This window comes from Castanea sativa, chromosome 7 (assembly GCF_040712315.1).
Source record: "Castanea sativa cultivar Marrone di Chiusa Pesio chromosome 7, ASM4071231v1".
Classification (NCBI taxonomy): domain Eukaryota; kingdom Viridiplantae; phylum Streptophyta; class Magnoliopsida; order Fagales; family Fagaceae; genus Castanea; species Castanea sativa.
In genome coordinates, this window is record NC_134019.1 from 19,302,639 (window position 1) to 19,374,727 (window position 72,089).

General features: G+C 34.0%; 2 protein-coding genes and 1 pseudogene across 3 annotated transcripts; all 3 read left to right on the forward strand.

Annotated features, from left to right (window-relative positions):
* Nucleotides 1–20,742: 20,742 nt before the first annotated feature.
* Nucleotides 20,743–24,683, forward strand: LOC142642608 (2-oxoglutarate-dependent dioxygenase 19-like). The gene is made up of 5 exons (XM_075817002.1): nucleotides 20,743–20,959; nucleotides 21,710–21,994; nucleotides 22,083–22,318; nucleotides 22,847–23,174; nucleotides 24,361–24,683. The coding sequence occupies exons 2-5, from the start codon at nucleotides 21,728–21,730 to the stop codon at nucleotides 24,613–24,615; spliced, it is 1,086 nt and encodes a 361-aa protein (XP_075673117.1). The 5' UTR covers nucleotides 20,743–20,959; nucleotides 21,710–21,727; the 3' UTR covers nucleotides 24,616–24,683.
* Nucleotides 24,684–41,845: 17,162 nt separating this feature from the next.
* Nucleotides 41,846–45,987, forward strand: LOC142642165 (pentatricopeptide repeat-containing protein At5g09450, mitochondrial-like). Of its 2 annotated transcripts, XM_075816520.1 has the most exons (3): nucleotides 41,846–42,033; nucleotides 42,109–42,412; nucleotides 44,532–45,987. In XM_075816520.1, exons 1-3 carry the CDS (start codon nucleotides 41,993–41,995, stop codon nucleotides 45,429–45,431), a joined length of 1,245 nt encoding a protein of 414 aa, XP_075672635.1. In that variant the 5' UTR covers nucleotides 41,846–41,992; the 3' UTR covers nucleotides 45,432–45,987. The 2 variants fall into 2 exon arrangements, with proteins under 2 accessions (XP_075672635.1, XP_075672636.1); XM_075816521.1 differs by lacking the exon at nucleotides 41,846–42,033 and having other exon boundaries at nucleotides 42,279–42,412; nucleotides 44,525–45,987.
* A 2,717-nt stretch (nucleotides 45,988–48,704) lies between these two features.
* LOC142643519 (serine/threonine-protein kinase PEPKR2-like) lies at nucleotides 48,705–54,135 on the forward strand (annotated as a pseudogene).
* The last annotated feature ends 17,954 nt before the right edge of the window (nucleotides 54,136–72,089 follow it).

Below are 72,089 nucleotides of genomic sequence, written 5' to 3' on the forward strand. Positions count from 1 at the left end.
CAAGTAATGTCAATCCTTTGGTCCAAATCAAACCATGATGGCAATTCACAAAAAAGTGAGCAACACCTTGGTTATGATTCCTATAAGGGTATTTTGAGATTAAGATCCGAGCATACTTCTTGACTCTCATCATATTTTCATTATAGCTTGCTCCCTAGATGCCACAAAGACATGTCAGATAGAGACCTGAAAATTGCAAATTGGGAATTGCATGAGTTAAGAGTCTCATACACCCGAAATTTTGAAATCATCAAATTAAAGAACTAGAACAATGTCATTCAATCTATGAGATGCTTAACCTTCACATCACACAAGCTGTAAGCCTCGTACACACACACTCACACAAATCGCTCTATTATCAGATTATATGAGGAATCAATTAAAAGAATATTTATTAAAACAAGAACAACAATTTGGTATTATTTGGAAGAATATAAATACAAACATAAACATACATACATGCATACAAGATACAACTAAACCTCCATAGGATAAAAAAAATTAATTCATTGACGTGAATTTGATTAATCAAACAGTCACTAATACTTTGTAACTGTTTGGATTTTTTCTGATAGATGATGAAATAACACTTATATGTAAGCCTCATGAACACACACAGATTTTTTTTAGGACATCCTCTTCATGGTTGTGCTTATTAGCTCATCAAAATTACTCTGTTATCAGATTAAATCAAGAATCAATCAAAGAATATTTGTCCAAAGCAAGAACAATGTGTTGGTATTGCTTTGCAAGAATATACATACATGCATACATACATACAACTAAACCTCCATAAGATTAAAAATTAATTCATTATACCTTGAATTGCATTAGATGGGTGGATATGGGGATAAACCTTGATTAGGATCATTAGTGAGGAACTGACTCTCGTTAAGATTCTTGAAGAAGAAGTCCTCATTGGGGCCAACATCCAGGTATACATATATGTTAAAGCCCCTCTTCATTTGCTCATACTCCCGCAAGAATTTTCCTGGGTCTAAAAAAGACATCTGAGAGATTAGGTTCCAAGGCCTACAATTTACAAAATATGGATTAATCGCCATTGGCAGCAAATCATGGAGCAAGATTGTTATAATGTATGTACCTGTTAAGAGCTAAAAATGTTGAAATTGGAGTTTAGAGCTAGAAAAATGGCATAGGTTGATATGATAAGACTGCAGGTTTAGAACATTTTTTTTTTCTTTGTTTCTTTCTTGCTTGGATGGAGTTTCTTGGGGGAGTTTGGAGTTCAATCTCTTGGGAACTGAGGAAGGTAGTTAGGTTTGTTTGTGGGAGCGAGAAATGTTGGTTTTATAGAGACTTTGTATGATCAGTTTGATTGGTCTTATACTGCAATCTCGACCGTCAACATCACATCATTTAGCCATGTCTCATCGTATCTAGCCGACTCTAGAGTCAAGAACCTTTTTTTTTCTTTTTTTTTTTTTGTTTATAGACCATTTTTAATTCTCGAAATTGAAGGAATTTTGAGGGAAAAGGAGGAGGTTTCACCTATATTTAAAAAATTAATATATATATATATATATAATACATTAATTTCAAATAACAATTAGGATTTAAATTAGTTTCTAATAATTGTTTAATTTTGTACATATATGATTTCTATTTTAAGAGTAATTATTCAAGAGCAATGCTTTATCCCTTAATAATAGTGGGCCTTACTAATTATTCAAGGATGGCTTCCACAGTGACTCTTTTCACTGGTCATCATCATATTTAAATCAACTTTAAGGAATTGGTCCTCTTCACTTTAAGGAACGGATTTCAAATCTAGGTTTCTAGGGTTTGCTGTGAATCTAGAGGGATTTTGGGTATTTCAAAGGCTGTTATGATGGTGAGGGAAAAAAACTAGTCTTTGTTAGAGAATTTGTTGGTTTCATTTTGTTTTAAATTTGGTTTTGCTAGCTAAGTAATGCTTGTAGATAGGATGTTTGGTTAATGTAATTCTAAGAAGTTGTTGATTTCTTTCCTTTAAATTTAGTTTCTTTTTCCTTTAGACAGTGATTAACAATGTAATTTTGGATGATTTTAGACAACGTTTACTCATTTTTGTAATGTATATGTGATTTTGTTTTTGTTATAATGTGTTTTGTTCTAAGTTTTTTTATACTAGGATTTTAGCCATTAGATTTTCCTAAGACAAATAGTGATGACAGAGGGGTATTTTTGTCTTTTAACTTCAAGTGTAGAGTCCAGCTCACGTGTGGTGCATGTGCTTGCATTTTCCATCAAACTTAATAGCAAAACAAGCGATAGGAGATTAAGGATTATAAATTTTTCAATTTGAGGGGTTGATCATGTGTTTTAATAGTTCAAGGAGCAAAAGTGTAAAATGAGTATAATTTAGAATGCAAAAGTGTAATTTCTCCTTATTTTTATTCTGACAATCATTGAATGTATGACTTCTCACTCTTCCTCTCATAATTTTATCTGAAGTACTAAAAAGTTTTGTGTTGTTCAATTAAAACAATATGTGCATATGCTATTTTCAGTATGTATTTTTTTTTTTTTTTTTTTTTTGTTATTACCTTTAGTGTCTAGTCTAAAATACTATTGCAAATTCATTACAATAAGTTTAAATAAATAAAATAATAAATTTCAAACTCCTAGGTCACATTTAAATGCTTTCATTTTCACCACTTTTTATACTAGAATAACTTTTTATAATTATATGTATTTTTTCTAAAAATAAAAATAAAAATATGCACATGTTTTAGACATTTACATAGATGATAAATATGAAGAAATACATAATAAATTTTTGGCAAAAATATTATTTCAACAAAAGTATTTTTTTTATCCTTAAATTTTAAAATTTTGTTTTTCGTCTCTAAAATATTGAATTTTTTTTTTTTTTGTATTTAAACTATTGAAAATGTTTCACTTTTTATTCTTAAAATTTAAAAAAGATTTTTTATTCTTATTTTTATCTCTAAACTATTGAAAAACACTTTTTAATTTATGAATAAAATAAATTTTAAAATCAAAATAACATTTTACCTTAAATTTTCAAATGAGAAATAAACCGGTAAAAATCCTAGTATCCGATCCATAACCCACCCAACCGGGTATTTGCCATCAATCACTCACTCACTCAGATGCAATAATGCAGGTGTAAACCAAACAACTCAGCCAGCGCATGTCACTCTCGCTCCATTTTCCTGCCTCTCATTCAATAAAGCATACACTACTACACACTAGTGTGGCGTTTGGTATGGGAGAATGTTTTAGGATTCTCAGGAATGTTTAAAGATTCCTATGTTTGGTTGTAAATTACGTTTGGGAATCAAATGCCAAGGGAATCTGGATTCCCCCCTTAAACCCCTCTCAGTGGGAATGTGGATTCCCCTTAAAACAAGTGGGAATCCAGATTCCCAAGCTTAAAAGAAATTGTATTTTTTATAAATTGACAATTTTAACCCTTTTTCCTTATCATTTAAGCAATTAAGATAAATTATAAAAACAAATTATCAATATCTTCTCTCTTGTCTTTATCTTTTCCCGCCAAAACAACATAAGGATAAACAACCCTGTTAATATATTTTTTAACAAAGTTCTATTTAGATTTTATGTGTGAAAAAAAAAAAGTTTGAAGGAGACTCTCCATTATTGCCAGGTATTCAGTTTTACTTTTTTTTTTTTTTTTTTTTTTTGAGAAATCACATTTACTGTTGTGTGTATTGTTCAACAAAACTTTAATGAATTTATTTTCATGAGAATTTGTTAATGTATCTATCCGTATCTCAGATCTTAGTTTTGTTTAGTTTCTAGAAATATAGATCTAATTAGTAGCTTCATGTAGTCTTTTTTTTTTTTTTTTGGATTTATAGCTTTGTTTCTAGATTCATATGTTACAGTACATGTCAATAATTTGTATCCTTTCTAGTGCTTTTGATTTTTATTTTACAATAATACAGAATGCATAAATTTTTAACAACCTATGGTATTTGTATGCAATGATGGTGCCAAAGTTAAAAAATTTTAGACTCTTGTTGCAGTAATGGTTGTGTACAGCGTAGCTCAAAGCTGGTGGTATTTTATTACCTTTTTTCTTTTTTTTTAATCCCACTCAACATAATATTTCTTTCTTTCTTTTTCTATTTCTTTTTTACACAACCTCCAGACGTTTCTTTTTCTCTCCTTCTCAAAGCTCTCACAATCTCACCTCTCTCTCATCCTCAGACTCTCACCGTCATCCATCATCCTCACCCATCATCCTCCTCATCCATCATCCTCACCGATTCATCATCCTCCTCATCGCTGCCACCGAAGCTCACACACCATCGCCGCTGCTCACACACCATTACACCCAAGCTCACATATCATCGCCGACCCACGCACCATTGGCGACCTGATTCATCATCCTCCTCACCCATTTTCGAAGCTAAGCTCCATTCATCCATCATCCTTCGCCGATTTGTTGATTTTGCATTTGGGTTTGTGTGTGTTTGCATATGGGTCTTACTTTGCTTTCTTTACTAATGTGGGTGTGTTTGCATTTGGATCTGTATTGAAAAGATCCTAAATTTCTTGAAGTTTCGTTTGTGATTGGAGAATGATACAATTGGTAAAATCATGCATTTTGGCAGTGTAGTGTGAGTACCAGTGTGTGAGTGGTCTTTGCATTGGGTAAGATTTTTTCATGTATTTCTTATTAAATGATCATTTAAATCAAAATTGTAATTAATTGTTCAGATGTTTTATGATGCTTTGGTTTAAGTGTTGTGAAATGTCTGATTGGTGTGTATGGAGATTTTAAATCCTACTAGAACATAGTGATGACTTATATATTTTGTGGGGGTTTCACGGTAGCTACATATCTGCCTGCATAATGATTTGTCTACATAATGATCTTCCTGCATAATGGTTTTCCTGCATAAGGACTATTTGGAATACACAGGGTGTGTAACCAACCAATCCTAAACACAGTATATGCTATTTTTTTTCCAGCCTTGATTCATTGGTTTGATATTATTGTGAGAATATATAATGGAGGAAACTCGTTTTACTCTTTTTGCACTGGTCATTTACGGGCAATAGCTAGTCTAAAATTAAAAACAACAGATTTTTTTAGCTAATAAGAATTTATTAGTAAGTATCCCAAGTAGTTTTCTTCCATTATATTAGTTACATAGCTATATGTCACACTAGTAGCTAGTCTAGTAGCAGTTGTTTTCATAATTTGTAATTTTCTTAAATGTCAAGTTTTTATTTCTTGTGTATGATTGCAGTGATGGCTCGACCACCAAGGAATCATAAAAAGAAAATTTTAATTGTGTTGCTACATCAATTAGATTTACTACGTCAAATGTGGATTATGTTAGTGCACATGTGTGCAATAGTGATTCTTTCTAGGAATAGGAGAGTTGGAAGAATTGGAGGTTGGGGTGACCAAATTTTAGAGAGAGCAAATGTGAGAGTTGTGAATATGAATCAAATGGTTTGGATGGATGATATAGCATCCATAAACAATGTACGAATGGACAGGAGAGCATTTAGAAAACTTTGTGACATGCTCCACATACATGGGGGTTTGAGGCCATCTAAGAATATGGAAATGGATGAGATGGTAGCGTGTTTTCTACATGTACTTGCACATCATGCAAAAAATAGAGTTGTAGCACGACAATTAGCTCGGTTGGGTGAGAGTATAAGTAGAAACTTCAATGCTGTATTGCATGTTGTCCTTCATCTTCATAGCATCCTTTTTAAGAAACCGGAGCCTATACTTGAGAACTGTACTGATGAAAGATGGAAATGGTTTAAAGTACATTACTATTTAGATTAGAGTGTTTCTATGTATTTCTTATTATTGATTTAAATTTAATGAATAAGTCCTATAATAGAATTGTCTAGGTGCACTAGATAGAACCTATATTCCAGTCAATGTGTCAATTGAAGACAGGCCTAGATATCGAACCAAGAAAAATGAAATAGCCATCAATGCGCTGGGAGTGTGTTCACATGATATGCAATTATCTATCTATTGCCTAGTTGGGAGGGTTCAGCTGCAAATTCTAGAGTTTTGAGGGATGCAATTTCTAAGAGAAATGGATTGAAAGTCCCTCAAGGTAAATAAATACTTATTAATCAATTTTTTTTGGACACGTCTATTTAAATTCTTATAATTTAAAAATGGTGTTAGGTTACTACTACTTGTGTGATGCTAGTTACACCAATGGTGAGGGATTTCTTGCACCTTATAGAGCACAAAGATATCACCTGAATGATTGAAGGTAGGGCCACCAACCTACTTCTCCTAAAGAGTTTTTTAGTATGAAACACTCTTCTGCTAGGAATATCATTGAGAGAGCCTTTGGCCTACTAAAAGGAAGATGGGCAATACTTAGGAGTAGATCATTTTATCCAATCAAGACCCAATGTTGGATCATTTCAGCTTGTGCACTACTCCACAACTATATAAGAAGAGAGATGTCACTTGACCCTGAAGAGAACTCTCCCTTGTTTGACAACTTAAGTGCTCAAGAGTTGGATGGTGAGCATATAAGGTAAGTGGAGACATCTGATGCATGGAGTGATTGGAGAGATAAGTTGGCTGAAGAAATGTATGAACAATGGAGGGCCTCTAGGCCTTGAATTGGAGATGATGTTTACTTGGTATTTTTCATTCTATTATATAGTTAGGTGCTCCTCAATTTGACATTACAGTTACGTAGTTTGTAATTTTCTCATTTACAATTTATGTTCAATTTGGAATATGGTTTTTGTTATTTATTTAAAAATTCCAAGAATTTTTTTTATAATATAATTTCAGTTGGTGGTATTTTTTTTGTCATGTTTTTTGTTCCTTTACACAGTTTGTTGACCTTAATTACCATCATGAATGCAGTACTTACATTTGTATTTGGATAATTATGTATAATGTTCAACTTTTGCATAGACATGGAAAATACATATAGTGAACCTGTCAATGAAGGAAAGAGAGGAACTAAATGCCAATGGACAGCTGAAGAAGATGATAAGTTGGTTGAGTATTTATTGGAACTGGCTGGTGATGTTAAATGGAAAGCAAAAAATGGTTTTAAGGCTAGTTTTACAGCTAAATTAGAGGAATTGCTGGAGAAAAAACTGCCAGGATGTGGTATAAAGGCAAGTCCACATATAGAATCTAGATACAAAACTTTAAGAAAACAATATCGGGCAATAGCTGACATGCTTGGTCCAAATGCCAGTGGTTTTGGTTGAAATGATAATGAGAAAATGGTTGTGGTTGAGAAACAAATTTTTGAAGATTGGGTCAAGGTAATTTTTTTTTTTTTTTTGTCATTCATGTTTTAAAGACCAATTTTTATTTTATTATTGAATTTTTATATTTTGTTTCCTATCAGGGTCATCCGAATGCTAAGGGATTGCGAAATAAGCGCTTCCCTCATTTTGATGACTTAGCACTTGTGTTTGGTAAAGATGGGGCCAGTGGGGATAGAGCTCAACATGCTATAGATGCAACAGAGGAGCTAGCTAGAGGTCAAGAAAACCAATCTCCTACAAATGAAGCTGAGATAGAAAAAAAATGTTGGTATAGGAGAGATCAATGGAAATGATTCTGGTTCCCAAACACAAATACCCAATCAAGGTTCTAGCTCAAAGAATCTAAATAAGAGGAGGCCAAGATCCAATGATGAACTAATTGAGACCTTAATGGAGACAATGAAAGACTTTGGGAAGAAGTATGAAGAAACTAATGGGCATATGGCCACCATTGCATCTTGCTTCAAGATTGAGTCAGAGGAAGCTGAGAGAAGAATGAAAGTATTCAATGAGCTATTGAAAATCGAAGGACTTTCTATATCAGAAAAAATCAAAGCTAGAGAATTGCTTACAACTGATACACGTAAATGTGATTTTTTTTACTCATTGCTTGGGGATGTTAGGTATGACTATGTTATTCAAGTGCTCACAGATGCAGGGGTGAATACATTATATATGTAATAGGCATTTTTTTTCATTGTTGATGAACTACTTTTACTTTATTGCTACTTCTATGGTCTTATAGACCTAAACATTGTTAGGTTGTTTTGTTATGGATTAAGCTTTTAAATATTATTATTAAGAATAAAGCATTTGAGGATTTAAATAGTTATTTTTGTATTGTTCTTATCATTTTAAAGGAAGATTTTTTTTAAAGGACTTGGTATTTGAGTTAGCTTTGGAAAATTTGTATTTGAGGTCTAAATATTCACAAGTGTCATACATAGCACAGCTGGAAAATAATGTCAAGATTAATTTATAGCTATATATAAATTAAAGTATAATATGATGAAGTTTCTAAGGTTTGATATGAACATCTTTATCAATTTCTTTGTCCTTCAATGGAGGCTGGAAAAAAAAAGACAAAATTGAAAATGAAGCTATTGTATGGCTTATATCAATGCTTTGCGACTTGTCTTAGGAAGTGAAGATAGTGACTTTGAAAAAAAAATGTCCCAAAATCGATTGCCAAGGAAATCATCCAAGAATGAAGGGAAGTCATGCTTTCAATTCATTTTTCCCCTCTATTTCTTTTTCTGTGAATAAATAGTAGGGGAAAAAAACCTAATTAAAACTTATAATATAAAACCCACAACATATACCAAACTTTGATGCTTCAACACATATGTATATATCATAAGATGCGATCTTAAAAAGTTTGAAGTTAATTAATTTTTCATTTTGTGCCATACAATTGTTTAGACATTAAAAAAAAAAAGTAAGCTACGATCTGATTATAATAAGCTATCAATTAAGCAAAGACAACAATTTTTTATTTTGAAAATTTCAATAGTTAAGAATAAAAGATTTAAACCTTGTACTTTTTTGTAGAAAACATCATAATGTACTAATTAATCTACAAGGATTAACCTTTTTTTTTTTTTTACAAACTTATGTAAGTTGGAAGAGCATCTATGTTAGGACTATGACTGATGTGTACTGTGTACATATCATCATTTTCCATACGCATATATATATATATATATATATATATATATATATATATATATATATATATATATATATATATATATATATAATTAAATCTGAAACAAAGAGGTACTATTAATTAATTCAAATTAGGTGACACCCTTGTTTACCTGTCGATCGAGCAAATTTTAATATCATTGATTAAAAACATTAATTTCACATTAATTCTAAAATATATTTTTTTATCTATCTATTTAGAGGAAGATATTTTTTTTAAAGGACTAATTAATAGTTTATATATATTTTTCATTATTTATTTAAAGGAAGTTTTTTTTAAAGGACTTGGTAGTTCACATTCAAATCTAAGGAAAAAATGGGAAAAATAAATAATTTATTTAAGATTCCTGAGAATACACAAAACATTATCATTTCACATTCCTGGGAATCTTCCAATGAAACCAAACATAGGAATAAATATATTCTTAGGAATCACATTTCTAGGAATCTGGATGCCAGAAGTAATGTGGATTCTCCCGTACCAAACGCCACATAGTAGTAGTAGTAGTAGTATCTTCTACTGTTATTTCTCTTTTTGGTATAAATACTGTAGTTCTCATAAACCTTAGAATATCGCAGAAAAGTCCAATCTAAAAAGGAGAATTCTCTTATAAATAGTATAGATAAACTTAAATATATGTCCATAAATGAGCAATATTACTCATTAACTTACTCTTGCCATTTTTATCACTCTTTAACTGATTACTATGTTTTATGTTTATACAAATATCATATATCTTTAAATACATTAATTTCTTTCCATTTTAAAACAACTATATAATATTTTAATTGCTTGAAGAAGAGTAGACCTGATAAGGAATAGCTCAAATATAGATATTATTTTAATTTATTTTTATATCAAATTGCTCTCTTTTTGATTTTCCGTTTAGGAATTTATGCTACTATAAACCAATTAATGGCTTTTCAAATTTCACTTATTTCTATATCAAATTACTCTCTTTCTAGTTGCTCATTTATGAATTTTAAGAGTTTTATAGTCTTAATTAATATTATTTTCTGACATTTACATACCATGATTCTACCTCTTCATCTCCTACTCATTCTTGGGATCTATTTGCTTTACTCAATCAAACTTTCAGGTTTATCTCCACAAAAAATAATAAATCATAAATAATAAAAATCAAAAAATCAAACTTTCATGAGAAAGCAAAGTAAAACAAATGAATTGAAGAAGGAAGAAGGAGAAGAACAAGGACCCTTTGTTCCACTTTGTGCTTTTTTTCCTTAACAACTCTCTATCTCTCTCCCTCCCCTAATTAACTCTAACTCACCTACGCCAGTTAGCTCAACTGGTAAAGTCTCTAATGGTTATATAAGAGATTTGGAGTTCAATCCCCACCTACACCAAAAACTGATTGATGTCTTGGTCAGATGATAAAGAGCTATTATCAGGAGCGGACATCATAGGTTGAAACTCTCTAAAAAAAATATAAAAAAAAAACTCTAACCCACAAACATATTACTCAATATTCAAGCTTTTAGATTTGCTTAAAAGATCCTTGCTACTTTTTTTTTAATAACGAGTAGGTCGGGTTGGACTTGAAACCCAAAAAAACCCGAATGGTTGACCCAAACCCAACTCGTATTTCAATCCAACCTACCTAAAACCCTTTAGTCGAGTTGAGTTTGTGCTTAGCCCTAACAATGGGTAGCAATCAGAGTGTAGCTCGAAAGTTTTGTTTATGGGGCTGAAGTAAAATTATCATATTGATTTGTAATTCAAGAAAAACTCAAACCATGATATACCTATATACATACATATTACATGTCTTTGTGCATTAGTTTTAAAATAAAAAATCTTAAATCCATAGTAAGTCATAACTAATATATAATATGCAAGATTGTTGTTATTTTTTTAATGTAATTTTTAACCACACTTAAAAATACTAACAAACTAAACACCCTATTGAGCATCTTAAAATCATTTGTTTTATCAAGTATTTCTTTAATTCTTATGAAAAATTATAAATCCATAACATTCATAGAAATTAAATATTAGTATATGTAACATAACTAGACTATATTTACAATTACAATAAATAACATTCATAGAAATTAAATATGATAAAATCACTATAAAAAATCATAAAATAAATAAATTTTAAATTCAACTAGATTAGACAATTATAGTAAAAATAAATAAATTCATAAATCATAAGATAAATAAATAGAAATTAAAATTGAAATAGAACCGGAAAACAAAGAAGAAAAAGTTTGTAATATTGAATGGATTGTGAAAGCGAATGAGTGCTAAGAAAGAATTTTTTTTTATTTAAAAAAGTAGTGTTTGTCACACACACTCTAATAAATATACACTATTACACATATATTTTTTGAATTAAAATAATAAGTTGAAGATAATTCAAGTTTTGAAAACATGTATTAAACTTCCGATTTCAATTTAAAAAATAATTAAGTCTGTAATCTATATATCTATATAATCAAAACCTTTTAAGCTTTCACAATTTTTCACGTCAGCACAATATTTAAATAAAATTATCATTTTATTTAAATAAAACTATTTTTGTTTAGTCTAAACTTAACAAGGAATGAAACTCTATCTCTCCAACAAGTCCAACTTAAACTTAAACTCATCATTTTTTTCAAACAAAATTATTTTTGTTTAATTCAAACTTAATAAGAAGTGAAACTCTATCTCTATAACAAGTCCAACTTAAACTTAAACTTAAACTCAAACGTTGATATTATTATTATTATTATTATTATTATTATTATTATTATTATTATTATTATTATTATTATTATTATTATATCTCTTCTTCACTAACGTGATATTTTATGATAGAGTGCAAACTTATAGTCATGAATTATTCTTTTGAATATAATCCAATTTTTTTCTTATATTTTTCTATTTTTAGTTATATATTTTGTTTTATTTCAATATTTTCTAAACTGTGAATCATTTGATTCTTTAATATTTTTTAATCTTTTAGAAGTTTTAATATTTGAATTTTAAAGTTATTTTTTACAGTAATTGTCTGACAAATTTTTGTAAATCATTGCATGTTTAAGTAATGATTTTTTCATCAAATTGTAACACAAATTGAAATCATACAAAAGCAATTTTTTCTTATATTTTTCTATTTTTAGTTATATATTTTGTTTTATTTCAATATTTTCTAAACTGTGAATCATTTGATTCTTTAATATTTTTTAATCTTTTAGAAGTTTTAATATTTGAATTTTAAAGTTATTTTTTACAGTAATTGTCTGACAAATTTTTGTAAATCATTGCATGTTTAAGTAATGATTTTTTCATCAAATTGTAACACAAATTGAAATCATACAAAAGCAAATTATGTAATAGTGCAGTTTCTTAATTAATTTAAAATTTTATAAAATTATTTTAATTTACTTCACAAATAAATAAATTTTTGTACATAGTATGAATTAGCGACCAATAATATACATATGGCAAGACCTTTATAACTGTTTTTATAAAGAAAGTAGAGCTAAAAGTCGCATAGGACCGTAGAATTAGATAGCACATTGGAGGGTAGAACGATAAAGTGGCATAGAATTCTAGAAGAGGTGTTTTTCTTTGCTTTATTTTATTTTTATTTATTTTTTCGCCTAATTAGAATTCTAGAAGGAGTGTTTTTCTTTTTTTAACGGATGAATTCTAGAAGAGTTAGATACCCACGACGGAGGTTAGAGCTACCAAAGTGGCATAGAATTCTAGAAGGTAGATATCACGTGAGTTTTTTATTTCTTTATAAAAATATCTTTTGCTTTAGGTGAAAAGAAGAATTTGGACGGCAAATTTAGCGGATGTGGGACCCGGTTTTAAAAAAATTGAAGTGAAGTACTGTTAGAAGGTTTTAAAAAATAATTTGGGGGCATTGAAGTACCCCTGTTGCCTTTTTTTTTTTTTTTAATCTAACTTACTATACAGATTGCATTTTCCATCAAACTTAATAGCAAAACAAGCGATATGAGATTAAGTATTATAAAGTTTTCAATTTGAAAGGTTGATCATGTGTTTTAATAGTTCAAAAAGCAAAAGTGTAAAATGAGTATAATTTAGAATGCAAAAGTGTAATTCCTCCTTATTTTTATTCTGACAATCATTGAATGTATGACTTCTCACTCTTCTTCTCCTAATTTTATCTGAAGTACTAAAAAGTTTTGTGTTGTTCAATTAAAACAATACGTGCATATGCTATTTTCAGTATTTTTTTTTTTTTTTTTTTTTTTTTGTTATTACCTTTAGTGTCTAGTCTAAAATACTATTACAAATCAATTACAATAAATTGAAATAAAGAAAATAATAAATTTCAAACTCCTAGGTCACATTTAAATTCTTTCATTTTCACCACTTTTTATACTAGAATATCTTTTTATAATTATATGTATTTTTTCTAAGAATAAAAACAAAAATATACACATGTTTTAGAAATTTACATAGATGATAAATATGAAGAAATACATAATAAATTTTTGGCAAAAATATTATTTCAACAAAAGTGTGGGGGTGACAGGCCCAATAGTATGCATTGGGCCGTGGGCCTCATCCGAGGTTGCCTAATATTCCGAAGACGAATAAACGTCGTTGTGGAGGTCCATGTTAGTGTATGAAGAGAGGGGTATGGTCACGAGGGTTTAGGAAGAAAGTCCGAGGATGAACGACACCTCAGCTAATCAAATCAAAGGTTAGAGAGTGTGGTCTACCATCAAGAGCAACACTTCGGAGGCTTTTGTTAATAAGGATAGACGTCAGGAAAGCATAAGACAAAGGGAAGTCAAGAAATATCTAAGACAAAGCAGTTATCACCGCATTGAATGTTCTGCAACTAACTCTCTAGCTGCATTAATGTGGAGGTGATATTTGAACAATAATATTCAGCCTTACAACCACATCTAGGAACTTCAAGAAGGTGCTAATGGGATAATGATCAAAGCCAACGACTTGACCTACACGTGGAAGGTGGAGATGAAGAAAAAAAAATGAATATACGGAAGGACACCATTATGTTGGGAAGATCAAAAAAAAGAATTGGGAGAGAAAATATTGTAGCAACAAGAACTGGACTTATAACCAAATTCTAAACAAATATATACAAGAACCAATTTTCTCTGACTGTGCCGAGGACGAATTTTTTGGGTAAAACAAGTTTATTCTTGTTTTCTTGTCATATTGACCCATTATAATTGTTGTCCAACTCATTAGAGCCTAGTTTTCTAGCCTACTCTCTACAAATTCATTGTGTTGGACTCTTTGGGCCAAAATCCTTTTACCTTTTGGGCTTAGGTGCTAAATTGTGTCCTTACAAAAAGTTTTTTTTTTTTTTTTTTATCCTGAAATTTAAAAAAAAAAAATTTTCGTCTCTAAAATATTAAAAAGTTTTTTTTTTTTTTTTGGTATTTAAACTATTAAAAATGTTTCACTTTTTATTCTTAAAATTTTAAAAAGATTTTTTTATCTCTAAACTATTGAAAAACACTTTTTAATTTATGAATAAAATTAAAAAGATCAAATTAACATTTTACCCTAAATTTTCAAATGAGAAATAAACCGGTAAAAATCCTAGTATCCGATTGATAACCCACCCAACCGGGTATTTGCCATCAATCAATCACTCAATCAGTTGTAAAAATGTAGGTGTAAACTAAACAACTCAACCAGCAATGGCGTGAGCTCTCACTCCATTTTCCTGCCTCTCATTCAGTAAAGCACTAACTACTGCACACTAGTAGTAGTAGTAGTAGTAGTAGTAGTAGTAGTAGCTGCTACTGTTATTTCTCTTTTGTTGTATAAATACTGTAATTCTCATCAACCTTAGAATATCATAGAAAAATTAAGTCTAAAGAGGAGAATCCTCTTATAAATAATATAGATAACCTTAAATATATGTCCATAAATGAGCAATATTACTCATTAACTTACTCTTACCATTTTTACCACTCTTTAGCTGATTACTATGTTTTATGTTTATACAAATATCATATATCCTTAAATACATTAATTTCTTTCCATTTTAAAAAATTGTTTAATATTTTAATTGCTTGAAGAAGAGTAGACCTATAAGGAATAGCTCAAATATAGATATTATTTTAATTTATTTTTATATCAAATTGCTCTCTTTTTGATTTTCTGTTTAGGAATTTATGCTACTATAAACCAATTAATGACTTTTCAAATTTCACTTATTTCTATATCAAATTACTCTCTTTTTAGTTGCTCATTTATGAATTTTAAGAGTTTTATAGTCATAATTAATATTATTTTCTGACATTTACATACCATGATTCTACATCTTCATCTCCCACTCATTCTCAGGATCCATTTGCTTTACTCAATCAAACTTTCAGGTTTATCTCCAAAAAAAAAAAAAAAATCAAACTTTCATGAGAAAGCAAAGTAAAACATAGGAATTGGAGAAGGAAGAAGGAGAAGAACAAGGACCCTTTGTTCCACTTTGTGCTTTTTTTCCTTAACAACTCTCTCTCTCTCTCCCTCCCCTAATTAACTCTAAGCCAAAAATGTATTACTCAATATTCATGCTTTTAGATTTGCTTAAAAGATCCTTGCTATTTTTTTTTTTAAATAATGAGTAGGTCGGGTTGGACTCGAAACCCAAAAAAATCCGAATGGTTGATCCAAACCCAACTCGTGTTTCAATCCAACCTACCCAAAACCCTTTAGTTGAGTCAAGTCTATGCTTAGCCCTAGCAATGGGTGGTAGTCAGGGTGCAGTCTGGAAGTTTTGTTTGTAGGGCTGAAGTAAAACTATCATATTGATTTGTAATTCAAGAAAAACTCAAACCATGATATACCTATATACATGCATATCACATGTCTTTGTGCATTAGTTTTAAAATAAAAAATCTTAAATCCAAAGTAAGTCATAACTCATATATAATATGCAAGATTGTTGTTATTTTTTTAATGTGATTTTTAACCACACTTAAAAATACTAACAAGCTAAACACCCGATTAAGCATCTTAAAATCATTTTTATTGTCAAGTGTGTGTGTCTTTAATTCTTATGAAAAATTATAAATCCATAAGATTCATAGAAATTAAATATTAGTGTATAACATAACTAGACTATATTTACAATTACAATAGATAATATTCATAGAAATTAAATATAATAAAATCACTATAAAAAATCATAAAATAAACAGAATTTAAATTCAACTAGATTAGACAACTATAGTTAAAATAAATAAATTCATAAATCATAAGATTAATAAATAGAAATTAAAACTGAAATAGAACCGAAACAAAGAAGAAAAAGAAAGAAGAATTTTGTAATATTGAATGGATTGTCAAAGCGAATGAGTGCTAAGAAAAGGAAAAAAAAAATATATATATATATATATATTTATTTATTTATTTTGAAAAGTAGTGTTTGTCACACACACTCTAATAAATATACACTATTATACACATATTTTTTGAATAAAATTAATAAGTTGAAGATAATTCAAGTTTTAAAAACATGTATTAAACTTCTGATTTCAGTTTAAAAAATAATTAAGTCTACAATCTCTCTCTCTCTCTCTCTCTCTCTCTCTCTCTCTCTCTATATATATATATATATATATATATATAACCAAAGCCTTTGAAGCGCTCACAATTTTTTCCGTCAGCACAATATTTAAATAAAATTATCATTTTATTTAAATAAAATTATTTTTTTTAGTCCAAACTTAAAAAGGAATGAAATTCTATTTCTCTAACAAGTCCAACTTAAATTCAAACTCATCATTTTTTTTAAACAAAATTATTTTTGTTTAATTCAAACTTAATAAGAAGTGAAAATCTATCTCTCTAACAAGTACAACTTAAATTTAAACTCAAACGTTGATATTATTATTATTATTATTATTATTATGATTATTATTATGATTATTATTATGATTATTATTATTATTATTATTATTATTATTATTATTATTATTATTATTATTATTATAATAAAACTGAAGCTTTTGAAGCACTCGCAATTTTCTATGTCAGCATAATATTTAATTAAAATTATGATTTTATTTAAATAAAATTATTTTTGTTTAGTCCAAACTTAACAATAAGTAAAACTCTATCTCTCTAACAAGTCCAACTTAAACTCAAACTCATCGTTATCATTTTTTTAAAATTATCATTTTATTTAAATAAAATTACTTTTGCTTAGTCTAAATTTAACAAGGAGTAAAACTTTATCTCCCTAACAAGTCAAACTTAAACTCAAACTCTTCATTATCTTTTTTTTTTTTGAAGAAAATTATTTTTCTTTGGCCGTTTTTTGCAAGATAAAAGGCTTGCAATAATTGAAATTATTCTTTTGAATGCAATCCACATTTCTTTTATATTTCTCTATTGTTTAGTCATATATATATATATATATATATTTTTTTCAATAATTTCTAAATAGTGAATAATCTAATAAACTATCTCACAAATTTTTTGTAAACCATTTCATATCAAGTAATGATTTCTTCATTAAATTGTAACATAAATTGAACTCATACAAGACCAAATCATGCAATGGTGTAGTTTCTTAATTAATTTAAGATTTTATAAAATTATTTTAGTCTACTTTACAAATAAGTAGGTTCTTGTATATAGCATGGGTTAGCGACTAGTTATTATTATTATTATTATTATCTCTCTACTTCACTAACATGATATTTTATGATAGGGTGCAAACTTATAATCATAGATTATTCTTTTGAATATAACCCAATATTTTTCTTATATTTTTCTATTTTTTAGTCATATATATTTTGTTTTGTTTCAATCATTTCTAAGCTATGAATCCTTTGATTCTTTAATATTTTTTAATCTTTCAAAAGTTTTAATATTTGAATTTTAAAGTTTTTTTTTTGCAGTATTTGAAATTATCTAACAAATTTTTGGTAAGCCATTGCACGTTTAAGTAATGACTTTTTTATCAAATTATAACACAAATTAAAGTTATATAAGAACAAATCATGTAATAGTATAATTTCTTAATCAATTTAAAATTTTATAAAATTATTTTAGTTTACCTCACAAATTAATAGGTAAGTTTTTGTATATAGCAAAACTTTAGCGATAGAGCATCCACAGCAGTGGATCTAAAATTTTAGCAATTTAGCTATACAAAAAGTTACTTTATCTATTTTACCTATACACTTTACAAAACATGCTGCAGCAGTGCATCTATTTTAGCTTTCAACACAATAAAATAATATAAACATTACAATAAAATAATATTTCTATTACAATAAAATAATACAAACACAAAACAAAAAAACTCCACAATCCGATCCACCACCACTGCCAACCAACCAAGATCACAGAAAAAAACCATCAGCACAAATCACAAATCACACCAACAAACCCACACAAATCACAAATCCAGCCATAGCCACGCCACGAAATCCGCGGCGTTCTTGAATCCGATGAAGGCGGTGCCGATGGAGATCGACGGTGAGATGGAGGACTGGGCGAGATGGGTCGGCGGCATGAGACAGTGACGTGGGCGATGAGAATGAGGATCGGCGGTGAAATGGAGGACTGGGAGAGATGGGTCGGCGATGAAGATCGACGATCCAGAAGTTATCGGCGGCGAAGCTCGACGATCCAGAAGTTATTGGCGGCGAGGCTCGACGATCCAGAAGTTATCGGCGGCGAAGCTCGACGATCCAGAAGTTATCGGCGGCGAGGCTCGACGATCCAGACCTTATCGCCGGCGAAGCTCGACGGTTCAGAACTTATCGGCGGCGAAGCAGAGAGTATACGAGGGAGAGAAAAAAAAAAAAAACCAGAGAGAGAGAAGGAAAAATAAACCAGAAAAAAAAAATACGAGGGAGAGAAGGAAAAATGATGAAAGAAGAGAAGCCAGAGAGAACGAAAAAGAAAGGAAGAAAAAATATTTTTTAAAGGATTGAAGAGAGAGAAATTTATTAAAATAATTTTTTTTTTTTTACCTTTGAGCTACAGTACACATCTATCTTTAGATGTGTACTGTAGCTGGAAACAAAAAAAATTTTGCTATAGCTCCATTGCTGGAGCACACATTTTAATGGTTGAGAAGCTAAAATATAGCAATATAGCAATATGCCACCACTGCTGTGAATGCTCTAATATACATATCACACCACCTATATAACTGTTTTTATAAAGAAAGTAGAGCTATAAAGTGGCATAGAACGGTAGAGTTAGGTATCACAGAGGAGGGTAGAGATATAAAGTGCCATATAATTCTAGAAGAGGTGTTTTATTTTTATTTTTATTTTTTATTTATTGCTTTGGCTAATTAGAATTCTAGAAGGAGTGTTTTTCTTTTTTTAATGGATGAATGAATTCTAGAAGGAGTCTTTTTCTTTTTTTAATGGATGAATTCTGGAAGAGTTAGATACCACGACGGACGTTAGAGCTATTAAAGTGGCATAGATTTCTAGAAGGTAGATATCACGTGAGTTTTTTATTTATAAAAATACCTTTTGCTTTTAGGTGAAAAGTAGAAAATTTGGACCTTAAATTTAGCGGATGTGGGGCCGGGTTTGAAAAAAATTGAAGTGAACTACCGTTGGATCCATGTTGCGTTTCACTTTTTTTTTTTTTTTTTTTTTTTGGAGCACGCGTTTTAGGAAAACAAACTGCTACTATTTATGAACAGTAATCGTATTTTTTTGACTTTTTAGCATTTTTTTTGTGAACAGTGTATTTGTGCACTGTTCACAGATCCACAAACTTCATTTTTTATTAAAAATAAGTTTCACAATACTATTCACATATTTAAAAATTATTTTGTTACAGTGTTTTCAGTTTTTAATTTTCAGTTTTCAGCAATAAGTTCTATTCAGACGCATCCTAAATAAATTTGGAGCCATAAACGTAGCTCACCCCTTTTTTTTTTTCTTCAAATTCTAACCAACCGAATAGATTGCAAAATTCAAAAACAAATGTGCAATTTTCAATTCCAATATAAAGATACGATAGGTCAACCATGGAGAAGGTGTGGTGGTACTGTGATAGAGAGGTGAGAATTGAGAAGAAATGACGATCCTAGAAAAGGATTGGACAATATGTGGAGAAGAATTTAAAAAAAAATGGAGAAGAAAATAGGATATCAATAAAATATAAAGATTGATAAGAATAAAAAAGAAAAAGTGAAATTGAAAAAAAAAATTGTTGGGTTTTTTTTTTTTTTGGGGTACTTTACAGTTCAAAAGCCACTTTTAGAAGAATTAGTTAAACACTAAGTGTCCGTTTGACATGATTAATTTTACTAATTTATTTTATTATTTATTTTATTTTTGCTACTATTTTTATGTCTCATGCACTACACTTTTTTGTACTATTTATAACTCTCACTCTACTAATATCATATTTTCACTTGGGTCCGATTAAGCCATATATTTATGGTAAAATTTTTTCAAAAATTAAAAAAATTGTCAATACTTTTTTAATTCCTCAAATTTTTTTTGCTTTTGGCACGCATTAACAAAATCCTTTTTACCTCACACTACATCAAATATTTTTGTTAAAATTTAAAAATAATTTATAACTAATATTATTCAATATTAAATTAACAAATCTTATGCAGAAAAATCCACCCTCCCATATTTTCACCAGCCAATTAGGCTTCAAGCTTTATCATTTTGTCCTTTTTCTCTCTTTCCGATTCCCATTTCTTAATAGGATCTTTTCAGCAAAAAAAGAAATTCCCATCAGGATCTCTATCTATTTTTCACTTCCTTCTTCACCGCTTATTAAAGCCCCCTGCCATGGCCGAATGACTCCACGAACAACCCGCCACTGCCTTGATTCATTTTATCTCTTTCTTGTATTGAAGAAAAGAAGAAGAAAGAGAAACGAATTCAGAGCAACAGCACAGTGAGATTTCTCAATTTTTTGTGAAGAAAGGTGCGACTGTGAGATTGACAAGGGAAAGCAATCAGCAGCTTTACTATTCACGAAAGCGTAAGTGTATGACTGTTTGTACTTTGTACTGTAAGAGTTATTACCCATTTTTTTCACCTTTTTTTTGTTTTGTTTTTGGGAATTGTTAATAAGCCCTTGCAGTTTTTGTTGAGGATCTATGATTCTATGTAATAATAAAAAATAAAGATAAATAGAAGAAAAAAATATATAAAAGTATTTATAAAACTGAAAAAATAACATAAAACAGAAAAAAAAAAATCGTAAAGAAAAAGTCAAAAAAGTTGTTCATTCAAACTTTTTTTTTATTTTTAACCTATACAAATTTAGAAGTACAGTGTGACATGTGAGGTGTGAACAGAAAAATGCAAAATGTTGGAACTTGTAATACCGTCCCTTCTAGGCTTTTTCTTATTATATTTTCAACTGCCGCTCGGCAATCTTATTGGTATATGATAATAATGCAGTAAAATAATGCTACTATGCTACAGATAATTTTTTTTTTAGATACAAATTTACGAACCGCTGGTGCCTAATTATTAATAAATAAAAAATAATATTAATGATAAATTTAAATGAGAATCACTAAAAAAAATGTCACAATAATAATTTATAAAATTGTCATAAAATGGTTTACAGTTATAAAATAATTTAAGTCCCACCAAATATGGGGAGAAACGTTCAAAACGAGGTGTATTTTTTCCTAGTATATATAAACGTGATTATAGCTTGTAGGTAACACAACAATATTGTCACATTTACTCGGTTATCTCTCTCTGTCTCTGTTTCTAGTGTTCTTGTTTCTCCTCAATGGCTTCAGCAATGTCCATGAAGGCATCACCTGTTCATCCACCAAAGATTACAACCGTGAAAGCACTAGTTGAATCAACTGGCTCCTCCTCCATCCCTTCGTTTTACAACTTCACCCCTTATCTCCGTGATGAACCAATAGCCGGTGATGCAGAAGATACAGTCCCCATTATCGACATCTCTCTTCTTGTTTCTGGTACTCCTGAGCAACAGTCCCAAATCATCCATCAACTCAGCAAAGCCTGCTCAGACTGGGGCTGCTTCATGGTACAGTTTATCTTATCTGTTTTGAGCTTTCATTTTTAGGTGTCTATAGTTTTTGCATGTTACTGAGATTTGATGAGGGTCTTATTAGGTGATTAATCATGATGTGACGGAGAGTCTGACGAAGGCAATGATAGCTTCGTTTCAAGAATTTTTCGACTTGCCAGAGGAGGAGAAGAAAGAGTATCAAGGAAACCATGTCATGGATCCAATCAGGTGTGGTACCGGCTTTAATCCTTCAATGGATAAAGCAAACTATTGGAGAGATTTTCTCAAGTGCTTCACCCATCCTGAATTTCATACACCCAACAAACCAGCCGGGTTCAGGTACGTTTCTTTTCATTTCAGATTTAACCTCCTAAATCATACCACATATCACATATTATGAATAAAAAATCAAGTTCTAAAGTATTAAGGATGTGTTACGATTCTAATGTTCCAAGTTGTTTAAGTGTTAGCTTATATATATATATATATATAAACTTTTGACCACATTTTCATTGCAAGTAGGTTTTTAAAAGTAAGTTTCATCCGTGAGTTTGTAATATTTAGTATCAGACTCAACTCACATGATGAATATATAGGTTGGAGTGTTCCACATTGCTTAAGTGTAAATTTGAACATATGTATATAAGTTTTTGAGCACTCTCTCGTTGCAAGAGTTTTCAAGGGTGAATTCTAGTTATGAGTTTGTATACATCAATACATGCAATTTGTTCAATCTACTTAAACTAAGAATTTTTCTTCTTTTAATTATGATATATTTATTTTTCAATTAAAATGTCAATATTAAGAATCAGGTCATGGCCCACGCAATTCATAATGAATGGTTTATATATGTTTTTGTTGACACAGTGAGATTGCATTGGAGTTCAGCAAAAGAAACCGGGAAGTAGTAACAGTATTACTGAAAGCTATTTCAAAGAGCTTGGGGTTAGAAGAGAGTTACATAAACAAGGCAGCCAATTTCGAGTTGGGTTTACAATTGCTCGCTGCTAACTATTATCCAGCTTGTCCAGAGCCAGAAAAAGCAATTGGCATCCCCGCTCACTATGACCATGGTCTGTTAACCACTTTGGTAAATAATGGGGTCTCTGGCCTTCAAGTAAAGCATAAAGAAAAATGGTTTAATGTCAATATCCCTGCCAATGTACTCTTTGTTCAAGTTGCTGATCACTTGGAGGTACATTTTGTCATGCTTCTTGAACTCCATTTTTACTTGGCCCCATGTGTTATTCATCTTCTCATTATCTTTCTCAATTACTTTTTTTTATTAAGCAACTATGCCAGCTAAAGTTAACTAGTAAGATCGGTCTGATACAATATTAGGTCTAAGGTGATAACACATTAATTGTCATTCACACACACACGCATATATTTTATCCTTGAATTTTTTAAAACAGAGGGGTGGGATGAGTAATTTTAATCTTCCGTTTATGAGGTTGGTTCAATTTTGTTACTTAAATTTGAGCACTCGTAAATATGTGGTTGGTTAGATTTTAGTCTCATAAATATGAGTTACTTCAACATTCCACTAGCCGCGTAAGTAGAAAAAAAAAAAAAAAAAAAAGAAGAAGAAGAAGAAGAAGAAGAAGAAGAGAGAGACAAAATTGTTCACTTTGTATAATTTCAAAGATGAAATAAAAACCCTTTAAATTTGAAGGATTACATGATCAAACTTACGCCGAATTTTGTAATGGAAATTGGAAATTACCCAACACTTATTTAAGATAAATGTGACACGTGACATGTGTGAATAAGTTTAAAGGCAAGAGAGAAAAATAGTGCTTTGATGTTGACTTGTTAACAAATGTTGCTGTGTGTGTGCGTGAGAGGGAGAAAGAGAGTTTTTTTTTTTTTTTTGTGAGGACTAAGAACACACAAAATTAAAATTATATGGTTTTCTTCCATTTGGGACATAAAGCAATTGTCTAAATACCCGAAAGGAAGAATTAACCGTGTTTAGTAGCTTAAATGGCCAAAATGAAGAAAAAAAGGCCGTTGGTGGTGGGAATGGGGCAAGTACCAAACATACATATTAGGGTTGACCTTTCTCAATAAACAAAAATTATGAAAATATCTTTGATTTGGGGAATTACATAGTTGCCTAAATGGCCAAAATGAAGAACTAACACTATAAATAAATTAAAAATAGGTAAATAATCGTAACAGTGAAGCGAATACACAAATGAGGGTTGATCATTTTTATTTCTTTATATGTGTGTGTAATTATATAGATTTTTATTAAAATATCATTGGTTTTATGCTTTTCACTTATCATGTTCTTGACATATGTATATTTAACTAAATGAACATTTTTTTTTTTTTTGTATTAATCAAAGTTTTCTGAATATAATGTTTCCTACAAGATTTTGAGCAATGGCAAGTACAAGAGTATTGCACACCGGGCACTTGTGAATAACAAAGCTACAAGGATGTCCATAGCACTGGCACATGGACCAGCACTAGACACAGTAATGAGGCCAGCACCAGAGTTAGTTGGCAATGAAAGTGATCAACCTGCATATGTTGAAATGACGTATAGAGAATTTTTGGAATTGCAGCAAACTGGGAGGCTGAGTTCTAAATTTCGATCAGATACTGAACAAAGCAAAGCAGTCTAAGCTAGTTGATTGGTTTACAAAGCCAATTTCTCAATTTAGTGTTTGATAATAATAATGAATAAATGTTCGCAAATTTGGTTTAATTTCAAATTTTAAATTTGAGAGCTAAAAATTCAACTTAGACCAAATTTAAGATTTTCAGCCATGTAGTTCTCATGTTTGTTGAATTTAATATTTAGTAATAAATTTTATTGCCTTGTTGCCATCTATGCTACAGTTACCATGTAATAAATGTCATATTTAGTTTACCAACAATCCTTTATTTTCAAACCTACATACATAATTCTTATTAATGCATTTATCTACAATACCTTATATTAGCATCTCTTTTTCAACATTATAGACTAGATAGTATTAATACTACAAATTTTACCGCATTATATGGAATATTGTAATAAGAAATCTCTTTAGGAATGTCCTGATGTTATTCTTAATTGCTATTGTAATCCAAGAGATACTTGCTTTGAAAACTTAGAAAATGCTAAAGATATTACAAATTTCACTAAAAAAAGGTTTATATATTTATGTGATAGTGAATGTGATTAGTGTGCACTACTTCAACAATATATAAAAAAACAAGTTTTTACACTCTTACTGTCAGGAACTAAAGATACTTCAAATTTCACCAAAAAAAAAAAGGCTCTAAATTATGTGACAGTGAATGTGATTAGTGTGAACTACTTAAACAATATATAAATAACAAGTTATTATACTCTTACTATTAGGAATTAAAGATACTACAAATTTCACTAAAAAACAAGGCTAAGATTTTATGTGACAGTGAAGGTGATTAGTGTGCACTACTTCAACAACATATAAATAACAAGTTTTTATACTCTTACTATTATGAACTAAAGATACTACGAATTTCGCTAAAAAAATGCTATAAATTTATGTGATAGTGAATGTGATTAGTGCGCACTACTTCAACAATATATAAATAACAAGTTTTTATACTCTTACTGTAAGGAAATGGTGATGGGTAGGAATTATAGGGAAATTGACTTAATTAGAGGTAGTCACATTCTATAGAGAAATATTGAGAGAGTGAGGGAAAATGCACTAAGTAATCAATTTTTTTTCTTTTTTGATATAATTTCAAATGGTGATAGGGAACCTATGGCGTCCGCTTATGTGATTTTTGCTCTTTATCATTAAACTAAGACATCAATCAGTTTTTGTTGTAGGCGGGGATTGAATCTCAGATCTCTTATTCAACCTTTAGAGACTTTTCCAATTGAGCTAATTGAAACCCACAACTAAGCAATCAATTGGTTTATTTTTCAATGAATGAAAATGCGATTACAAGTAAGTCTTTATAGAATCATAAAACTATTCTATTAACTCACATGGCCTTCTCCTCTCTCCCCATGTGTGTGTGTGTCTATGTATTAAAAATACTTAGTATTCTAAAAAAAATGGTTCTATTATTTCTCATGTGCATTAATAATTCCAACTTGTGTTAAATGTGATTAACATGATCGAAATTGTAACTAACTAACCAACGAACTAACTAAATGCAACATGACGACAATTATTATTTGATTTCTGATACTTTTTTAACATCTATTTTCATATGTTAAAATATGGACATTCTCACATTAATTATGGACATGATAAAAAATAATGGTTGCAATTGTAAACAAGGTGTAAAAGGATATTGTCCCATTAATAAATGTTAACATATTTATTAGTGTTACTACAATTTTTAAGGTTTATGTAATAAAATTTATAGTATCCTTGTCATTACTTTAATAATTTTTAATAAAATAAACTCTCTCTCTCTATATATATATTATTGTGTCATGGACTCATGGCTATACTCATTAAATTGTACTTTATAATTGATACAATTACTACAAGAAAAAAGAAAAAAAAACTCTATTGCAATGGAATTTTTTGTTGCAATAGACTTCAAATTGTTGCAATAAACCTCTACTGCAACGAAAAAATTTCGTTGCCCACTAAATAAACCCTAAATCAATAGTTTGGTTGACTTTTACAGTTAGAAACTACAACTTCACGCAAATATTGAAATGTCAAAATTGGTTGAGGTTCCAAACTCCATACATGCTTAAGCTTCGGAAGATTGAATAACCTCAGGACTCTCAACTGAGTGGATACTGTATCACATATTTCATCAACATTTACCCATCTAATGTCAAATACCTCTTCTACCGAATTGCAACCCCTTATCTACAATTGTTTAAGATTTTGGAGTCTTCTCAACATATGTTCTTATTTATTGTTTGAATGTAATCTAGCTGTTGTGCGAGTATTGTGGGGGTATCAGTCCAAAATTTAGAAGGATTTGCAAAGAGGACCTTGTTCAGAATGATGTGCATCTGGTTGAGAAGATATGTTATATAGATTAATTTTAAACAAAATCAAAAGTAGATGTGGTTTTAATGTGTGTATATATATTTATATATTTGATCCTTATTAATGTGATGTTATTAATTGTTTATAATGCTACGACCGTGGAAAATGCACTAGTGTGGTTACCATTTTGAGACAGATAGGGGTGTTGTTGAAAAATGGTGTTGAGACTGTTGTGATGGTTCTTGACATCGATGGCATGATGCTCATTGCTAATCAGTTTGATACTAAATTTTCCTAGACAGCCAAAAGTCAGGTAAATCTCTCTTAATTCTTCTGGACTAGGGAGCTTAAAAAATTTAAGCCTCTGTACTGTATTTCTGTATTTAAATATTCATGGGTTGTTGTATTGTCTATTTTCAGGTTACTGGAGCATGTTCAATTCCTTTCAAGATTGAACCAAGACAGCCACAAGATGTGATGCCTCAGCATGGTGTAAGGAAGGTGATGATGGGATGCATGGATACTATTGTATGGGTACAGTTCACCGCATTTCATGCAGTGTTAAGAGCATGTAATATGTTTACCACTTGCTCTGTCATCTTTCTTTCTATTCAAGTTTATTTGATCTTTTACTATGTAGGGAAATGCACTAAGCAATCAAATTTTTTCTTTTTTGATAGAATTATAACCTATGGCGTCCGCTTATGTGATTTTTGCTCTTTATTATCAAACCAAAATACCAATCAGTTTTTGTTGTAGGCAATGATTAAATCTTAGATCTCTTATTTAACTATTAAAGACTTTATCAGTTGAGCTAATTGAAACCCACCACTAAGCAATCAATTGGTTTATTCTCAATGAATGAAAATGTGATTACAAATAAGTCTTTATAGAATCATAAAACTATTTTATTGACTCACATGGCCTTCTCCCCTCTCCCCGTGTCTGTGTGTTAAAAATACTTAGTATTCTAAAAAAAAAATGGTTCTATTATTTCTCATGTGCATTAATAATTTCAACTTGTGTTAAATGTGATTAACATGATCGAAATTGTAACTAACTAAATGCAACATTACAACAATTATTATCCAATTTCTAATACTATTTTGACATCTCTTTTCATATGTTAAAATGTGGACATTCCCACATTAATTATGGACATTATAAAAAATAATGGTTGTAATTGTAAACAAAGTGTAAAAGGATATTGTCCCATTAATAAATGTTGACATATTTATTAGTGGCACTACAATTTTTAAGGTTTATGTAATAAAATTTATAGTATCCTTATCGTCACTTTAATATTTTTTAATAAAATAACCTCCCCCCCCCCTCTCTCTCTCTCTCTCTCTCTCTCTCTCTCTCTCTCTCTATATATATATATATATATATATATATATAATTGTGTCATGGATTCATGGCTATACTCATTAAATTGTACTTTGTAATTGATACAATTACTACAAGGGACTTCAAATTGTTGCAATAAACCTCTATTGCAATGAAAAATTTTCGTTGCCCACTTCACGCAACCTAAATAAACCCTAAATTAATCAAATAATTGATGATTTGAAACCCTAAATTACAAAATAAATTGCAATTAGTGAGTGAGTGTGTGTGCCATTGAATTGACAATTAGGTAACCGAAAATCAAAATCAATCAATGGAAGAGGAAGAAGAAAAGGAATTTGTGAAATGGAGAGATGGAAATTGATTTGATTACCTTCTCCGAGTGAATGGTGCGAATGGCATCTCTGTCTGAAGTGGAAGAGGAAGAAGACGAAGAAGAAGATAAAGATCAACGGTTACAGCCTTTGGTGGTGGTGGTAACGGTGGAGGAGCACCTAAGAATTAGCCTGATGGAGGAGGTGGTGGTTGCTAGGTGAAAGAGGTGCCTTAATGGTTGCGACGTCGTTAGGCTCCACAGTCTTAGTGCCTCCATTACTTTGCCTTTGTTTTCTTGCCTTGATTTCTTCTTCTTCTTCCATGGCAAACTCAGATTTCGATTTTGTGAAAAATATTGGATTGAGAGAATATCAAAGAAGAATAGGAATTTTTTTAATAATGGGTAATGAAAAATTGGTGGAAATAAAAAGGCAGGAGGATTAGTCTATTGCAACAAAGTTTTTGTAAGTTATTCCAACAAATACAAATTTGTTGCAATATATTAGTATTTTTAAGTCTTTATTACAACAAATAGTAAAATAAGCATATATTTATGTTTATTGTTACTATAATCTCTTTTTGTTGCATTAAATTTGTTGTAAAATAGCTTTTCTCTTGTAGTGAATGGTAATACGTGTAGTTAGGTGATTCATTTAATTAGTTGCATTGCTATTGATCACTGCTTAAGCAAACATTGCTATCAGATAATAGTTCAAAAGGCACAATTGATAGTTCACAAGTAAACCAATTAGGTAATCATCAGGGGTGGCTCTACATGTATCTTTAGCAGGGTGGTCGATACCATACCGGCCAGTACATACCGTACCGGCTAGTGCACCGGTACCGGTATACTTCTATTTTGTACCGAAAAAAATACCGGCTGTACCGGCAAATTCCGGGCATACCGGAAAATTCCTGCCATACCAGCCGTACCGGACCGAAACACAAAATGCTTTTTTTTTTGTGGTAATTGTGGTAGTTTTTGTCTCTAAAGTAATCAATAATGAAAGTATTTTGTAGATAATTTCATTATTTCACCTAACCTTTGATCTCTCCAATTCTTTTACTTAATTTGGATTTGGTGTTTGAATTAAGAGTCTCATTTTCTTCTTTTTTAATTGTTTTACCTGCATCAATTCTAATCTCCAGTTGATCTTTAGGTTGCTGTATCAATCAATACACAATAGTTGAAATGGAAGGTATTTATGAAACTAAAAGTTGGAGAGTCTGTGTGTGTATGTGTGTGTAAATAGAGATTTGTGTGTGTGTGTGTGTGTGTGTATATATTGGTAAACCCAAAATGGTACACCGGTATCCGAAATATGTCGTACCGGTGGCCAAACTGGTACAGCTTCCAGTACGGTATTGACTTCCTTGATCTTTGGAGTGGTTATGGGACTACCCTGACTTGCCAAAAAATGTATATACATACTTGCAATATATATATATACACACACACACGCACACAAACTAAACTAAACTAAACTATTTTGACCATCCTAACAAAAATATTGACTCAATAAAAATAAGAATAATGCTACCTTCACAAAATTTTGACAATAATTTCATAACAAATATTATGTAATAAGGGGAAATTGGTTACTAATTCTAATTTGGGTGAAATATTGACATCAGTTTTTAAACCACTAATAGCAAATTGTTGTATAAGATTTGTTTTAAAAATGTTGTAGATGTAGCATTACTCGAAAAATAATTATAGGCCCTCAAGAAAAATATTGTAGTTATGAGTTCTCTTTAATAGTGCCGGTAATTATACTCTTTTTGGCTTTCCAGTGGCAATATTTTTGCTTTTCTTATCTACTCAGTTCACAATTGTAGCTAACATCATCCTTTTTTTTTTCTATTTTTTTTTTTTCTATTCTCTATTATCACTTCAATTCTCTTACTTTATTACTGAAAGCTCAATTAGTGTGAAAACACTAATGTTTGTTTAGACCTCCAATTTTAAATTACGGCTTAATTGCTTTTATTCTAACTTATCAAAGTGTGGAACAAGAGTAAATGAAACGCAATAAACCGGAACACTACTCTAAGCCATAAGCAAGTACAATAAGTGATAAAATCTAAAGCTTAAAAAGTAGAGAAGAGAGATGCAAATATAAGATAACACCGAGACGTGTTATCGAAGAAAAAATCAAAGTACTTGGCAAAAAACTTCGCTGCGGCCCTCCAAGCCGAAATCAACCCACTATTGAATAAGTTGGAGTACATGAATATCAAAAAAACCCTCCAAGCCTAATCTACCCAATGTACTTGAACCCTCCAAGCTCTTGCTACCTACGGACTTCTTGGAGCCTTGTCTTCACTAGTTATCAAGATCCCACAATTCTGCCCGATTGCATCTGCCGCTCAATGACTTCTTCCAATGCTTCCCATAAGCACCAAAACTTCTCTCAACTCTTAGAATGGGTGATGTAAGTGTTTGGGCTAAGAACCTCTCAAGGACGTGTAGATGGAGATGTGAGAGTAAATGGAAATTCTAGAGAAATGATATAGAGGATTGTGAGTAAACAATTTCTAACTCTTAAGTGTTTGGCTAGGATTTTTTCTCTCAAAAGTTTCTTCTCAGTACTCCTTCTTCTACTTACATTTCGTGGGTAATGAAAGTTTATATAGTGTTGGTAAAGAATGGGAAAAGGCACACTAAAAAATAATTAGTCAAAGAGTTTTGATGGTCCCTCGCGACTTAGCCCAAGTCATGAATGAATCGTGAAATCCAGTCTATCAAGAACTCTTCAAATTCCAACATGTGCTTCTCACGTGGATTGTTTGCATGTCAGCAATTGCGAGCAAGGCGAAATCCACATCTTCACAAACTCTTCACCAAACTCTCACACATAGCTCTTACATTAAATCCCACAAACATACAGGGAAATGATTGAGTAGAATTAGAATCAAAGTTGACACGGAATTAAAGTCAACATAAAACATAGATGTAAATCAAAACTTTACAATTAACCTTATCTTAGTATTCTCAATTCTCACTTTATCTCTTATCAATCATTTTTTTTTTCTATTTTGTTTGATGCGGGATGTGGAAGCTCCAAGAAGCAAAACAAGTCTACCTCTAGAAAACAAGAAATAAAATATGTTTGCTTCTATAAAGAATCTCAAATCCACGAAGGTTCCTTGAATCCACAAGGAGAAAGGGTCTGGAATCCACTAAAAAATAGAAAGAAAAAGGTTTAAATTTCATTGATTGAATAATTTTTTAAAAACGTGTACAGACTTAAGAGCTTATTTAAGGGCTCCGTAAAATTTAACTGACAATAAAATATATTCTAAAATAATTTTTAATTAATACCTAACCATAATAGGAACCAAATTTGACCTAAAAAGAACCTAAAAACAAGGAAATAATAACCCCAAACCTAAAACAACGAAAATTACAAATTAAATACCAAAATTAATAAATTACACTAATTAAATAGGAAATTGTGTCCTACATCATTGTTAGTAGAAAAAAATGGTAACACTTCATGTATTTTTGCTTTTTTTTTTTGGTGATATTAATAGATTCAAGTTATTTCTTTATTAAATTTTGTATAATTTAAGTTTTTTAGTGATCATTCTAAAAATAATTCTTGGAGCAGCTACGGGTAATCGTTCATAAGTATGAGAACAAATAAGTAAGACTTTTTTTTGATAATCAAACAAGTAAGACTTAAAAAGAGTGAGCTTTGTTTCTTTTCTACTTTTTTATGGTTGCTCATATATCATTACTAGAACCATTGTGTCAATGTACAGACCTTTATCTCAATGAACAATGGTAAAAGTGTTAATAATTCAGCAAAAAAAAAAATGGTAAAAGTATTAATCACTTTTATGTGTGTGAGAAGAATCTGAGTGGTGAGAAACATGCAGTCAAGTGATGTTATGTTATGACTCCTCACGTCAGATTTAAAAAATAAAAAATAAAGGTATCAAATATAATTTTGCTTCACACAATTTTAGGTAACTTTTATTAGCCTTTTTACTTGATGCTGATATATTATATTTTCACAAAATTTCGAATAGTTTCCAATAATTTAGACCTCCCTGTGCACCCATAGCTCGTACATAGCCATATGAAAAGCATCGAATTTGATTGGAGGTGAATTCCATTTAAAGTGCTTCTGCACCTGATTCACAATGGAAAAAAAATAAATAAATAAGCAATTTGTAATCGTAGGTCTAAAACATTTATTAGGAAAATATATATTTCCAACGTTGTGATGAAGCATTTTCCTGATCAAACTTCCTCAAGAGATGAACACTTGAAACTCACATTACTCTTTTCTTCCCTTCTCTTTTATTTTTTAATTTTTTATTTTAAAAAATAAATATATATATATATAAATATATATATATATATATATATATATATATATATATCTAAAATAGAAATTCTACTTTAACCTAATTTAAGTATATGTATTTGAAACTCTCTCCTATAAACTTGAACTTCAACTCTTACCCTCCACTCCATAAAAACTTGTACTTGTGAATTAACTATCATGCTACATACTTTAAATCAATTATTATAGTGTAATTGTGTGGTGAACTGAGATTATTGAAAAATAGTGTAGTCAATTCAAGATGATCAATCTCCTAAACTTAAGAGAGGAAATAGACATGTTTTGGTTGTTTTTGCTTAATTCTCATTAATGCATTCAATGCACATAAATAGTCAAGGATGAGATAACATCATCAATAAATCTTAAAACATAGGAACTAATCATATCCTAAAACATAGGAATTAAATTAAATATAAACAAATAACAATACTAATCTATCTAGAAAGATTTATTCTATCACTAAACTAATTCAAATAATTTATCCAACACCTGTGTCATCATATTCCTCCCCCCTTCAAAATGAATCTTGTCTTCAAGATTCCAAAATATGAAAATAGATGCTTGCCCACACCATATCTTTCTTCCCCAATTGGAGAAAACTCGACCTCGAATCTTAAAGAGTTGAAGGATATGAATTCGAACCATGGATACTTGCACCAATTCCTTAATCATTTGTGTGAACTGAAAAGCCTTGATTTTCACATCCTTGAACTCATTGGGAATGACAAATTCAATGGGTGAAATTAGACTAGGCTTATACGAAATCACAAGAAGATCTCTTTGATTTATCTTTTCCACTTCACTAATCCTTTGATCTTCAAAGGTGATTTTTTTGGCAAGTACTCCCTCCAACGTACCTTCTAAAAATTGTTGGTGGTTCTTTGATCACCAACACTTGAATTGTTAGTTTTTGAATATTTGATTCTTGAGCGGGCTGGACAAGATTTTTGAATGATTTTTTCATAAGAGCCTCCATTGATACTTCATTGATTGGTATTCGAAATTGATCTTGAAGGGCGCATATGAACTCCACCCAATCTGTGCATAATCTCGTTGCCTCTAAGGTTTGAAACCAATCATGTGCCTCTCCTTCCATGTAATAAGAGGCAATGGAAACCATATCATGTGATGGTGTGTTGTTAAAAGTGAAGAATTTGTAGACCTTGAAAAGCCATGAAAAAGGGTCTCCACCTTTGAATTTTGGGATCTCCATAAATTTCCTTTGAGTCGTAGACATGATGGCTTGATGAGGTTTTTTTTATTTAATTTTATTTTATGTTGCACATGGAAACTTGTATGAATGGCTTGATGGGTATGCAGTGAGTTGGGTTTTAAATTATGGTGGGCATGATAATTATTTTTTTTTGGCTTATGGTATTTAGCGGATGGCTATAGGTTGATGTACACTGGGTTTGAAAATAATCTTGTGTATTGGCATTGGCTGAACGTGGGTTTTCGTGTTGAGAAGGGTGAGTTTGGTTGCTTGTTGAGATGCAGTAATATTTCAAATGAATCGAAATGCTCTGATACCAAATGTTGTGAATTGAGATAATTGAAAGATAGTGTAGTCAATTCAAGATGACCAATTTTCTAAACTTGAGAGAGGAAATAGACATTTTTTGGTTCTTTTTTTGCTTAATTCTCATTAATGCATTCAACGTACATAAATAGCCAAGGATGAGATAACCTCATCAACAAATCCTAAAACATAGAAAGTAATCCTATCCTAAGACATAGGAATTAAATTTAATATAAACAAATAATAATACTAATCTATCTAGGAAGATTTATTCTATAGCTAAACTAATTCAAATAATTTATCCAACACATGGGTCATAACAAATTGATCTAGTAACCTTTTCTTTTTAAGAGCAAATCAAATAAATTGGTTAACTTAAGTTACCGGGTTGTGTGAAAAGAAAAAGTAAAAGATTATTTTATCTAAAATGCATTCTAGAAATTAAATCAGTATTGGGAACAATAATTTAAATATTTAATTTTTCTTTAAAGATCTAAGTAGTAGATAATGTCATAATGCATGATCCAAAATTCATATTAATTATGTTTCATTTATAGACTTTCTTATGCCATAAACAAAATTTATTAACCAAGGAATGAACATTTCCATAGCAACAAATCATGCTAGAATAAAAAATAAAAATAAATGAGTAAAATGAAGCACATAGTTAAATATAAACAATATTAAATGAAGACATGGGAGCATAAAGTTTTCAATGGGAGAAGAAGTCAGAATATTATTTTACCATTAGTAAGTTGTAATGCAAGTTGATGAATTTTTCCCCTGTAATGTTCTTAATAGTGTGTAGTTCTCCCTCTGGGGCTATTACAAAAAATCTCGACTAATTAAGAATATTTTGAATGGTAAATCAAGGTTGCTTAACAAGACAAATGCAAAGTGACACATAAACTACTTAGAAAGCAATTAGAAGATACACATCTTGGAAATAATAAGTAAATCTAGTCTCGGCAACAAGAAAAAGAAAGGAAGATAGAATGACCCTTAAAGAAGGATAATCAAAATCATAATACATGTCTTAAATTCAATCTATGATCACTTCAGAAATATAAGAAATACCATAATGCGAATTTAAACCTAAAACTTATGTATTGAGCTAACTTTCCTTAGTTAAATACTAAGCTAGCAAGAGGGATGCATTTAGTAAAATGCATTCATTTGAACCCAATACTCTTTTGTGTGGAAAGGGAAGGATATATTTGTGGTTGTTCTTGAACTTTTGTGTGTGGAGGTGTGTCCAACACAAAGGTTGGTGCTATAGTTTGATCCTAAGAGGTTTTTCAGCCAAGGAACTGTTTTACACTGAGTTCTACTTTAGGTAGCAAAAATCAACCTTCAAGGGCAACACTTTCATGTCATTTTTTATAACTTAGGTGAGATTGTTCTTAAACTTAGCTATTTTCTTTGCCAAAGACTCTCTACATTCTCAAAAAAAGTTTCCAACAGAAGGAAAAGATGTAGAAGGTCATGAATAATATTGGTGATGAAATTTGCACAAAAGAAGAAAGGCGTAAATGTACTTTTAGTCCTTACATTTTGCACTTTTTTCATTTTGGTCCCTACATTTTATTTTTACCACTTTTAGTCCTTAAACCAATTAATGTGGGACAATTAAGTCCTTGAAGCACTACTCCATCAGCCAACTAATGGAGAAACTGACGTGAGCATTAAAATATTATTAAAAAAATTATTTACATTATTTAAATGCCAAAATAAAAAAAAAAATTAATTACTCAATTTTTTACAAGTTCTTCCCAAATCCGAGAAATAAACCCATCACCCAAACTAATATATGACAAACCCCGAATCTAAATCCAGCAACCAAATCGTTTAAAAAAAAAAATTCAGCAACCAAATCTAATCTCTATCAAATCCAGAAAAACAAGAAACAAATCAAAGAAACCAACTGTGCATGTCAAAGACAACAAGAGCAAATCCAAAATCAAACTTCACCTTCTCACAATCAAACCCAGAACAAGAGCAACAATACCCAGCAAACTTCATGTTCTCACAATCAAACCCACCACCACCATCGATTAAGAGCAAGTCAAACCTAATCAAACAAACCCATCTCTTAGCAACCAAACACAGCAACAAGTAACATAAAACTCAAACAAAAATTCTATGGTTTTTGGGTTTGGAGCAGATCCAACGGCATCATTTTCTGCCTCCTCAAATCCAACGAAATCGTTTCACACCACCAACCCTAACTCCACCAAAACAATGCCGTCAAACCCCACTATTTTTGCCTCCTCAGCCACTCCGTCTGCGCGTCGCCCGAACTCGCCGTCGATACCATATTCGAGACTCTTGAGAAGTAAAGCGAATCGGACTCCGAGGTGGGGACTGGATCGGGTGGGGCCGAGGCGGAGGAGGAGGAGTCAGGTTTGAAGATCGGGCGCTAGGAGCCAGGGTCAAGCTTGTCCTCGGACTTATGAGGTGAGTGGGACTCGGAGCCGAACTCATCCCACTCAGACGAGTCATAAGGAGTGGTGGGATCGGGGGGCGAGTCGTCGTCGTCGGATGAAGTGGCGTCTTTGAGATCGTCTTGAGAGAGAATGAAGACGAAAGGGCGAGCGGTGAGTGAGAGTAGAAAGAGAGAATTAGGAGAGAGAGTGAGTTTCTATTCTTTTGCTGGGTTTTTGTTCTTTGATTCGGTGGGGTTTGAGTAATTAATTAATTTTTTTTTAATTTTGGCATTTAAAAAATGTAAATAATTTTTTTAATAATATTTTAATACTCACGTCAGTTTCCTCGTTAGTTGGCTGACGAAATAGTGCTTCAAGGACTTAAATATCCCGTGTTAATTGGTTTAGGAACTAAAAATGGTAAAAATAAAATGTAGGGACCAAAATGGAAAAAGTGTAAAATGTAGGGACTAAAAGTGCATTTACGCCAAAAAGAAATTAAGGCTAATTTATAGAAAACCGAGAGGAAGATGATATTACCAAGAACAAATTCTTCAAGGATTGATTCTGTTATACAAGCAGCAAAGTATTCGATTGTAAGGTATGAACAAAAGTTCCTAATAAGTTCTACACCATCGTCTGAATAATCTGACAAGTTTAAGTCTTATTTTTGTGCAGTAGACAATAAATTCAAAGAGGTGACAATGTTTCCATCAATACAATATGAAACAGTCTTTATGTTGTGTGGAAGAGCATAAAGGTACAAAGATAAGTACCAAGATAAGCACCTTTGAAAAAAAGGAGAATTTTATCTTGAAAACCATGCATATTGAACCTCATAATATGAGCTCTATACCTAGTAACTAATATGGCCACAAATTATTTGGTCAAAGATATATAGTTATATAACTTTGTCAGAGTACTAGATGAAAATTACCTAGTTTCTATCTCAGCCCATGATTGAGCTTCCTGAGTTGGGATGACAATATGCGTTTTTGAATTAAATTTTGAACTATTACAAGATGTACACACAACTTGAATTGCATTCCCAAGTAATGCCAATCCTTTGGTCCAAATCAGACCATGATGGCAATTCATAAAAAAAGTGAGCAGCACCTTGGTTTTGATTCCTATAAGGGTGCTTTGAGATTAAGATCCGGGCATACTTCTTGACTCTCATCATACTTTCATTATAGCTTTCTCCCTAGATGGCACAAAAACATGTCAGATAGATACCAGAAAATTGCAAATTGGAAATTACATGAGTTAAGAGTCTCATACATCACTTGTTTATGATTATAAGTCACCTGAAATTCCAAAATCATCAAATTAAAGAACTAGAACAATGTCATTCAATCTATGAGATGCTAAACCTTCATATCACACGAGTTGTAAGCCTTGTACACACACACACACAAATTGCTTTGTTATCAGATTGAATCGGGAATAAGTTAAAAGAATATTTATTAAAAAAGAAAGAAAAACTTGTTGGTATTACTTGGACGAATATAAATACATACATATGCATGCATACAACTAAACCTCCATAGGATTAAAAAAATTAATTCATTAACATGAATTTTGATTGATCAAACAGTCACTATTACTTTGTAACTATTTGGATTTTTTTTTTTTTTCTGATAGATGATGAATTAACACTTATATGTAAGCCTCGTGAACACACACACATTATTTTGAGGACAACCTCTTCTTGGTTGTGCTTAGTACCTCATTAAAATTACTCTATTATCCAGGGTGGTCGATACCGTACCGGTACCGGCCGTACCGGCCGGTATGTACCGTACCGGTCAGTGCACCGGTACCGGTACACTTCTATTTTGTACCGAAAAAAATACCGGCCGTACCGGTCGCGTACCGGCCATACCGGCCAATACCGGGCGTACCGGCCGGTACAGAAAAAAACCTTTTTTTTTTTTTTTTTTTTAGTTTTGTAATTTTTGAATTTTTGTAAGGACATAATAATAACTTATTTACACTAACTTATTAGTATTATTTGTTTTCTTAGTATGCAATGAACAACTAAGCTTTCTATTTTTTATATTGTGTTTTTTTTTTTCCTTTTAATTAATACTAAAGTTTAAAACTATGAATAATTTGTTCTGAATTGAGGTAATATTTTATGATAAACTTTTATATTTACTATAATATAAGTGAAATATTATATGCTTATAACCATGGTTTTAGAGATTTTAGTGTGTGTATAATATATATATATATATATATATATATATATATATATATATATATATATATATATATAAAATAGCGGTAAACCCGAAACGGTACACCGGTATTGACCGGTATCCGAAATATATCGTACCCGTGGCCAAACCGGTACAGCCTCCGGTACGGTATTGACTTCCTTGCTATTATCAGATTAAATCAAGAATCACTTAAAGAATATTTGTCCAAAGCAAGAACAATGTGTTGGTATTTCTTTGCAAGAATATACATACATGTATACTTACATACAACTAAACCTCCATAGGATTAAAAATTAATTCATTATACCTTGAATTGTATTAGATGGGTGGGGATGGGGATAAGCAAGTAGTGAGCCCAATTAGGATTATTGGTGAGGAACCGACTCTTGTTGAGATTCTTGAAGAAGTCCTTATTGGGGTCGACATCCAGGTATACATATATCTTAAAAGTCCCTCTCCATTAGCTCATACTCCCGCAAAAATTTCTCTGGGTCGAAAAAGACATCTAAGAGATCAGGTTCCAAGGCCTACACTTCATAAGTCATGGATTAATCGCCATTGGTAGCAAATCATGAAGCAAGATTGTTATAATGTATATACTTGTTGAGAGCTAAAACTGTTGAAATGGGAGCTTAGAGCTATAAAAAAAGCAAAGACTACGGGTCCAGAAATATTTTTTTCTTTGTTTCTTTCTTGGATGGAGTTTCTTGGGGGAGTTTGGAGTTCAATCTCTTGGGAAGTGAGGAAGGTAGTTAGGTTGGTTTGTGGGAGTGGGAAAAATGTTGGTTTGTATGATTAGTTTGGTTGGTTTTATAATGCAATCTCAACTGTCAACATCACAACATTTAGCTGCATCCCACCATATCTAGTCGACTCTAGAGTAAGGCCCCAAATTTTGTTTTTTTTATAGACCATCATTTTTATTTCTCGAAATTGAAGGAATTTCGAGGGATAAGGGGGAAGGTTGCACCTATATTATATTAAAAAGATTAATATTATATATATATATATATATATAATACATTAATGTAAAATAACAATTAAAATTTATATTAATTTCAAATTATTTTCAATTTTTGTATATATACAATTATCTATTTTACGAGTAATTATTCCGGAGCAATACTCCATTCCCTCAAGAACAGTGGACCTTACTAATTATTCAAGGTCGACTTCCATAGTACCTCTTTTCACTAGTCATCATCATAGTTAAATGAATTTTAATAAATCGGCCCATTGTGACTTCAAGGAATGGTTTTCGAATCTAGGTTTCTAGGGTTTGTGGTGAATCTAGAGGAATTTTGGATTTTTCAAAGGTTGTTACGATGGTGAGGGAAAAAAAAACTAGTCTCTGTTAGAGTATTTGTTGGTTTTATTTTCTTTTAAATTTAGTTTTGCTAGCTAAGTAATGCTTTTTTTTTTTTTGATGAATGAAAGGGGGGGGGGGGGGGGGGGGGGGCGAGGGTGACCATTGTGACACACCCCTTTGGGCGTGACCATTGTGTCACACATAAGGTCACTCTCCGCTAAAGAATGTTGGATTGAGCCATAGTTACTGTAATTAGAGGTGACCACAGACCTTACCCTAGCTTCACGAGAGAGTTAGAAGTTTAGGCTAGTTGCAGGCAAAAATCCCACAGTTCGCTCAATGGGAACTAAACATGGGACCTGGTGCTCCTACGTTCACACCAAGACCGCTAGGCCACCTCTCTCGGTGGTGCTAGCTAAGTAATGCTTGTAGATAAGATGTTTGGTTGATGTAATTCTAAAAATTTGTTGATATCTTTCCTTTAAATTTGGTTTATTTTTCCTTTAGACAGTGATTAACAATGTAATTTTGAGTGATTTTAGACACTTTTTACTCGTTTTGTAATGTATATGTGATTTTGTTTTTGTTATAATGTGTTTTGTTCTAAGTTTTTTTTCCCCAAGATTTTAGCCATTAGATTTTCCTAAGACAAATAGTGATGACGGAAGAGTATTTTTGTTTTTTAACTTTGAGTGTAGAGTCCAACTCACGTGTGGTGTATGTTCTTGCGTTTTCCATCAAACTTAGTAGCAAAACAAGTGATAAGGGATTAAGTATTACAAAGTTTTCAATTTAAGGGGTTGATTATGCGTTTTAATAGTTCAAGGAGCAAAAGTGTAAAATGAGTATAATTTAGAATATAAAAGTGTAATTTTTCCTTATTTTTATTCTTACAAACATCGAATGTATGTTTTCTCACTCTTCCTCTCATAATTTTATTTCAAATATTGAAAAGTTTTGTGTTGTTCAATTAAAATAACATGTGCATGTTCTATATTCAGTATGTCTAGTCTAAAATACTATTGCAAATTAATTACAATAAGTTTAGATAAAGAAAATAATAAATTCAAACTCCTAGGTCACATTCAAATTCTTTCATTTTCATTACTTTTTATACTAGATTAGCTTTTCATAATTAAATGCATTTAAAAAAAAAATCTACATATACTTTAGACATTTACATAGATGATAAATATGAAGAAATACATAATAAACTTTTGGCAAAAATATTATTTCACAAAAAATATTTTTTTATCCTTAAAATTTTTTAAAAAAATTGTTTTTCGTCTATAAAATATTGAAAAGTTTGTTTTTAATATTTAAACTGTTGAAAATATTTTTATTTTTATTTCGAAACTATTGAAAAACAATTTTAAATTCAGGAATGAAAATAAAATTTAGAGACCCTAAATTTTCTAACAAGAAACAAACCGGTAAAAACCCTTGTATCCGATCCAAAACCCCCACCCAACCGGGTATTTGCCATCAATCGCTCGGTCACTCAGTCACTCAGCTGCAAAAATGCAGGTGTAAACCAAACAGCTCAGCCAGCAATGGCGTCTCGCACTCGCTCCATTTTACTGCCTCTCATTCGGTAAAAGCATACTCTTAAGTTATTTCTCTTTTTGGTATAAATACTGTAATTCTCATAAACCCGAGAATATCGCAGAAATGGCGGATTCAACATCGTCCACGAAAATTCTCAGTCACTCTCGCTCTTCAACAGAACCAGCTACCTCTCTCGGTTGCTCTGCTCGATTACTCTGAAAGGTGATTCTTTGACGAGTTCTCGAGTAAACGACGACGACGACGACGACCTGCGGAGTAGAATCTTCAGGCTTAGACTCGCCAAGCGGAGCGTCACTAATGTTATCCAAAGATGGCTCGGTGAAGGCAATCAGATTTCCATCTCCGACCTCCGCCACATCTCCAAGGACCTCAGGAAGTCCCATCGTTACAAACACGCTCTCGAGGTTCGCTTTTTTTTTTTTTTTTTTTTTTTTTTTTTTTTTTTTTTTTCTCTGATATGATTTTATTTGAGCTGTTTGGTTTCAGAGAAAATAATGATGGAAAATTTTAATGAATTTTATAAGTAAATGTGAAATTTAAAGGAAAATTCTGGTGATTTTTGAAAGGCATTGTATTTAGTGTTATATTGAGATTTCTTTTGTGGGTACTTGTTTTTGTGGATATTTTTTTGGGTTTTTGCCATTGCTTTGTACAAATTTTGCTTCATTTTGGTTTCTAGGTAGATATACATATAGCTTAGTTGGATGTGTTTAAATCAAAATCTTAAACATTCATTGGCGCCTCAAAGTATTCCTCATGATAATTGGTGCCTACTAATTGTCCAATTGATGGATGTGATTATCAATTAATATATAAAATCAATTTACTAAAAAAATGATATATAAAAATCAATATAATTGAGATTTAATGTGCAAGTAAAGCATGGCATAATATTGATATTTAAGTTGCCTTGTTTGTTTTATATTTTTTACTTGTAGTGTTGGTGTTTTTATGTAATTCATCTTCTTAATTCAGAACATGTGCATGAGTAAAGGTTTGAAAACATTCAAAGAGGCTCACTTTTGAGGAAGGAAATATGAAGAGCCAATACACTATTATTATTATTATTATCAAGCCATATCTCAAACATTCTTCCACATGCATTGACATTGGTAACTTGAAAATTCATTGACAAAGATAACTAGCTATGTTGCAGAGATTTACAAAACTAAATGAAAAAATTCTAATGATAAAAACTTTGAAGAACCCGAAAAGTTTAGAAAACAAACGAGTATGCTTCAACAAATGGCAAACATACTGGTGATGAGGATGCAATGGTAGTGGCAGCTTCAATTCATAGGCCATAAACCTACAGCTTGGGCTCTCTCTCTCTCATCCTCAAGTCATCAGAATGAAGGGCTTGGCAGAAAGTTCATAAAGGGGGATGGCTGCCACCATGTCAAACTAGCATGGGACATTTTGTCAATTCATAATCTATTTATTTTATTTTTATTTTGAAGAACTGAAAAAGACCCTTCCCAAATAGCATTTAAATCTGGGCTTTTTCCAAAATGCACATTTCAGCTTTTTGAAGGTGCTAAAAGCTCTTTACAAAATTTTCCAAACAACTTCCTTTTGCTTGAAAATATATTTTTGGCCTTGGAAAGCTCTTTTTGCCCCCTCAAAACACTACCAAATGAGGCCATAAAATATAGGGTGAGATGGGTAGAGATTTCTTATAGAAAAATGCAAAAAGTCACAGTTTGAACTGCAGCATAGCTAAGAAGCTTATCCTGAAATGAGAGTTCAAATTTTGGGTTGAGGGTTTCCTAATCCTTTATATTCTCCTGAACAGGTCACATTGTTTACAGAAGCTTCAAAACTTATTCTTTTATTTATTTTCTTTTGGTTCCTACTTATCCAAAAAAAAAAAGTCTTTTGGTTCCCTGTCTCTCTCTCTCTCTCTCTCTCTCTCTCTCGTTGATTTATTCCAAACCAAATGGCAAAGTTTCTCTCCTCACTGAAAACCTAATGCTCCATCTGCAGTTGAAGTGATCAACAAAATGTTAATGGGCATGCTATAAGGGTTTCTTATGTGACAGTTGGAGGCATGAACAAGACCAACAATCTAATTGCTTATCTTATGGGATATCTTGGGCACATTAAAGAATATATATTGATGAAATTTGTGAAGATTCTTTTCTTTTCCCCTTAGTGTCATTGTGTTTTCGATTGTTTGTAGTTCAGATAAACCATGAGTCAAATTATCTTGATTCCTTGATAACCTAGACGTTCATGCTAGAGTTATGTGATATTTTAACATTATAATAGATTATGATGGAGCACTTGATTATCTTGCACAATTTAATTCCTTTCTTATCCAATATATGTAACATAATTTGCGGGCAATCAAATGATAGAATTTTCTGGGAAGAGTTCTAGAACATCTGTTAAGCAAATGTTTTAGCCTTCCTCTGAGGTACCTGCTGAATACATAATTGCTGATGTAATGGTACCTATCAAAAAACAGATAATTGTCAATGTAATGGTAAATCCTGTTGTATAACTGATTTTAGCTTGCAGATATCAGAATGGATGGTTAGCCATGAAGAATATGAATTATCAGGCTCTGATTATGCAGTCCGCATTGACTTGATGACAAAAGTTTTTGGCCTTGATAGTGCAGAACGCTACTTTGAAGGCCTACCTCCTTCTGCAAAAACAAGTGAAACATACACTGCTCTGCTCCACTCTTATGCTGGGGCAAAATTGACTGAGAAGGCCGAGGAACTTTATGAAAGGATAAAGAAATCAAACCTTTCCTTCAATGCCCTTACATACAATGAGATGATGACATTATACATGTCAGTTGGGCATGTTGAGAAGGTTTCATTGGTTGTTGAAGAACTTAAACGACAGAAGGTTGCGCCAGATATCTTCACTTACAATCTATGGATAAGTTCATGTGCTGCAACTCTAAACATCGATGAAGTTAGAAGGATTATGGAGGAAATGAGCCAAGATTCAGGTTCTAATGAAGATTGGGTGAGATACATTAACCTTACCAATATATATATTACTACAGGTCATCTTGTGAATGCAGAGTCTAACACTCTAGTTGAAGCTGAGAAAGGTATTACACAAAGGGAATGGATAGCATATGATTTCCTTATTATATTGTATGCTAGTTTAGGAAACAAAGATAAAATTGATCAGATATGGAAATCCTTGAGAATGACCAAACAGAAAATGACCAGCAGAAACTATATTTGCATTCTTTCTTCATATCTGATTCTTGGGCATTTGAAAGAAGTAGGAGAAGTTATTGATCAGTGGAAGCAATCAACTACTACAGATTTTGATGTTTCTTCTTGTAGTAGGCTTTTGGATGCATTTGCAAATGTCGGTTTGACTGAAATAGCCCACAATTTTCATCTGCTCCTGGTTCAGAAAAACTCGGACCCAACTAGTGGATCGAAATAGGAGCTAGAGTTTGGTGTTCTCTGCAAACAATACTTAAGGGAGCAATTTATTGTGTTTGGACATCTCTTTTGATAAGTCGTTTGGACATCTCAGAAAGGAAATAAGACTTGTAAGCTTGCTGCATCCATATGTTCAGCATTCCGGTATTGCTGCGGTTTCGCTGTGTCCATACCATTAAAATGTAAACACGAGGGCTTCTTAAGTGTCAGATTTGTGTTTTTTATTTTTTTTTATTTTTAACTTCCTAATCTTTCTAGCTTGGATCTAAGATACTTTCTTGGCTGGCTAATGTAATCATTACTGCTAGTGTTCTAAATTGGTGCAAATCTTGTAGTTTTGCAATTTTGAAGCCAGTTTGAACTCAGGGCTGAGGATGGGGTTCAAAAATAAACTTGGATAAAGTCCTTGCTGTACCAAATCTAGAATGATTATGCTTGACAATTAGGCTTGTTATCTTGCATAGTCTGAAACAATTCTATGATGATTAAGAATTGCAAGCTCATTTGAGTTTAAAAATATTTATCAAATAAATGTGTAACCTTTCTAGATTCTTGTCATGATTGGAGACCTGTAAGAGAAGGTTTCATACTTCATTTACATTATAATTCTTATTATATTAAATACTACTATTAGCCAGTTTCATAGTGCGCACTGGTTTAGATGGTGAAATTTATGAAAAATGATGGTTGAGATTGTGGAAGTGGCTACATGTACTTTGATTCTTGATAAATGTATTCATATATTCATGTTTTTGCCAGAGAAATTTGGTCTTTATTTGATCAATGACTAAAATTAAGGTGAATTATAGAGGTTCTGTTTAATGTAAAGTGCAGTATGAAAATTTTCTATGCTTTTTACCTGCTTCTATCTGAAACTGATTAGCTTCTTTCCATTTAGGCTTCCTGGTGTGCATTAGTTACGGGTGTGTGCCCCCACACTTTTTTTTCTTTGAATCTAGAACTTGTGTTCTATTTTGTTCTTCTGGTTGTTGACATTTTGTTACTTTGTAGTTTTCCTTCCATTGGGTACTTGGTTGCTTGGCATACTTCTTGGAGCACAAACCACAAAGTCCTTAACATTAAATCTGTTCTGCTCGACCCATGAGGTGTATTAAGGAGACATCTTGTGTGTTGGTATGATGTAGTTCTAGTTGTTTTTTTTTTTTTTTTTTTTTTTCCAATTAACTCTAAGCTTCGACATACTTGTCTCGTGCCCAACTCAGGATCAAAGCTACCTATTCGGTGGCTGGTGAGTACGATCTCTAGTGGTGTCATTGCTTCACTCCCAAATTCCAGAAGAAAAGGGATTTCCCTTGTTGGACTTAGGGCAGTGGTCCTATATGCCCATTAGCACATTTGGTAGTTCCTCCGGCCATAATACTTTGAAGTTCCCCAGTCAAGTCTTAATTCATCTTCAACAATGTCATGTTGGTCACCTTGCTTGTTTCCTTGTGGCTGATCAGTAGATATGATTCTTAATTTCAAGCTATGAACCAATTGCCTGGAACTTATTGTTGTCTAATTGCTTCCCCCATTCTTGGAATTAATACAAGTGGGATTCCAAACCATACGATGGACTTTTCATTTAAAATCCTTGGACTGTGTGTGGGTTGGGCTAGGTGGGTTATACAAAATCCTTTATCCTTGGACTGGGCGTGGGTTGGGCTAGGTGGGTTATGGGAAATTTTCAACAAATCTGTCATTCTATCATTGGTGGGTTGAAAAAAATTCCCAACTACCACCAATCCACTAACTTCCAAAAACAGTGGGTTAATTGAAAATTTGGACTGTTTCGAGTTGGCAGATTGGACAAGTTCGGCAGGTTAGTTTTAGTGGGTGTTTGACATTAAATTATAAGTCAGTTTTTTTGCTTTTAATTTTTATGTTCAACTATTTAAAAGTTCACTTAAAAAAAAAAAAAAAAACTTTTTCCTCACATTTTCAAAATATAAGTAAATTTTAACACACTTTCAATAAAATTTTTTTAGCAAAAAACTAAATAAATTATTCCTAAACGGACACTATGTTATGTATTATATACTAAACATTAAAAGTGATTTTATCATTTACAAATAAATTTAAGAAATTATGATTCGTTAAATCCTATAAATCATTGAAGAAAATCATAGCAAGTAGCTCACTTTTCTATGATCAAAGCACACGTCTTAAGTTATGAGTACATTTTATCTTTTACTAAAAAAGAAGTTATGGGTACCATATCTTTGTCATTATGTATGCCGATGAATATGTTAGGAAAGTATTTTTCATTTTTCATACTATTTGAATTTGTTAATTTGCGTTATTTTGGTATTTTAAGACTTAGTTTTGTTGAGTTTGGAATATTAGGGTCAATCATGTAAATTGTAATAATTTATTGAATAATAGATTAAATGGTTAAATGAAAATCCTCCTTTTTTCTTTTCTTTTTTCTTGGCTTGATCTAATGTCTCTAACCCAACCAAATTCAACCCCCTATAAGTTGGTTTGGGTCGCGCATTTCTAAACCAAAAAAAGTTGGGTTGTGTTGAAAGCAACCTAACCCAACCCAACCCAACCCTTACACACCACTAAGTATGAGATTTTTCCGTTTCATAACTATGAACATCACATCAATCTTTGTCTTCAATTCTTTTAATAGCTTGTCTTGTTGTGATGACATCTTTGATTCCTCCACTCGTTTCTATTTAGTTGGCTCCTACCTTGCCCCCTTAGGTATGTTCAATTCTCAATTCTCCAACTTATCAAACTCCATCATAACACTTATGGAGATGACTTAGTAGTTGGGCTCCCTTAAAACTCTTTACCTTGTGGGTTTGAGGATGAGAGTTTGAGCATTTGCATGCCTTATTTTATTTGAAAATTTTCTTTTAAAAACTCTAATATAACTTCGTAATATGAAAATTTAATAATAAAAGATGTTATAGTTTTTCTTTTTCTAATATTTTGTGTTCCTGATATTAATAAACTCATGTATAGCCATGAAATTACTAGTTTCTTAAATTTCAATCTAGGAATTTCCTCCAAAAAAAAAAAAAAAAAAAATCTTAAAATCAACCTCTACTTCGGTCAACAAAAAGGGCAAAAAAAAAAAAAAAAAAAAAAAGGTTAGAGAATATTGTCTTAATCTTAATAAGTGGAATGTTGGTTCCCTACTTTTTGGGTAAAGGCACCATAGTGTTTTAGGAACCACATGGGTAGTTAATGGGGACGCGCGAGACCAACCAAGTTATTTATACTGACGGTTGTCCTTTTCACGTGAAACTTTGCTCTTTCTTAAACACACACAGTACTCACACATATATGCAGCTTTCCCTTTCCAATACAATTCTATAGCCTCCAATCACAGTCACAGGAGCTCCATCAAAATTCCATTTTCTTCTTCTTCTTCTCTGTGGAAGGTAAATAAGCGTACCCAACCCAAGCTTCCATTTATTTCATTTTCAGGGTTTCCCAGTTTGTATCTTTCATTTACCTTTTATAGATTCTAACCTTAGTTTTTAGTTGTCCCCCCGCCCCCCCCCTTTTTTTTTTTTTTCTTGACACTGTTTACTCAGAAAAGAAAGGAAAATAAGAAAACAAGACTTGGGATTCTCTCTCTCTCTCTCTCTCTCTCTCTCTCTCTCTATATATATATATATATATATATATCTATTATGTAGTTGATAAACTGGCCTTAAGAAGGCTTATAGGCTATTCATATTTTAACTGGCACATAGCTACTTCTGTTTCTCATTTGTGAATGATTTTGTCTGATTTTAAACTCTGTTTTTGGATCCAAGAAAATAGTGGAAATTTTATGTTTTTAGCTGGTTTTGTTTTGTTTTTTGTTTTTGAAGATTGAGGAATTGTCCTTAACAACATCAAATATGGTTTTCTAATACTCAGCTAATCAGTTCATCCTAGGAAAAAAAAAAAAAATCAGCTGTGTATAGAATTCAGAATTTCCCTTTTTAGGTCCTAATAAGTGAAATACTAGTACATGTGAAGTAGGGTAATAATCTAAATCTCTAATCTTTTAGCAACTAAATGGGGCATTTTATTTAATGTTTTACTCCCTTAAGGGTTTTCATGTCCTCAAATTGCCTTTGTTAATAAAAGCAGATCAAATTTGTGAATCATCTGTTCAGATGGGGCGTAAGAAGAAGAACAAGCGGTTCCTGGTGTTCAAAGGTTCAAACTTTGTTCTTATTTGTGTTTGTGTACCATTTATAATTATATAATGTCAATTTGGAATTTATAGTGTTTTCATATGGTCTCAAAGAAGTCATCCTTGATGATTTCCCATTCCCTCGCCTCTCTTTGCTAATAGGGATTAATTTATTATGTTTTGATTGCTATACATTTCCTGGAATTGCAGAACTCGATAAGAAAGCAATCAATGATTTGGTTCAAGGTTTACAAGGGGCTTTTTGTTTATGATGCAGTAAGTGAGATATATTTTTTCTGTTGATCATGAAAATCACAATATTGTACTATTTTCTACCTTGAATTGCATCATGGAGGCACATGGCAAGAAAAGGAAGGGACAGGAAATTTTAGTGTTAAGTCACAATTCTCTGAAATCATTATCAACCATTTGGTCTCATTCATCATTGGAAAATAGCTCAAGGCACAAAAAGAAGTGTAAGGAAGATGAAGTTAAAGCAGTTGGTTCCTGTAAGAGTGTATTTAAAGAAATTGTAACTGCCCCACCTTGTGGGAGCACCTGTCCGAACTCATCTGGGAGAGGTCTTAAGAGAAAAATTGCGTGTATTGATGCTGCAACTCAAATGGGTAGGAAGAAGAAGATTGAGCAAGATTATGATTTGGGTGTGACAATTGGGCAAGGGAGGTTTGGGTCAGTAATGTTGTGTCGGAAAAGAGTGAGTGGAGAAGAGTTTGCATGCAAGATATTGCGCAAGGGGGGAGAGCTTGTATATCAAGAGGTGGAGATAATGCAGCATCTCTCTGGTCATCCTGGTGTTGTAACAATAAAGGCAGTGTATGAAGATATGGAATCATTTTATCTTGTGATGGAATTCTGTTCGGGTGGACAGCTGCTTGACAGTATGGCTAGGGAAGGGCAGTATTCAGAGCATCGAGCTGCTAATGTACTCAAGGAACTCATTTTGGTTATCAAGTATTGCCATGATATGGGCGTTGTCCACCGTGACATAAAGCCTGAAAACATCCTTCTTACAAGTTCAGGCCAGATGAAGCTTGCAGACTTTGGCTTAGCCATGAGGGTGTCTAATGGTAAAACTCATTCTATCAACAATTCTGATTTTCAATGCAATTCGGCATCATTTAGCTTATTTTTTACCATTGATTGAAGAAGTGGACATACATGCTGTAGCTTTAAGAGAAATCTCATTGTTCTTGAGAATGGTTAATGTGCAGTTGTCACTCAGCATCATTCTTGTCATTTTATTTTGTCAAGTGCTCGTGTTTTACCCCCTATAATCATTTTTATAATTTGATCACTAAATACACCTAACATGTTTTTGTATTTAAAATTTCCATTTGCTATTTTCTGTCTGACATTGTTTTAGAAACATGGTCTTTGCTTTGTTTTGCTTCATTTGGAGTCTTGTGACTGCCTGATAAACATAAATGCTTAGACATTTTGGATTTATCTTTTTACTCAAATCATATATTTAATTTTCACAATGTTGATGTAAATGGTTCATTAAAGAATAATAATCAATTATCAAGATAAAAAATGGTTAGAAGTCTTTTTAGGTTGAGTACTTGAGTCATTGAGAGTTTCCTGGTCATCAATATGTTAGCTAATTTAATCTAGGGTTTACAAGCCTTTGTAGTTGGATGGCATCTCACCCACATCAAAAAGTTGAAATCTGGTATTCCTTTATAACGGGCGAGGGAGATTTTAGGTTTTGTTGTCCAATTTTTCCATTTGATCACAAGATTTTTTTCCATCCTAATGAAGGGGTTTGATTTGGATGTATGCGGTTCAACAGGCAAATTTGGACTGGTGCCTACATCATTTTGGTAGAAGTTAATATACCTTGGGTATAACTGTGGATGCTATGGAGTCCAGAACAGAACGGGCATGCAGAAGCCAAGTACTTTGAGACGTATTATGGTTGGAAAGGCTTACATAGCTTATGTGGATTGCTTGGTTAAGATGTCATATGCATACTTCTAATATCAAACATGATTTCATGCCATTCGTTATATGATAAATGTATTTAGAAGATATTATATTCCTTAAAGCATGTTTTTATTCTCATTATCTTTAATATTAAGACACAAGGATGAGATTTAAGAAGAAAAAAAAAATTAAGATTATCACATTTTTGTTAGTCTAAATTGAAATTATACGTTGGTTGTGGTGATCCACTAAGTCACTAGTTTATTTTGGAAACACAATGAATGGTTTGCTTCATAATGGTGAAACATGGTTAATAGATGTTATTCTGTTTATCACGTTTTCCTGTTACTGCCTGTTCAATTATTCTGGCAAGAAGTGTCCAACAATTGGATGAGCACTAATTTATAACATCTACAACTTCGTAGGCTATGCACCTTGTTTCTTTTAATTTTCCAATTTTTTTCCTTTTGTATGTCTCTCATCATTATTATGTTCTTCTCTATGATCCTGGTGTTCTTTCTGCCATTTAATTTGTTGAACACTGAATATAGCTACTTATCATTCCACCTATCTTTATTCATCATCTAGTTTTATTGTAAATTGCATTCAACTACTAGTAGATTTTCCTAAAATGCAGGTCAGAGCCTGGCAGGTGTGGTTGGAAGCCCTGCTTATGTTGCCCCTGAAGTTTTGGTTGGTCAGTATTCAGAAAAGGTTGATATCTGGAGTGCTGGTGTCCTCCTTCACGCTCTTTTGGTTGGAGTGCTTCCATTTCAGGGTGATTCTGTGGAAGCAATATTTGAGGCTATAAAAAAGGTGAAACTTGACTTTAAGAGTGGAGTATGGGAATCAGTCTCTCAACCTGCCCGGAATCTGATTGCCCATATGCTTACCAGGGATGTTTCAGCAAGGCTAACTGCTGACGAAATACTAAGTAAGCTTCAAATATTCTCTGAATTAGTATTTGCTTGCAGAGTTTTTTTTGGAAACTTTGAAGTATTAAAATGTACTAAAAAAACATCAATTTTCAATTGTCGTAGCAGGAAGTTAAATAATTTTACTTGCCTTCTGTGTGAGGCTTTTTGAGGAAGCCACTAGCCAGTCTTACCATCCCTTGTCTTGGGGATTTCTGTTGTCTTATTCAAGCGTCTATATTAATGTTGTGAACCTATACCATTTTCTTGAGCTTGAAAGGAGGTATGCTCTCTTTAGGGATTTGGCTGAAGCAGCAAAGAGCTGGCATGGGGTTTGGTTAGGTGTTAAGGTTCACGTCTTGCCAATGAAAAGAAGAAGAGACCCTTGTCAGTTTAGCAATAGGGCAATCAAAATTAGGTACAAATGCATTGAAGTTACCATAGATTTATAGTTTCATATGAGAAAGCAAGAAAGTGTTTGATTTTATGATGTTATCCTGCCTCTTTGGTCTTATGGGTCACAGAGTTTTACTTGATTGTAATATAGTGTTCTGCTTGAGGGGCCTGGTCCTTATTGGGCAGATTATACCAGCTGTTACACCAGTCTAAGAAAACCCAAAGAGAGCCTTATTTTTTATAATATTTATAGCCATCCAATTATTTGATTGTCAGTTTAGCAACCTGTTAGAGAATTTGACTGCTCCAATTCTTGTCTCACAACATGTTATGATAGCAGTGAGAAATATAGAACAATTATGGTACTTCACCTAAGTTTTAGAATAATTCCTCTAACGTATTGCTACATGCACCAAGGCTAATGGAGTAAACATTTCATGATCTTTTGACACAGTTTCTATATATATTCTCATTATTATATTTCATCTATAAAAAATGTAATATATTTCTGGTCCTTTATGTGTTTATGATAAAGTTGTGCTCTTCTCCAGGACATCCATGGATCTTGTTGTATACAGAACAAACACCACAGACTTTAACATTGAAGACAAAAACTAGAAACCGTGTAAAACTGTCTTCTCGAAAACTGACTACCATACCTGGGGTGGAGTCAGAGATGAATAAGGTAATGGCCGGTAGCTTTCTCTTTGATTACTCTAGCCTAAATCTATCATCTGATGGACTAGGTGGGAGGTCAGAAGAGCAGGACTGTGGATTGGTTGATGCTCTTGCGGTGGCAATTTCACATGTGAGGATATCTGAACCAAAGAGAAGTACGCTTTGCAGCCCCAACAGTCCAATCCAACAACAATATTCATCTAACATGAAGGTTAATAACCTCTGTACAGCGTTTTGAGTTGTCAGTGTAACCTGCTGATAAAGCCACCAACATGACCCGTAGTGTGGTTGGCTTACATTTACTAGAAATGACTGGGCAGAAAGAAGTCTAATAACTAGCTGACCTTGTAGATAAAACAAAGTGACGAGTCAGCATTATTCAAATGCACTAGAAAGTCTGGGGAAGTATAAGATTAGCTAGTACTTCTGTGGTTTCTATATCTGATTTATTTAGTTTTTCCTTACATATCAGATACTTTGTAATTCTGGTTTGTAGATTTCTTTTGTAAATAAATTGTGTTATTTTGCTTTGCCTTAGTCATTCATTTGCACTTTGAGGCATTTATTTGACAAAAGAAGCTTGACAATACATAAAGAAGTCTTCTACTTCTTCTTCTCCTTCTTCTCTCTCTCTCTCTCATTATTTTTAATATACTTTCTATTAATACTTAAAGTGTAACAAGAAGCTGAGATAATTGGTTGGTTTCATGAGTTGTATGATGGGCGGTATTTCATTTGGCCAAAATGACAACATCTTCCTCTAACATAAATGTCGGTTTTATGCGCAAGACCCACATGTGAGCTCTACCTTTATGTGAGAAGAAAGCTGGTGTATAATTTCATGGATGGTTGTAGGCACATGAGTGGATCACTCTTTCACTGTATGTTCGGAAGTTTGGATAGGGAGGAGAGCATAAGAGGAGGAGAGCATAAGAGGAGGAGAGCCTGGAGAGAGATGAGAAGGGAGGAATGGAGAAAAGAGTCAGTGGTGGAACTTGAGACCAATTGAGTGATATTTTATTTAAGAATGCCCACAAGATAACATTAACAAGAAAGATGGGCAAATTTACAGCACAATTGGTCTTGTTGGTTAAAAAATGAATAGTCAAGGTGAGTGTGTAATTTAAAGTTGAAATATGTCACTATCATTTTTATTCTTACCATGATTTCTGATGGTTATTGATGAAGTCACTTCTTTCTTGGTCTTTTTAAGTTGCAAAATGTCTAGTTGAGTTGGAAATGCCAATTCACCACAACATGGTCAAAAGACCTATTTCTTCAGAAAAAATTTTGTATGCGCTAGGCGCATACAACATCCCTCTCATTTCTTCAAGTAAAGGATTCCCACGTCATGGTAAAGGTACTTACATATTTGTTGTAATATGCTATTGTTCTTAAAAAATGTAGGACTTGTTTAAAACATATGAAATAGGAAATTAATTTTTATAGGAAGTATTCATATTGCATGTTGTAGTGTTCGAAATATGACTGGATTAATTACTTCTATAAATGGCATACTATAATTTTAATCATTGTAATTTGTGTTGTAAGAACGAGACAAATGTAGCAGGGTTGGTGTAACAATTATCCACCATGAGACCACATTATTTTTAACCAACACACTATGAATTGAAAAGATTTAATGCTTATTTTTTAATTTTGCAACATTCATATTTATACTCTTTTGTATTTGTATATCTTTTTCGCTAGCAAATGTCTTTTATATTCAAATATATTTTATGTCAGTTTGATATTCTAAAGTTTTTTTTTTTTTTTTTTTTTTTTTTAAAAAAAATTTTATTGTTTGATTATACATTTGCTAGTAATTGCAATCAAGTTATTAGAATTTTGGTTTTTATCATTACTAAAACTTTGCATAACTTAAAATTTTGCAATTTTTTACCAATATGTGCTCTATTTCATCGTTTTTTTATAATTACAAAAAATAAAATAAAATTGCAATGTTTGAAAATTTAGTAGCATTCTGCAAAACACTGCAATACATACTCTATTGTGGTGATTTCAAAAAATGCTGTGATAGAACAATTACCATGAAGTTTATAGCAGTTGGAAAGGCGCTATAAATATTTTTGCAATGTTTTTATATGATTTTGCAACACTTTTTGGCTGTTGTAATATAACCAATTTCTTTTATTGTTCATGAAATAGGATTTGAAAACTATATTAAGATTTTTTAGGTTGTAATACGTTAGAAAAAAAATGTATACAAGGAAGATATATTATCATTATTATCTATAATTCTTTCATTTCTTGAATTATTCATGTAAAATATAATTATAATATCAAACACAACAAAAATTGAGAAAATCGCAATAACTTGTATAAAAAATATTTAATTGAAATTTTTTTTGACTCTGCCTAAGCCATGGATGAAGGTTTTAAGGAAGGAAGAGATCAAACTCTAGTAATGTAATGTAGCCTATAAGCTCAAATAAAAAAACAGGAAAACGAGCATATATGTGAGAAGTCTCACTTCATTTAATGGAAAAACATTCACATAACTTGTATGTCATAAACTCTATATAGATATCATTTCATTAAATTGGCATCCAATAAGACAGATACAAGTTTTTTCCAAATGTACTAGTGCTTTCAATATCATCATAAGCCCTCCTTACTTGCTTGCCCTTCTTACCTAAATTTCATTTACACAAAGAGCAACGTATCAATCTCTCAATGCATATTTTTTGTACCTTGACCAAGATGTTAATTTTGAGCATTTGAGCATAGCTTACCCATCACTAATAACAATCTTGACTACTCCAGCATCAGGATTTGCAATGACAGAAAAAGCATCTAAAGAAAGATTGATGGCTGCAGCACATCTTGGACAATAATCAACAATTCGAACTATAACACGAATGGAGGGCTTACAAGGATTTGGTGCTAGGTTTGTCGCGCCAGAACATTTTATATTGTAATAAACTCCACATGCTATCCCTTTATTCCATATAGCATGACTTGCTGCAGCTATCATAACACCATCATCTTTATATTAATTACATGCAGAGGCTGCAAATTGCATAAAATACATATTGAACATGAATTTTGTGGATTAATTTTTCATCAGGGCTCTTAAGATGCATGCTAAGATTATACTTCATATTTTAATTGGTGTATCTACATTGAAAGCTCGGATTTGTGTTAAAAACACAAGAGTTGTTTAGACCACCAATTAACAAATTATGGCTAGATTACTTTTACTCTTACTTAATCAAAGTGCGGAAACAAGAGTAATGTGCACAATGAACTGATACTACTCTAGTGCATAAATATAAACAACAAAAAATAAAATTAAAGCACAAGAATAGGGGAAGAGAAATGCAAACACAAGATAACACGGCGATGTGTTATTGAAGAGGAAACCGAAGAACTCGGCAAAAAATCTCTTCGCTGCCCTCCAAGCGGTAAATTAATCTACTAGACAATAAGTTGGGATACACGAATAGCAAGAGACCTTCCAAGCCTAATCTACCCAATGCACTTAAGCCCTCCAAGCTCTTACTCCAACAAAGCTTCTTGGAACCGTGTTTTGTCTAGCTTTCTGGATCCTGCAATACGCCCGATTGCATCCGCCAAATCTCACCGACTTCTTTTAGCAAATCCCCAAAGCTTCCCAAGCTCCAAAACACTCTTTACACTCTGTAAAGGTGTGGGTTGTGTTTGTGTACAAATCTCCTCTCAAGGTACGACAATGGGAGAGGGAAGGAGAAGAGGCTACAATGATTTCTCACTAAGGATGAATGGCTTTCTCTCTAAAAGATGGATGTGTGTGTTGTAGAAAACCTATCTAGAGTTTTTCTCTCTAAATGGCCTCCTATACTTTTGTGGGTAATGATGGTATATATATTATGGGTGAATGGTAAGAAAGTCATACTTAAAACTCCTCCAGACAGAGAGTTTCACGGGTATCTCACGAGAAGGCCTTATTCGCGAGACACTCGCGAAATCCTCCAGGCTGGCATAACTCTTCAGCTTCCTACATGTGCTTCTCAGGTGACTCTTTCGCGGGTTAGCTTTTAGCGAGACACTCGCGAAATCTACTGATTCTTCATTTTATACTCGATTCTTCACCAACTTAATACTAAACTCAATACAATAAAACCCCACAAAATAGAAGGAATAAATTAAAGCAAATACAACGCTTTTTGTCATGGAATAAAGCCAACACAAAACATAGTTGTAAACCACAACTTTACATACATCCAACCCAATAGAGGTATAGCCCATGTTGCTACTACAAAAAAACAAAAAAAAAAAAAAAAAAAAAAGAAAAAGAAAGAAAAACTGGTTTATACCATTTTTTCCCCCGACATTTCCTAAAACTACCACTATAGCAAGGTTTGTTAAAAACCCTAAATTGGTTAGATTCCGACAATAGCTTAAGCACTTCTTGAGCATCTTTACCTGGATGCTAACTTCTATAATCATGACTAGTCATTTTCGATATCTTGTAGTTATTGAATTATTTAATAAAATTTAAGGATATTTTAGTTATTTTGGGGATCTTTGCCCTTTTTTTTTCATCATATCATTTTGGTCATTTCGAAGGCTTGAAGAAATAATTCGGTCATTTTGGAGATCTTATGGATATATTGATATTTTATAGATTTTCCAATTAATATCTCAAGGTTATTTTTGCATTTTGTAGACCTCATTATTATTTTGTGAAAACTTCACATGTAATATGAGTAACCAATCAATTGCGGTGATCTTATATATTCCATTCCAATGTTCAAACATTAATGGAAGTTAGTTTACAAATAGCCTAAAAATGAGTTATGAAAAAATTGGCAAGTAAAGTTACGGGTATATGGTGGATTTTAGAAGCTGGCAGTTAAGCTCTAGGGATAGCGACTGTTCAAAAAAAAAAAAAAAAAAAAATCATCCAACACGTAACACAAGTTAGTTTACAAATCACCTAAGAATGAGTTATGAACAAACTGGCAAATTAAACCACATTTAGGTGATATTAGATTCAAGAAAAAAAAAATAGTAATGATAATAATTTACACCGGTAAAGTTTTATATATTTATTTATTATTATTATTATTTTTAACTTTGTCACTAAAACTTCAAAATTTTGATCCACTCTCTTGATGTCACCAAGTGTTTGGATTTGCTCAATTTTTTTTTTGTTAATTTTTGTTGTTGAGGTGGCTGTTAAATGACACCTAAGTTTGCCATGTGCATGATGGTTCCAAGAATTTTTTTAGAGTAATCATTAAGAAATTTAAATTATAAAAATTTAATAATAAAAAAAATAATTTAAATATATCAACATCACAACAAAAAACCCAAAAACATGAAGTTTTAGAATTATTTTTTACTAACAAATTAAAAGACAAAAAATGACTAATAACAGATAATGTGAGAATTGAAAATGTTGATATGAGAGTTATTATAAAGTTAGAGAAAGTCTAAAATGATGAGAGAGAGAGAGAGAGAGAGAGAAACAAATAATACATGATAGTGAACTAAAGAATCTGACAATCTCCAATTCGTCCATAGTGTCGTCCAAAGGCAAAAATATTAACTCAGCATGAGAAGGTTGTCCATGGGTATGAAGGTCGTCCATCAGGAAAGCACCTGATGGACGACCCCTCGACACTAAGATATTTTTAGAATAAGTTTATATCTAAAAACTTATTATCTTGACCACATTCTACTATTCCGAATTATTATTGAAATCCGCATTCATCGCTGTAACTTCCTACTAAATATTTAACTTCCAACGACAATTGTAGAGGATAAGATTAAACATTTCTAACTTCTATATCAGTTGTGGAAGTTAAGTTTGAACCATCTAACTTCCACATATATTGGGGAAGTTACTAGACAAGTAACCACTCCAAGGCTCGCTATGTAAGAACTCATCCACATCAAATGAAAATAAGTTTTCACTATTCCTAAAAAGTTGGAATTCCTGAGTCTTAGAGAAAAAACTAACTTAAGCATCGGAGAGTTCTTAGCCGGTTCACCTCGGTCTTCTTTGATTCTTTTGTCTTTTTCTTTTCAGGCCTTCTAAGCGCTCGCTAGCCCATTGAAGCTTAGAGCATTCAACCTACTGATTTTCTGTGCATCATCAATACATATTGCGATTGCAAGCTAAGTCGTCGATGAGAGCAAAGCTATTGCAATTATGAAATCAAGGAAAGCGGAGCTGCCAGCACCGCTGAGGAAAACTCACGACCACATCATCATCAAAGCAAAACCATATTCAAATATGCATGCTCATTTGAATGCATGACTTACCTCATTTACCTTGTAGCAACTTAGCACCTATGGCATTATACATGGACATGTGAATGAATGACATTGTATTAAAATAATAAAACACTAGATAAACCCTAATTCTAACATACCATAACAATCAAACATGTGGACAAAAGTATAAAGCTTAAAAGCATACAAAAGGGTTTAAAACAAAAGCAAATGATGTAAAATAAAAGAAGGAACAAAAGCAGAAAACATTAATTAGGGTTTTTGGGCACGAGCATGCGTGCACAAACATAAGCCTGCGTATGCAGGCTAGCTGTATGCATACGCATACTATGAGCCTACGTACTCATGCAAGAAGCATGCGTACACAGGCACACCTTAAATCATAACCCAGAAACAGAAATGCAGAAAAACACTTGAAAGCTTGAATCTGGCAACCTAACATGCTTTTAAGACATACAACACATAAACCTAGACTAAATAAACATACTAAAACATAAAACAAGTAAAGAAACAAAGCAAAAACAAAATTAGAAGCAGAAAATAAAAGAAAAAGTTAAAAGGATACCTTAAAGCAAAAAGCTTCTAGGCTTGCTATTTGATCGTTCCTCTCATTCAAATCTATCACAAATTAATAAACGTGTGATTAATAATCTTAAAAATAAAAGATCAAGGCCAGAAAATGCCCTAATCAAATAAAATTTACTTGAGGATGTTTTGTGAAAAACCCCTTCTTTGATTCACTATTTATAGTGAATCTTAGTGTTTTTCCATGAGATTTTTGTGTGTTTTTGAAAGGTACCAAGTATGGATATTTATATTGTGAAAATTGGGGTTTGAAATGGCTCCTAGACGATGTGGGATTTGTTTCAAACCTCAATATTTAATGTAGAAGACTTGCCTTTCTGGTGCTCCTAAAACCCTACCTATGTGCGTAGGCTTGTGCCTGCGTACGCAGGCTTCTAGGCTACAAATACAAGTTCATGCCTACATACGCAAGCCTAGGGGTTTTTTTTTGCCTTTATTTTTCAAAAATAAATTTTTGGCTCATTAAAAAGTTATATTTTTCATTTTAACATCTCTCAAGTCAATTAGTAATCTAATTGGGCCTAAATCAACCTTGGGTTTTAGAATTTTAGCATCATTGGGGAACGAGATTCAAGTCGTAAGGCGTACAAAATGCGGTGTCTACAATAGGGCGGCTCTCAAACGATGTGGGATTTGTTTCAAACCATGTTTAATGCAAAAAAGCTTTCATTTCATAATTTCTAGAATCTTAGTTGTGTGCGCATGTTCATGTAAGCATGCGCATGCCCTAAGCATGCGTACGCATGGTTTGAGTATGCGTACGCATATACGTGTATGCATGCACACATTTAGGGTTTCCAGCAGCCTTTCTTTTAAAAAAATAAATTTATTCTTTCAAAAATAATTTTAGATTTTCCATAAATACTTAAGTCAATTTTCATCAGATTGGACCTAAACCAACCTTGGGCCTTAAAGTACTACCATCATTGGAGAACGGGGGCCCGAGTTGTAAGGGGTGCAAAATAAGGTATCTACATATATAAGGTTCAAATCTCCTACCATAACTATTGAATTATAAGGTTCAAATTTCCTATCCCAACTATTAAATTATTAAGTAAAGAAAAAAATCTCAACTAATTAACACTTCTTAGTGTTTTCAACTCCTATCCAACTATCGAACTATTAAAGAAAGAAAATTTTGAGAGTTGAGACTACCCTTGGGTATTTGCCACCGATGACCCTTTGTGCTACCACTTGAGTTTTACAGATTCTGAATTTGCGTATTGGACACTTAACATTTCCAAGCTCTTAACAGTTTCAGAAAGAGGGTCCAAATTGTGCATGGTTGGATGGTTGCCCCTCTCTGAACCCAATGATTTCACCAACTTGACCCTTCAAATCAACCACCCATGACCCTTCTCTTCAAAACCCAAAAGCCAAAAAAAGGTTTCCAAGCTCTTTTAACTCACTACTCCTCTCTGTCATCCTCATTTCTGTCTTTAGTGATTTGGCTATAATTCACACAAACAAGCACTAATATACACTAATTTCCTAAGCCCTTTATAGCTCGTGCACCAAAGTTCTTTTGAAGTCCCCACTAGATTGGCTTCTAGTCAATGAACCAATTAGTTCATTGCCTTTTCGCAAATTCTGCACATATATTAGTCTCCACTAGAGGTTAATTAGTGCCGGGACTAATATTTTAACTTGGGGAGGTCAGAGTATAAAAGGCAAAAAAAAAAAAAAGAATACCATTTAGAAATGAGAATTATATAAAGAAAATTCAAAAATAAATTAATATATGGAAGATAAATCCAGCATATATACAAAATTAAAAACAAAATATAAACAAAAAAGATCCAATAATTGTTTTTCAATGAATTTTAACCTAATAATTTATGAAGATGTAATTCAATATTCTTTTAAATCCTAAAAATTATTTGGGATTGAATTTGTGGGAGTAAAAGGACCCAAGCAGGTATTTGGGCCTTTGGGCTCTAGCAAGGAGGGCCGATCTGCTCTGGAGTTAAGAATTGGTTAGTACTACGAATCGGCCCATACGCCGAGGGTCTGAGGATACAGCCAAGAGTGAGCTTCTCCTCAGACAGATCCAAGAGGATTTGGAGATTCACTACGAAAGGCAAGACAGAATTCTAGAAGGACTGTTGGTTAAAAGGGGGAAACCCTGAGCCTTTGAGGTACACCGGTGTGGGAAAAATACCAAAAGCAAAGGCTGCCACCTCCACATTAAAGACCCTGCACCTACCTCCCTGGCCGCATTAATGGGGAAGTGACCCCTGAACAGTAGAACTGAAACTTCTGGTCACTATTCAAAGGCACTAAGAAAAGAAATATCTAGGGAGGAGGGGGTTGGAGTAACACGTGGATAAAGCATCAAGAAAAGAAGTATTTAAGGGGAATGAACGCCAAAGAAGGGGGGGGGGGAGGCAAGAAACAAAGAAAAAAAATTAAGAATTGTAATCTTTAAGAAAGAAAGAGAAATAATACAGGGAGAGTCCTCGGCTTACGTCTGAGGAGGTCCATTTGCAATTATCGTTCTTTATTTACAAGTGTTTGTAACTTTTAGCCTGTTATCAAGTTCTCAATACTTCTAACCTAGGTTTCAAGCCCACACTCTACAAATTTCATTGTTTAAGGCTTATTGGGCCTGAGCCCGTAGTTGTCTTTGGGTCCAGGTACAATTGTGCACTTACAATTGGCGCCGTCTGTGGGAAATCTAGCCTAGAAGGAGTTGGGATACTGTGGCAGGCCTAGGTTCTCACCATACAGAATCACAGGGATCACAACCGAAGGATCTTTTCGAGCGTCTTGAGCGTCGAAGGGATCGTGAGGGAAGTGTCCATACAGAATACCCTAGGGCTAGCCATACTCATGGCGGTGGTAGCACCACCCATGAGGATGGTGCTAAAGCCATGCAGAAGGAGATTAATCGTTTGAAGAGGAAGCTACGCCGCGCCAGACGTAGGTCTTCACCGTCCTCATCTAATCCTTCCTCAGAGGAGGTCCGGGGAGGTAGTTATAGCTCAAGGTCATGCTTACCCCCCAGTGCAATGTCCTCTTGTGAGGAGGACGACCAGCCAGCTCGCAGACGCAAGAAGCTTCCTTCTAGGGGCTTAGGGAACGATGTATGAGTCGGGCGTTGCACCAACTCTCCAAATCCCCATTTTCACGGAGGATTGAGAAAGGGAGGCTTCCCAGGAGGTTTACCCAGCCCACCTTTACCATCTACAATGGCCAGACTGATCCAGTGGAGCACGTGAGTCACTTTAACCAAAGGATGGTGGTGCACTCTCATAACGAGACCCTGATGTGTAAAGTTTTTCCCTCTAGCTTGGGACCTGTTGCTATGAGGTGGTTCAACGGCCTTAAAGCGAGGTCTGTAGGTTCGTTTGGGGAGCTTACTAGAGCATTCGCTTCGCGGTTTATTACGTGTAGCAGAGTGCCTCGGCCATTAGACTCGCTGTTATCCATGACCATGAGGGAAGGGGAGACGTTGAAAGCATATTCCGACCGGTACTGGGAGATGTTTAATGAAATAGATGGTGACTTCGATGAGGTGGCGCTCAATACTTTTAAGTTAGGTCTTCCTACTGATCACGACTTGAGAAAGTCTTTGACCAAAAAGCCCGTCCGCAGCGTACGTCACCTCATGGACCATATTGACAAGTACAAAAGAGTGGAGGAAGACCAGCAGCAAGGAAAGGGTAAGGAGAAGGTTATCCCGCAGGAGAGAAGGGATTTCAGGTCGAACAGATACCACAACAACAAGCCGAGGAGAGATTATATAGGTCAATCCGGCTCGGCAGCAACTCAGGCCGTGAACACTGTGTTCCGAGAACCAGTACACCAATTACTGGAGAAAGTTCGTAAGGAGCCCTTCTTCAGGTGGCCTAGTAAGATGGCAGGAGACCCTGCGAAGAGGAATCAGAACCTCTTTTGTCAGTACCATCAGGACGTGGGCCACACTACCGAGAACTGTCGGACCCTTTGGAACCACTTGGAGCAGCTAGTCAGTGAAGGAAAACTAAAGCAGCACTTGTGTCAACCTGGTGGACAGGGCAGTCAATCTGGCTCGAACAATCAGAAGAATAATCCATCTCGGCCGGCATTGGGAACAATTAACGTTATCTTCACTGCACTTGGCAGGACTGTCTCAGGTCCCACTAGGGTGATGGCGGTTTCCCATTCTCAGGCCGAAGATGCAGGCTGCAGGCCGAAGAGGTTGAATGTGACTTTACCCGTCTTGGGATTTTCGGAGGAGGATAAGGTTGGTACCATTCAACCCCATGACGATGCTCTTGTGGTCACTCTTAGGATAGGGAGTTATGATGTCAAGAGAGTGATGATTGATCAGGGCAGCGGTGTAGATATCATGTACCCTGATTTATTTAAAGGGCTAAGGTTGAAGCTGGAAGATCTTACTCCTTATGACTCGCCACTCATAAGCTTCGAAGGAAGGGCCGTTGTGCCGAAGGGACAGATTCATTTGCCCGTTCAATCCGGCTTAGAAACGGTTGAGGTGGATTTCATTGTGGTCGACGCGTACTCCCCATATACAGCCATCCTCGCCAGGCCATGGCTGCACCCTCTAGGAGCCGTCTCCTCTACCTTGCATGTTAAGGTTAAGTTCCCCTCTGGGGAATATGTTGAGGAAATCCTCAGCAGCCAATCTGTGGCCAGGCAATGCATATTGGCCGCAGTGCTTCATCAGACAGAAGCCGAGTTATCAACTTTGCCCATCCAAGAGTCATAGCAATTAACAGCTCCGGATGCACCTGGAGCGGAGACAGGAGATGAGGCTGTTTGTGAGGAGTTGGAGAAGTTTTTGATAGCGGATGACCCAGAGAGATTCTTCCAAGTTGGCATACGTTTGCCACACCAAGAGAAGATGGAGTTGTTGAATTTCTAAAGGACAATATTGATGTTTTTGCGTGGGACCCTTATGAGGCTCCCGGTGTGGACCCGAGCTTCATTTGTCATCATTTAAACGTCAACCCTGCTATTGTTCTGAGAAGGCAGCCACCTCGGCGTTCTTCCAAAGAACATTCCGAGGCCGTAAAGGAAGAGGTGCTCAAACTCAAGAGGGCTAGGGCTATTAAAGAAGTTTTCTACCCCGAATGGTTGGCGCATACGGTTGTGGTTAAAAAGAAGAATGGAACGTGGAGAGTATGTGTGGACTTCACAGATTTGAACAAGGCCTGCCCCAAGGATTCGTTCCCAATGCCGCGTATTGATTAACTGGTGGATGCCGCTGTCGGATATCCTTGGATGAGTTTTTTGGACTCCTTCCAGGGTTACCATCAGATTCCCTTGGCGTTGGAGGATCAAGAGAAGACTGCTTTCATTACTCCAACGGGGAACTACCACTATAAGGTCATGCCATTTGGGTTGAAGAATGCTGAGGCTACTTACCAAAGAATGATAACCAGAATGTTTGAACAGCAACTAGGGAAGACTATTGAAGTATATGTGGATGATATGGTGGTGAAGAGTAAAACAATACCTTCATATGTGAAAGATCTGGCCGACACCTTCCAGATGCTAAGAAAGTACAAGCTGCACCTTAACGCCTCAAAGTGCTCTTTTGGCGTGGGGTCTGGAAAGTTCTTGGGATATATGATTACTCATAGAGGCATAGAGGTGAACCCAGCACAGGTCAAGGCTATTCAGGATTTGCAGCCACCTCAGAACCCGAAAGAAATCCAGAAATTGACCGGAATGATTTCCGCATTGAATAGGTTCATTTTTCGATCAGCTGACCGATGCCGTCCTTTCTTCCAATTGTTGAATAAATGGAAGGGGTTTCAATGGACAGAGGACTGCGTGTTAGCCTTCCAATAGCTTAAGCAATATCTTTCTCGGCCACCCATTTTGTCTCGCCCCGAGGCGGACGAGGTTTTGTTTGCTTATCTGGCAGTGGTCGTCCATGCGGTCAGCCTGGTCCTTATAAAGGATGAAAGCGGGGTGCAAAGACCGGTCTACTACGTTAGTAAGTCTTTAAATGAGGCCAAGGTGCGCTATCTACTCTTTGAGAAAGCACTTCTGGCCATAGTTCATGCCACACGTAAGCTTCCTCATTATTTCCAGTCTCACACTGTGGTGGTTCTGACTCAATTGCCTCTCAAGGCGGTGTTATGCAGCGCCGATTACTCTGGCAGGGTGGCAAAGTGGGGGACCATTTTGGGAGCCTTTGACGTTAAATTCAGGCCTCGCACCTCGGTGAAGGGCCAGGTCCTCGCTGACTTAGTGGCAGAGTTTACCGAACCATTGCTAGAAGAAACTCTGAAAGAGGCACATATTGATGAAAAATCAGTTGGTGTGATCACAGCTGCAGTACCTCTGACTTGGAAAGTGTATGTGGATGGGGCAGCTAATCAGAGAGGGTCTGGTGTTGGACTTGTCCTGATGTCCTCTGAGGGAATTGTCTTCGAAAAATATTTGAGATTGGCGTTCTCGGCTACTAATAATGAGGCCGAGTATGAAGCAGTCTTGGTGGGCATGAAGATGGTACACAAGATGGGTGGAAAGGAAATCCATGTGTTCTCGGACTCACAGTTAGTGGTCGGCCAAGTCACGAGGACCATGGAGGCCAGAGACCCAAGAATGCAAGAATATTTGGCCCAGGTCAAGCGCCAGCAAGCTGAATTTGACTCCTTCGTTTTAGCTCACATTTCTAGGAGTGGAAACACCCATGCAGATTCTTTGGCTACATTAGCAACGTCTTCGGCTCAGGGCTTACCCAGGATTATCCTCGTGGAGAATTTACTAGAGCCAACTCTTACTGTTATCAATGCAGTTCGCATTCATCTGATAAGGCCTGGACCTAGTTGGATTGACCTGGTTATATCTTTTCTTAAGAGTGACATCCTTCCTGAGGACAAGTCTGAAGCAGATAAGATACGTCGAAAGGCGCCACGTTTTTGGTTGTCCGAGGACCAGAAACTGTATAAACGATCATTCTCAGGACCGTACTTGTTGTGTGTGCACCCTGAATCAACGGAAGCACTTCTGGAAGAACTGCATGAAGGGATTTGTGGGAGCCACACCGGGGGAAGATCCTTAGCCCACAGAGCTCTGACTCAGGGTTATTGGTGGCCCAATATGCAGAGGGAGGCTCAGGATTATGCTCGAAAATGTGATCAATGCCAGAGGTTCGCCCCGAATATTCATCAACCTGGAGGGGCTCTAAACCCTCTCTCCAGTCCTTGGCCTTTTGCACAGTGGGGATTGGACATAGTAGGGCCATTTCCGAGGGCTGTAGAAAACAAAAGATGGCTTCTTATGGGGACAGACTATTTCACTAAATGGGTTGAGGCCGAGCCCTTAGCAAATATCAGAGACGTTGATTCCAAGAAATTTGTCTGGAAAAACATCGTCACTAGATTCGGTATACCACACACACTTATCTCAGACAATGGCGTTCAATTCGACAGCAAGGCTTTTATGAAATATTGTGGTGACATGGGCATCATAAATAGATACTCCACCCCAGCTTATCCTCAGGAAAATGGGCAAGCCGAGGCCGTTAACAAGGTCATAGTCAGTGGGCTAAAGAAAAGGTTGGACGATGCGAAGGGCAGATGGGTAGAAGAGCTCCCACATGTTCTGTGGACGTATCGGACTACACTGCGCAGGTCCACGGGAGAAACGCCATTCTCTATGACTTATGGAGCCGAGACGGTGATACCTCTGGAATCTGGATTTCCCACCCTGAAGACAAGTACTTTTAGTTCGGAGAATAACGATGGCCTCTTGGAGAAAGGTCTTGATTTACTCGATGAACGACGCGAGGCAGCTATGGTCCAAATGGCTTATTATCAACAGAAGCTTAAATGGGGATATAATGCCCACGTGAAGCTAAGACCACTCGCGCCTGGGGATCTCGTACTAAGAAAAGTTGTGGGCACTTCTAAGAACCTAGCTTGGGGTAAGCTAGGACCAAACTGGGAAGGCCCCTATCGCATTGTTTCAATAGCGGGCATAGGGTCGTATCAGTTAGCTGACCTAGATGAAAGAATTGTACCACGCCTATGGAATGTAAATAACCTTCGAAGGTATTATTATTAATAAAATGTGATTTTGTTAGTTAGTAGTTCAAAGTTATAAATACCTCAGGGGCTTACAGTTACTATTCTTAAGAGTCAAACATAAACTTGGTTAAGTGTAGTCATCGGACCACAAACCTTGTGGAAATTGATATCTTGTCATTTGTTAAACAGAACCTTAGTTATGTCGGGTCCTCGGACCTCTTACTTTAGGGAAATTAACATTTGAAGTTACTATTCTTAAGAGTCAAACAGAAACTTGGTTAAGTGTAGTCCTCGGACCACAAACCTTGTGGAAATTGATATCTTGTCATTTGTTAAACAGAACCTTGGTTATGCCAGGTACTCGGACCTCCTACTTTGGGGAAATTAACATTTGAAGTTACTATTCTTAAGAGTCAAATAGAAACTTGGTTAAGTGTAGTCCTCGGACCACAAACCTTGTGGAAATTGATATCTTGTCATTTGTTAAACAGAACCTTGGTTATGCCAGGTTCTCGGACCTCCTACTTTGGGGAAATTAACATTTGAAGTTACTATTCTTAAGAGTCAAACAGAAACTTGGTTAAGTGTAGTCCTCGGACCACAAACCTTGTGAAAATTAATATCTTGTCATTTGTTAAACAGAACCTTAGTTATGCCGGGTCCTCGGACCTCCTACTTTGGGGAAATTAACATTTGACTTTACTATTCTTAAGAGTCAAACAGAAACTTAGTTAAGTGTAGTCCTCGGACCACAAACCTTGTGAAAATTGATATCTTGCCATTTGTTAAACAGAACCTTAGTTATGCCGGGTCTTTCGACCTCCTACTTTGGGAAAATTAACATTTGAAGTTACTATTCTTAATATCTTGTCACTATTCTTATTCTTATCACACGTTTTGTGGAAATTAGTATCTTACCATTCATTAATTTGGATCCTAAGTTCTATATCTTTAAGTGTTAAACAAATTTTTGTAAGGAATGGTCCTTGGACCTTACATCTTACTAAAAGCAATACCTCATATTACAAAGGTTTAACCATCATATGAGTTTTCTAACTAAGGCATTTTTTAATATCCAAACTAAGTTATACGGCTGTTTTGAAATTATAGTTGTTTGGTTGGTGGAGTTAGACTTATTTATTCTGTTCTCCCTTTAACTATTTATTAGTGAGAACTTTCTTGACAAGCACAAAAAAAATAAAGTAGAACAAATACTACATGAATGAAAGTTGAATAAAATCGTTCTTCATTAATTATATACATCAAAAAAGGGGAGAGTACAGAAAGTTCCTATACTAGGCCCTAAGCTAGGGGAGGGGGGTCTTGAAGGGAGCTGCTACCAGCCTCAGTGTTGTTCAGTTCCAGCTCAAAGGTAAACAAGACTTGCTTCCCTTTGTCTGTTGAAGGAATGAGGGGCTCCACGTTTTGAATCTGCTCCTTCTCGGCACCACCATACTTGTTCTTCTCTTTATGAGAACCTTCAGGTTCTGTAGGATCAGGAACAAGTTCTTGCACCACAAGAGGAAGGGCAGGAGAGGCAACAACAGGAGGGTCTTCAATTTCCTGTATGTCTAGGGGAAGCCAAATGTTCTCGAGCTTCCTCAGCTCGGAAGCTTGAGGAACCCCTGCTGCATTCATGGCCTCTCCCCAGACCTGCTGACAGTACTCTCGGCATAAGGCTGCAAAAGCCTCTGTCAACAGTTCTGCATTCTAGTCACCCCCTCCTGATAGCTGGCCTTCTTCGTGGCCTCTAGTGCTTGCTTGTGGGTGCGAGCCTCCTCCTTCATTCGCGTAAGCTCCTTCTCCAAGTCAGAGCGTGCCCGTTGGGCTAGAGAGAGCTCGTCGTCCTTTTGGCGAAGAAGCTTACGCTGCCCCTCCACCTGGGTCTCCATCGTCTTTAAGCTGGCCTCGGCACCATCCCTCTCTCTTTGCAGGTCGGCCAGCTGCGATGTGATCTTCCCGTTTTCTGCTAAGGCCTGGCCTAGGGACCTTTCTGTCTCCTGCCTTAGCTCTTGCTCCATTCCAGCTCGCTTCCGATAGTCCTCCACAAACTTCTCGGCCGCAAAAACTTCTTGGATGGACTGCGAAAATGTCAGGAGGTTAAAAATGGTAAAGTGTCTACAAATGAATCTAGAGTACAAGTGAGAGGTGGAACTTACCAGAGATAAACCCATTTTTAATGAAAGGAATAATTGAGGCTGGCCCATCTTTTCCAAGGTTTCCATGTCCTTGGGCAGCAGAAGAGGGCACTACAACACCTAGGCCAAATGGTGGGCGTGGCCTTGTTGGACTGCCCTAATGCTGGAGTGGCAGGGAATAGGTGTGCCGTCCAGTCTCAGGTCAGGAGACCAGGTAGCTGGTGCTCGGCGCACCTCGGCCACGTCTCTGATCTCCCCGCTTTCAACTGAACGGGCGCGTCCTTTGCCCTTGTCCAATTTCTGCTGCTGGGCCGGCGCGGGCTGTTTTATTTTCTTTTGCTTTTCACCACCAGCCCCCTCGGCCTCCGCCTTCCTTTTCTTCTTGGGATCTTCGGCCGGAGGCTTGGGGTTGGCTGGAGGAGGAGGAGGTGGTGGTAAAGCTGGGGGAACTTGGGACCCGCTTGTTCCCTTCTTTGCCACTCGTGCGCCTCTCGCGGTCATAAGGTCCTTCAGCTCGTCCATCTCTCCTTCAATGGAGCTGTCGTCTGGACGCGCTATCACTAGACCCGCGATCCCAAAGGCCTCGGCTGCTTCTTCTTCCTCGTCGGAAAGAACAACGAACGAGTTTCCGCGAGGTCGTGGGGTGTCCTCGAGCTAAAACTGTTCTATCTCCTCGTCCAACGTGTTCAAAGAAGACACTTGCTCCTCCGGGACAGCAATTGCCTGAGAGTGCATGGCGAGGGGGATTGCCGCTATGGGCTGTGTGTACAATACGGTGTGAGGGGCATCAGGAATGTTGTGGTCAGCCAAGAAGTGGGGTCGGGCTACGTGAATCCTCCTACGCCTTCGGTCACCTGCGATTATTGCGTTCTCGATCTCCTGGAAGTTCGAGGAGATAGGGTCGTACCCTAGAATCAAATGAGCCGCCCTAAGTTGTAAGTCTACACTGACGAACACCTCGGAGCGTAGCACTCGATTCAAATCTGCAACGTTGCAGTGGCTTAAGCGTGGGCGCACGTTTTGCTTATCTGTAAAGAAAGACATCCAAATAAACAAACATGGTCAGATTCGTAGAACATATAATAAATTAAAGTTAGACGCTCAAGTAAATGCAAATGCACATTCCTAGATGATAGAAGGAGTTATGGGGTGGGAAGTTAAATCCTAAGGTGTCGCACCTAGATCTCCCCACTCAACTGGACAGTGAGGGCCGTTGTGCCAGTTGCCAGAGACGATGAGGTAGTCATCCTTCATGCCTTTATTGGACTTGGGCAAATAGGAGATTAACCTAACTACGCTAGAGCGGGATTTGATGTAATAACCTACTCTAGTGAGTTTATGGCATTCGTACATAAAGACGACATCATGCCAGGTGAGGTTCAGACCCATCTGCTCGTTTAGAGCATCGACGCTTCGTAAGACCCTAAAAACGTTGGGAGCGCACTGATCTGGGCACAATCAGTGGTTGCGGAGATACTCACTAGTAACGGGTTTCATTGGGAGGGTCATCCTACCTTCTACGAAGGCGACCATTGGGATGATAACCTCTCTGGTTTTCCTAGAACCGGCCACGGCTTCCGCCAGGCAGTATCTTAAACCTACGTCACTGGGAATGTG

Excerpts from the sequence above, each read along its gene's own strand:
- LOC142642608 (XM_075817002.1), top strand. The coding sequence starts at position 21,728 with ATGGCTTCAGCAATGTCCATGAAGGCATCACCTGTTCATCCACCAAAG. Across the intron at positions 22,319-22,846 it reads AACAAACCAGCCGGGTTCAG|TGAGATTGCATTGGAGTTCA; the intron begins GTACGTTTCTTT and ends TTGTTGACACAG. Across the intron at positions 23,175-24,360 it reads AAGTTGCTGATCACTTGGAG|ATTTTGAGCAATGGCAAGTA; the intron begins GTACATTTTGTC and ends GTTTCCTACAAG.
- LOC142642165 (XM_075816520.1), top strand. The coding sequence starts at position 41,993 with ATGGCGTCTCGCACTCGCTCCATTTTACTGCCTCTCATTCG. Across the intron at positions 42,034-42,108 it reads ATTTTACTGCCTCTCATTCG|AAATGGCGGATTCAACATCG; the intron begins GTAAAAGCATAC and ends AGAATATCGCAG. Across the intron at positions 42,413-44,531 it reads GTTACAAACACGCTCTCGAG|ATATCAGAATGGATGGTTAG; the intron begins GTTCGCTTTTTT and ends TTTAGCTTGCAG.